The 72089-nt window shown below is 34.7% G+C and overlaps 1 protein-coding gene across 1 annotated transcript; it reads right to left on the reverse strand.

Annotated features, from left to right (window-relative positions):
• Nucleotides 1-21848: 21848 nt before the first annotated feature.
• Nucleotides 21849-37528, reverse strand: LOC149794063 (uncharacterized). Its single transcript, XM_089966507.1, has 5 exons — nt 37066-37528; nt 36141-36244; nt 32452-32520; nt 24593-24758; nt 21849-23429 (listed from the first exon to the last, which is right to left on the reverse strand). Exons 1-5 carry the CDS (start codon nt 37333-37335, stop codon nt 23295-23297), a joined length of 744 nt encoding a protein of 247 aa, XP_089822633.1. The 5' UTR covers nt 37336-37528; the 3' UTR covers nt 21849-23294.
• Nucleotides 37529-72089: the final 34561 nt, after the last annotated feature.

The raw sequence follows: 72089 nt of genomic DNA on the forward strand, positions 1-72089 counted from the left end.
AGACAGCAAGAGATATCATAGCAGGGATGATTGAAGAAGAAGTCAGTAAGTCAAGAGGCTTCATTAACCCACCTTACTTCAGAGTGGGAAGTTTGAAGGAAGCACTGGATCATGTCATCCAAGTCCGGTGCTTCCTAGAAAAAATATTGTACTCGACAGAGTGGAGAAATGTAAAATGGGGATTGGAAAAGGTGAAGAAAGGGGAAGATCTGATGAGAAAAGTAATGGAGGAAGAAGTAGAGAAGATTAAAGTGAAATGGAGGGAAGAAAGAAAAGATGTGGAAAGCAAAAAGAAACAGACAGAGTTTGAGAGGATGAATGAGAATTGGATCAAAGTCCAGGAAAAGTTTAGAGCCTTGGGCCATCCAGACTGGATGCCAGAGGAGAAAAAGAAGAAGAAAGGAATAATGGAAAAAGTGAGGACTTGGTGGAAGAAGTTAAGGAGTTAGAAGAAGAAGAAGAAGAAGAAACCCAAAGGCCCTTTTCAGGGCCAGCCATATTTCTCGAAAAGAGATAGCCTTTCCATTGCCTACCCCTTTTTTTAAAAAAATTTAAAAAAAAAAAAAAAAAATCCCCTTGTCCCTAAACAAGCCCAAACTCTATTCCCCATGTTAAATTCCCCTTGTACGTATATTGACCCACGATTTATTCCCATGTTAAATTCCCCTTGTACGTATATTGACCCACGATTTTTAGCCATGTTAAATTCCCCTTGTACGTATATTGACCCACGATTTTTGGCCATGTTAAATTCCCCTTGACGCTAGACTGACCCAGGGGGGTCTGTAATGCTAATTCCCATTGTACGTATAGTATCCCCATTTACTACTTATATTCAGTGGTAATTTACAAAAACAATAAGGACGCACAACATTCTGTCTATTCTACTATTAAATATTTAGAACCTTACTGTCATAACTTATATGATTGTTACTGTCTGTAATAAGAGTATGTCGATGACCCTGCCTACTAGTAAATTATTCAACTGAACAATAATTATTCCAGAATTAGTATTTAATTGGATATCTAACACCTTAATGCTTATATTCATTCACCTGATTTGCACCCCGTTTGTTTATTGTTTGGTTATTGCTGATAACTGTCAATATTGTGGGACACAAATTCGCCTGAGCATAAATTTAAAATCTTAATGTACCTCGACTTAGGCCTTATAGCATCTTCAAAGTAGTATTATGACCAACAAATGTTAAGCATTATAATAATAATAATAATAATAATAATAATAATAATAATAATAATAATAGTAATAACAGTTTTGTCTTTAGCTGCCACTGGGAGCCAGCGTATTATGGCATACTTTCCAACCATATAATCAGATGTTTCCAAACAATGTATACTTTCAACCCGGAGATCGTGCGTAGCTGATGTTCCTCAGAATTCAAGCTGTACATATTACTAGACTCTCTACGAAATAAAACATACTTATGAATATATGAATTTCATGAAGATAACACCCAATTCCACCAGATGGAAAGTATTTTCTTCTTAAACATTTGCAAATTAAATACCACGGATTTGTATCGGGCTTATCATCATCATCTACAAATGACCGTCAATCAGTCTCTTTCTATATTGCCGTGGAATGAGGTTTATCGTAGACTGGAGGTTTGTTAAGATGCTAGAATACTTCATAGTACCAAATGTGCAACACGAAGTGACTCACTAACAACGCAAAAGAACGACCGAAAACAAGCAAACTATTGGAAAACCTAAACAATTTATGTTGGATGTTTTCTTATGGGTATGAAGCAACAAGAAAACATTAGTTAAGATGATCTCACATGAGTGGTTAGGTCACATTCAATTTGCCAAATTTGTTGAATAATTTATTTTGCGATCCTTGACGAAGTGTAAGACTAAATTTAATCTACGAGTTCATAAATTTCATTTTATATTATCACAATTATAATTTTTATTAAATTAAACTGTACAAAAATGGTAGTGAACTAAACTTGTTTTGCTATGTACAAAAAAGATTTTATTACATCAATCGTTACAAAAATGGTAGCAAATATTATGCCATAGAAATTTACACTGTGTAGCGTGGCCATCATTAATCGTGTTTGTGTAGTTGGACAGCCTAGCCACAATCAATATTATAGTCCGGACTGAAAACTTTATCTCGTGAGCGCTAATATGGATCCTTACTTTAATAAACAATTAAGTAAGAGTTAAATAACCGTTTATATTTAGTAACTGATATAGGTCATGGATCTCTACCCCCTCCATCACTATCCACTTGCAACGGACGCCGGTTGGTTAGTAACTTTCACAGATTACAATCCACGGTTCACACAGATACATTACATGATGTTGTGAGCACTTAGTCGTGGGATGTAGACGCCTGTGAGCTATCAATAGCAGAAGGCTCAAACTTGTTTCGCTACTGTTTGTGGATGGTATCGACGTGTTGGTGACTTTAATGATAACGATCTACATATTTACATTTCCTAGATATCTTTGAACAGAGATGAACGTTACTAATTGGCGACGACGATACGTAGAATGTTGTGAGCGTGTGTCCACAAGTTGTGATTATGTAAGAATTATTTATATTTCATTCCATATGTTGCAATTCTCGTGCTGCGAGGTCTTAATATTTGGAGTCGTGTGTATTGATTGATATAGCATTAATCGATACCAAGGAGGTAGTTACATTCATCTTTAGAACGTATATATTTTCAGCTGAATCTGGGTAGATTTCAGATATTTTCCTTTTTCAAATATCTTTAGCGATATCATACTAATGGACTTTAAGGAAATAGACTGTGAACATGCCACTCACTTTATGATATCCTCTTTTTCGCTCCAATCGTTTCTCAGACTAGGTGGCGTTGACACCAGTTTGTGTAAAAATAGTGATATTTACAATAACGATTTTGAATAAACTCGTGGCACAAAGGTGTTATCTTGTTCTTAGAATTTCGCAGAGTACAACATTCTGTACTTGATACAATATTGAACTAAAATGAGCTTAGTCGAAAATTATAAGCTTTGCACAGCTATAACTTTATTGAAAATGCAATAATTATATTATCTCGCCTATATATTGTCATATAATATTCAACTAAAATTACGTTACTCAAAATTTAAAAGATGTTCACTCTGTTGGTTAACACTTATCACACACTTCAGAGATTGAACCTTGACTGATATCTGTGCCAAAAATGATATTAAGTTTAACAAGTAGAAATGAGGAAAATGAATCCGTGCACGCTTACAGCAATGCATGATTTGTCACACACCATTAAACGTTACATCATAACATTTAATTAATATTGGGAATAAATGATGAATCGCGGATTCTGCTTGAACGTTCAGTCAACGACTATATCGTATTCCACGAAAACAAAATGGAATGTAGAGTCAATAAAACTGATACGACAGTGCTTTCAAAAATCTAATTATGATATACATAAATTTTGGTGCCGCCAACAAGTAGATCATTCATCAATACCATTATAAGAAAACTCATTTACGTACTGTTGAAGGTAAGGATGGGTCCAAAGTGATCGTACTCATGAAAAGAAATTTGGAAAGGATAGGCAACAATATCGATATGGCAGGGCGTTCAAGAAACGCCTAGCATCATAAATAATGTTTCCTACAGCAAACAAATAGATTCATTTATCAAAACCAATCTATAAAACAGGTTAGGTGGGTATCAAAGTGAACGATGTTGTGCGCTTGAAAAGATAGAAATGTTTAGCAAACGCGGCAAGCATGGGGAACTATTAAAGTAGGATTATTTGATAACAAAGGTTACTGAAGCTATTTCCAAAGATGGTTTGTCTCGGTGAAAACTTCAAGGAGCTACGTTAAACAAAAAATATGATTCTCATCCCGGAGAACTCGCATAAAAGAAACTCCCATTAAATGTTAACATAAAATCAGCGAACCCCAGCCATGAACAAAGTGGAAGAGATGTATCTAATATCGAGGAAAGACCGCGGTGAAGGATTGAAGTTTAACTAATTCAATAGTAAGAGTGGTGATAGTTGCGCGTCATTCATCAGATTCCCATACAACACCCTGAACAGCAAAAGCTCATCACCCCCATCCTCAGAAAATGTAAAATTGTTCAGATCATCCTGAATGAATCAAATGGAACAACATCATATTTAAGTTTTGAAGTATCCATCAACAAGGAAGTCAAATAGATTCCCCTATACATGCCTAATTCACCCTTGTCTATTCTTTGTAATATATATTACAGTCCGACACCATGGAGTCAACATTTTATAGCCCCAAGAAACTGGTTCGCTGATGATCAGTCAACTCTGCTTATTAGAAAATGGAATATCCGTGGACAATACTATATACAAAAGGTACTATCATTTTTGTATGCAGTCCCACTCCGTATGATTACGGTTCCCATAACAAGGACAAAACAAACAGATCAAGCCCCTATAAACAAACACACCCAGGCCATTAGTCCTAATCAATCGAAACAAGGCAGAACGGAGTATTTCTCTAACAATGCTTTGCAAAATCTATCAAATTTCTTCTGCGTAGACCTAAGATTTTTAATCTTCAGTACCAAAAGAACTTGTATTTTCAGGAATGTTGAGATATCTAGAGCAAATGCACCAAAACTCTTGTCTGTTAGGCTTATGTTTTGTCTTGTCAGATACTACGAGACAGTTGTTTGTATTTCGCTCATAAGGTCAGAAGTGTCATGATCAACCTGTACGTTCTGTCTGGGAGGCACTTTTGGTTTGTAAACAGATGGTTTCGTTGATACACCGAGCCTCATTCCATCATATGTTACTCATCTGAGCTTTGAGAGTTCACCTAATTTTATAGAAATGAAATTTATTTTTCTAGTTAATGGTATTTTCCTAATACTCCCTTCTCAATGTTTATTTTCTTGTTCTTAAATCGATATAATTCCTTTATTCCCTTTAGATATTAAACTTACCTTAGGCTTGCACTCTCCCTTTTATTTATGACTTTTGCCCCAAAGTCTAGTAATTTGTCTCATTGGTGCTGTGCATTAATGATTGCTCTGTTATCTCTGTTTCCCCTATTTTCTTTTAGGAATTGGGCTTATCTGTGTCAAATTCTCGAGTCGTCATGTTCTATTTCCAATTCAACGTGTAATTTGGGAAAGAAGTCCTCTTTGTATAAATAATATTGCAAATAATAAAATAATGTATCATGGTGATATTGGTGTTGTTGTGTGTTTGTTTATCAAGGCTCCTTGAGGCACGTATGTGATTTAAAATATATTTTTATTGCTTTGTTCTAAGCTTATGATTTTGTAGAGATCATTAATGTTCACTGCAAGGACGATATTAGAAACATGGTCAGAAGAGATAATCAAAGTTGTAGTTAGTGTTACATATACCTATACAAAACATTGTATATGATATCTGTTTTTGCTTGCATGTTTTTATTATCTGTCTTTCTTTTCCTCTCAATGGAATTTTTAATGTTCTCCTAAAGGAATGAAATAATATTAACGTACCTTCCCTATACATTAGCATTGCAGTTTCGTCAGGTCATCATATCCATGCTTAATATTACACATATTCATCTGTATATTCTTGTTGATACCTTCATTCACATATTTTTTTATATAAAATAATTGAAGAATTCAATTTGTATTAGGTTAATATGTTTATTTGTTTATAATTAGTGTTGTTACTGTTTAAAGTTCTTATAATCTTACCCGAAACATAGTTTCTTTTTGTTTAAGGTTTCGAAACGGATTGAAAAGGTATGAATGCAGTCGTAATTCAAAACAAAAGATTTTCTTAAGGTTGTGAAAAACGTAAATTGCTTTTTCCGTACCTTCTTCTCGTTGCCTCGCTTGTTTTTCTAAACAAAAATAAGTATTAGAAATGAAAGTGTCCTCATTATTTTAAAGTTTTGGACTTCTACGCAAAATAGTTTTCAAAATATTTTCTGTTATTTCCATTGGGGTTTTATATGATATTCTTGTTATATACACTTCAGCTTGGTTTGATTTCATGTGTCACTGTAATGCAGGTCAAGATGATTTTTTAAATATTTCACCCTTTAACCTATATGTGATTTCAGTTAAACGAAAGATGTTTTTTCCTTTGGAATACAAGAAGTATACTCATTGATACGAGATTAGTGATTGTATGTCTTCAACCTTGAGTCTCTTTATTATGATAGCTGATATTACGTCATTGGTTTGTGGATTCCCTCCCTTAAAATGTATTCTCTGAGCTCCATTGTAGATATACGAATCATAATTTTGTAAACTGTAGGAATATTTGGCCTCGTTTCACATAAATAAAAAAGCAATAATTATATTTTGAATATCTAATCAGTTCTAAATCCGTTTTGTGTGCTTTTTCTTAGATCGATAAATATGCACCAAAGTATTATATATTTCACACATACACCACTCCTAACAGGTTGGTTTCGTTGCGATTGGTGGTAGAATCGAATGGAGATCCAAGTTTAATTCAACGCATACTACTACAAACAAAATTGGAATATCTATTACATACTATTTCTGGCATGCATTATTCATGGTCCATGTTTGTGCTGACTTCATCGGCTTGCATGTTTTGTCGAGGTCAGAAAGAAAAAGTAGTTTTCAAAATTTCATAAAATTGTATGAACATCAATTAGCTAATGGGTATGGTTGGTGTTTAGTGGACAACTAAATAGTCAATCCAATTTTTTAAAACGTTGAAGCAATCATAAAGTGTCAGTAACAATGAGCATCGAAGAAATCCTTCTCTTCTCTTTTCTGTCATTTATCAACTATTGTGTTATGTTATGATTTTTAGAGAAAAATGGAATATATTTATGCTTCAATTCACAAAATACGCAGGTTATACTTTCTTGACATTTAATATAGGTTATATTTGTTGCAACACATGGAAAGTTAATAAAATTTCACTGGTAATATCGTGTGTCATCCATACACCATAGCTACACTGATCATAAGTGTTATGTATATATAATATTTATTTGTTAGTTTTTTCTTCATGATTATTTTGTTATCTATACGGTATTTGGGATTTGACCATGTCCAAAATCAAGTTCACTGTGTACCTGAACAGCAACGTTTACTGTGCAAGCCAATAATTCATAACAAATTATGTTCTGCGTGAAACTATTAATATTAGTATAATTATCAATGGAAGAAAACGCTTTTCTCTTATTCTGAGAGTAGGGCATAGATATTACCCATGGATAAACATGTTGTGCTTGAGGTTTATTGTGTTTTTTTATTATAATGTTACTAACATATTTTATCTTCTTTACCACTCAGGATATTCTTGATATCAACTTTTGACCGTCATCCTGGTACTAGGTTTGTGTCTTAGCTTTAAGATAATGTTTGTTTACCTAATAAAGTACACATTCTTGCATTTTACACATTAGACAGAATCAGTATTATTGTTGTTCATTATTGCACATGTGTGGATTTCTTTACTCAAATTATTATTCACCTAAAATGCAAAAGTACCCATGTAGGACACCACTTTGTTGCCATATATTCAGTATTGAGTAAATCAACATCACTAATATTTTGTATTTTTCATGACATTAATTGTATTGTTTCCAAGAACAGCTGATTTAATAGCATATGGATATTCCCAAACGAAAACAATATTAAAGTTGAAAAGCACTTTATTCCACATATTAGTCTGGTTTTATCATTCAATTAGTTCCATATTTGCCTAAAAACTCCTAAATCGTATGAAAAATAACACTCAATGCGTATGAATATATGTGTTTGCTTTAGCAGTTTTCTCATGGGCGCCCGAGATTTTCCTTAACTCGTCAACGCTTTATATATCCCAGGACGTTTCTCCACTGAGGAGAGTCGCACAAGAGTGATTGCGCAATTATAAAATGCGTGAGTTCCTGAGCAAGGTTCCCACGAGGTGTCCCAGTGATATCATAACAGCTAATGTGAGCTTATTTTATGAATATTATTATTTGTTGTATGTTAATGTCTTCCAATTTTTACAAACAAATTATTCTGCCAACGATTTGGCTTTTTCTAGTACGTTGTTCTATAAAACAATTAAGTTTTATGATAAAGCATATGTGTACTGCTGAAATCGTTGAAATAAGTATGAGCTTTTTTTGTTATCTTCACATTTTGATAATGTGTAACCAGCACTGACATTTTTGCTTCCATATCATATAATATAAACACCACTGACTTAATGCCCTGACTTTTAGGCCGTAGAGTTTTCTCTCGATACCAGATATTTGTATTGACTTGATTTTATCAGTCATAGGCTATAAGCATTCCACGTCTGATATAGTTTAATTGAGATCATTCCGTATATTTAGTGGACTTAGTTTGCATAAATGGAACCATGCAGCTTTTGTATTTCTTCAATAACTTGCGGCAGAAAGTATGTTTGTTTTCCTGATACTTACATACTTGTCTACGTTTTAAAAGGAAATTGCAACGCTGGGGGGAGCGGAGGCTTTCCCAGACGTTTTAGCAGATGACTAAATCTGTGCGTGGAGTCGTCGGTGGTTTTCCATTTCGAACTCGGCTTGCTAATCATTTTATCTTTGATTGACACCGAGTACGTCTTGGCAATTGGGCTGTAACTATATTGGGTGGCTGAGAGAATTTCCAGATAGACGCATAATCGCGGAACGAGAAGTAGCAAAATTACTTTGTCAACGCAGCCAATGACACCGGTTACTATTGATATGTCTCCGGTAGCAATTTCGATCAGTGCACCTATGATAAGTATAGTCGTCTCGACTGCCGCCACACCACGGCCATTATATGCACATATCTTGATCGGTTAAACTGATTTGTCTAAACGAGCGCGATGCTCGAGCGGTTCATCAGTCAAGCCAATTGCGAACAACCTATGTGGGTCATGGGTGACCTCCATGAACATATTTCGAAATTCAGCCCTCAAGTGGTCTGCTGCACATCAAGTCCAATAATTTATTTGCTCTACCTTGTGACTCAAAGCCACGAAATATCATTAACATGTTGCATTTGTCCCGGATCTGTTTAGGTACCTGTACATATTGTTTTTCACATATTCGTTCACGACGAAAGTAGTATGCTTCGAGTCAGGAATAACAATCGACTGTGGAATGGTCAATGATGGATGATGAAGACATCGTCGACAACGCAAGCACTTCCTTGAACTATTGAGTACATCATAACATTGGCTGTCTTCCACTCATGGTTTGATTATTTGTATACCTTGGTAACCGTCACATAATCATATTTAATAACAGTTTGGTTTACACTGATCCGGCCAGGGCAATGATTAACTTGTGAACCGAATTTGGAAACATGTCGTCATGCTTGGGTGACAGAGGTTTCACTAACGCTGAAAAATCAATGATGATGAAATGTTTCATTCTTCGCAATGCTATGCTGAATGTCAATTGTTGTATTCCTCAATGATGCCTTCATATTGTGTGCAATCCGCATGACAAATCTCGCCTCGAATCCAACTCGATTCGTAACACGTAATGATCAACTCGGAATCGCTGAAACGGATTGGCTCCACACGGAGCAAAATATCTCGAGAAGAGCCTGGAAAACGTGTCAATGCTGCGTATTACCGATATAATCTTGCTTAGACGTCATTAAAAAATATCCGTGCTAGCCAGCAAGCCGGCATGGATTTCATCCATGACTTAAATATGGTCAGTCCTACACTCGGAAAAACAATAGCCAAATGAATTCCTAGAGAGACATGAAGGACAATGTTGTAGTCACTGGCACACGACTCACTGGCGGCAAAGGACATTATTATACTAAACATGGACACGGAACCGGCAATGGTATATTACATTCCCCTTGGGCATTTCAAAGGTGTATGAATTGTTAAACCGTTGACAAGCGCAGCAAAGGTTTCCAATTGGATTGATCGACCAAGATTGGCCAAACAAATATAATGCCCGATTTACCTACCCGCACTAGGAAAACGTTCCAATGGGTAGATTGATGTATGAGGGCTCAAAGAGGCTCAACAGCCTGCACATTTGTTTGTCCCACGTGATCAGTTACGTGCAACTATATACTAACCGTCGTGGGTTCTACTAGCAAATAAAAGGAAGCTGAGCCACTGACGTAAAGAGATCCATCAAGTGTAGCAGACACGTTCAAATGAATATATGTATATTTACCGCTAATATTGCTGAGGCTTATGCAGGTGAACCCTGGTAAAGAATTTGTCCAAACTGTTGCTGATTAGTTAAACGAAATATCAAATATCATGTACTGGTTCGTCAGGGAAGTTTCAGCATACATAACTATGACCCTATTGTGGAACGATTTAACTGTATGCTTGCGGAACAATTAGTCATGCAACAATCCATGCTTGAATTAATGACTCATTATAGATCTCGCTAGCTTAAAACAGCGGTTAGAAAAGATACCAACAAACTGCTTAAGTTCCACTGATGCTATTCGGTACAAAATTGTCGCTGATCAAAACCGTGAAGTGGATTCACAATTCTCAGCGTTCTATCGACTCATAAATAATTTTGGTGCGGTATATATAAGCAAAGGGGAATTAGAAGGCGGAAACATCTTCCTAGTGACCCAGTATTGCCCTTGATGCATTTACGATCTCAGTCTGAATTGACCTTCCGGAGCAGCTAACCCGCTGACATTTGGGACCTGTCGACAAACCAGAGGTTCGATCAACTTGTGTATAGGAACTGCTAGCCATTTACGCGAGTAACCATATACCACTAAGATTTATTTTTGGATCTACATGTGCCCGTACGCATAGGTAATGATAACAGCCGGGAAAATCTGTCGCTTTTTATCCATTGATGACAAATTACCTTGGTGCAACAATTCTTTAAAAGCATAAGATTTGCCGTGAGTAAGAAGATGTAGACATTCCATATACGCTTGTGCGTCCGTTCATGATCTGTTAAAGCTCCAAATGCACACGCTTTCCTACTTCACGGTGACGCCACGGTACTGTGAGGTCAAGATACTACATGCGACGGATACTTACACGTTAATGATGTTGCAAATTACCACCGATACCATCTGCGTAGACATCTGTGAAGCGTCGATGGTACAAGAGTTTGACACTACCGAGAACATGTAAAAAAAACATCCGCTGATCAGTAACGCCAAAAGGAAAGTAGAGGAAAAATTGAAAAAGGAGAGCACTGGCGAACTAATTATATAATACGTGAGATAGCGCTCCAAAATGCAATGTTGGTAGCAAAAATAAAAGGAAATGAGTTTGTCTGGCTTCAAATTTTACTGCGGAAGGCAATGAGTCAACCATCGTAACATTTGCGGGACTCAAAAATTCGTTTTACAATCAATTTGTATAGCTTTTGTTGCACAATAGTGCGTTAAAGATCTACATGTAATTACCTCCGCAAATTTTTCAATGTTCATTAGTTTGAAAAAAAGCTCTTCTCATGCTCTTTAAACGCAACAGTGCGCAGGTCGGTATTCATTTAGATGTATTCACTCTAGCGAAAAGGTTGCACCCGGTGAACTGACAGCATATGAATCCTTAACCGTAAGATCTATCTGCAAATTACGCACGTGGAATACGTAAATAGGTTTCGCGCGTATGTTTGGGACAAACCTAACGCATGCATTCTGCAGACTTGCGTCCGAAACTAATACGGTGTAAGACACTTGCGCGATACCGATAGCGCTCCTGTACCAAAGAATAACCACTGTGGGTGTTGTCTACACAACTTCAAATGGGGTTTCCATAGTCGCTTTTTGAGCACTCGTGTACGTCTATATCCGAGGGATAGATCCATGTAAATTTACCTACTGGCATTAAATGCATCATTGCCTAGTCATACATGTTATTTGTTAAATTTCACAATATGTGACAATTTGGCGTGGCAGGGTGGTATTCAATTAAAGGTGGGTTGTTCGGCCGAGCGTATCGGTTTTTTTTTATTGATATATCTGCCTCTGATTTCATCGAAATTAGTGAACCATTCCAACTCGACTTTGGGTTTTGATAGTAATGCGATCCAAGGTATCGGTTGATGAATACAAGTCGCCAGCCGATGACAACTGCACTCCAGCACACTTCACAGCGTTGCTCATGTACTCGTACGGATATACACCTTTATCAGTAGATAAACTAAACATTTTTGGTTCGACTCAAGCGCATTTGCGAGTAATCTTAAATCAATCATCACTTCCTTCTGCGAGTTTACTAACGTGTTTGTTTAGACTGGATTTCAGAAACTTCAACTACTCAATGAATCGCAGCTGGCTCAGCAACAAATCATGTATTTTTGCATGTTGTTGGGAATGACAAACATTTAATGGTGCATTCGATGAAATTTAAACTCATTGCCTTATGTTTTAAACACCATACCAGCGAAAGTTATGAAGCACAACGGTAATTCGTGTTAGCTTCGATACATTCGGCAACTTATACGCGTTAGTTATTTCACAGTGTTAGGAAACTTTGGGACTTTCAGTTCTATCACTGAAAGCTTCTTCACAGATTCAGGAATGAGTCGCCTCGGAAAACTCACGAATGATATAATAGGTCTTAATAATATATGCGGGCGAAGGGAACTGTTTTCGAATTAATTTCACTGTAATTTCGAGAAATTAAATATTCTTTCAAACGAATCATTGCCACGGTAAAACGTTGACGGCTCAGATGATCACTAGTTCGGCAATCCGCGTCGCATTTGAGAACAATGTTCAGGTATTCAGGTTCAGCGTAAATGACATAGAGGTCCTTCATCTTCTGCTGTACCAAGATAAATTTGAAAGTATTTTACCTTACTCTGGCATAGTTTTGCTCTGCGGATTGTCGCTCATATCCCCAAACAAAACGTCATCTTTTTGGGTGCAAATTACATGCAAGTCAACATTGACAAGAAACTTATCTTCTTTGGTGTTTGCAATACAGGCAAACAATTCGGGGAAAATATAGTATCGACACTTGTGGTACCGCGCCGCTGGGCCCTGCGTGTAACTCAACATGAAAATATCAATACGTTTAGTATCCTCGTATCTATTTGGGGATAATTGAATCGGGTGAATGACTTTGTTCCCATCAAATATATTAACATCGATATCAGTAACCCATATAGAAAGTTATGATACCTAACTAAAGTTCTGTATTTTCTATGCTTATCGGTATCATAGCATACGGGATGCAAAGAGGATAAGATCACCCATTCAAAATTGCGATTGCCATCGTTGTCCACGTTAATTGATGTGGTGGAATCTGCTAGTCTTATTTTCATGTCTATACTGCAGATCATTTCGTGTGCATTTATTCCGATCCATGTGCTGAAACCGACACCCATCAGTGGGGTTGATGTGAAACTGATGCGTGACTTGATCGACAATGCACAGCAAAGGTTGCATTAAAATATTTAAGACGAGACTTTGATTAATTCATGGCACGCTAGTGATTCCAGGGACTGGACTATGTTCGTGACCTAATGGATTGGTGCAGGACCCGAAAATACATCCCGGTATATTTTCGCCTTCTGTCAATCGAAGGTGTTGACCAGAAAAGCGTCACAAACGTCCTCGTCTAGGCGTTATGAGCGGACCAAATTTGTCAAGGTGCATTGTTTGACTCTATGCTATTATGTTACTAGCAGACATTGTTTGTTGTCAGCAAATACTCGAGTGGAGAATTTGTTCGTTTTATTTGTTTTATGAGCAAACTTAGTACTTCAGCACTATCTATGGTGGAACTTGTCGCTTATTTTTTGTCATCATCGAAGCTAGCTCTTGATTTAAATATAAACTTTTTCAACGCAGGATTAATACTTTTAGCACTGTCGCCTGATTTGGCATTTTAGGTCGTACGGTAAAAGTGCAACTCCACTTGATTAATGTTGAAGGACGTTATTTTATTTAGTTCACATATAATTTTCATTCGAGTTTGCTGTAGGGATTGCTTCATATTTATTTTGCCTAGACATGTTATTTGGCTACAATTTGAAATTTGAGTACGTTCATGTCATACAACCTCATTACATTGCTGATTGTCTTATAAATGTCGATCACACATTAAACACTTGTACAACAGACAATGGTTGTATTTAATGAACACTTTGTTAAATGCTTAACATGTAAGTCTTATTGAAGTTTCCTGTTTTAATTATTATTGCGAATTTTTCTCTCTGTACCGTTGTCTTATAATGAAGAAGAGTTATTTTGCTGTAATGAAAACACGTTTGAAAATCAAGTCGCATAAAACAAACATCTCAGTCGGTCAAATGAAGCCCTGTTACTTTATTTCGAACCATGTGACAATGGACTCTGTCTTTGTGACTGAAGGTTACACTGGCACCACTAGGAAAATACTTCTGTGATGTTATTTTTCCGTGCCTAATTTATTTATAAAAACAGGAATGGTAAATTCACCGTGGGTGCAATGCCCACCTTGAATTCGGATGGAAGCACCGTTTCAGCCACGTGCAGCATGGTGGATGTGATTGACGGATGCATATTTTATAGAATGTTCACAGTGTCTTTGTCTGGTTTGTACAAATATGTGATAATTGCCCGGTAAACTTGGATATCACGAAAGCGCTTGTGTAATTTTAATTCTGGAACTTCATTTTAGGACCATATATAACAGCATCTTCGACAACAGCACGTGCGATATGACAAGTACTTGTTCATCAGCGACCATGAGTTCAATATTAACCCTCTTGGCTCGCGGAGGAATCCTAATTTGAAATTGTGTAGCAGTTGCACAAAACTGGCTTACAGTCAGATGCGGGTCGTGTCAGCTTTTCTTGCGCCTCTGTGTATTCTTATTTCACGTTCTCATGCGGATTGTATGAGCTCATTCACAGTTGTAATTTCACCTGGGGAGATTGCCTCACGGTTGAAATCAGTCATGTGTGAGTCCTAATAGAGCAAACAGATGGGCTTTTCCCATACCTCTTGAATCTTATTCCACGGTATAGCGCCGATCACTTATATCCTAGTCGACATGACTGTAAATAAGTGTAAAAGTGAAGAAAGTATTGAATAGCAGATGAATTGATGTGGCATTGTTTCTACTGAACATCGATCTGTAATCCTAGATACTTTGTTGTGGTTTTCTTCCTTAATAATATCGTTAGATTGTAACTGGATGACAAGTTCAACTTGTCGCCGCCGCACTATAACACTCAGCTAAAGATGCGTATGCTCGGAAAAGCTGATCACGCGACTTCACTCCGATACCACATTTAAGACTGGATCAACCACCAAGACCAACTCGTTATGCTAACACATGTGGTTTACGGCATCCATAATGGAATGTTCTGCCGCAGACTCAACGTTTTCCAAAGGGTACACCTTTGCACTGATGGTGTCCAACGGAATTAAGCTTCCTTTATTCAGAGAGCGTTATATAATTTGTTGTTTTTTAATGTCGTCATCGTCTTATGCAAAGAGTGATATCTGAATCTGGAGGTTCATATCTAGATTATAGATTAGAATTTCCATCAAGTGACATAACCTACGTTTGTGTCATGGTAATAAAATTTGTAGATTACGTTTTTATAATTGGACAAGATTGTTCTTTCCGTGATTTTTATAAAATTCGCTCGCAAGCCTCAATATAATTTCCATAACGTCGGTCTCGGCCCAAATGAGCTCAAATAATCCATCTCCGAATATTATACCAACTCGAACACGACAAGACATTACACATTTGTAACAAAGAACGTCCAAGATCATGTCGTGCTTGGATATTACAGCTATGGGTTTTACATTAAATCGGCTTTAGAGAATTTCTCCCGTATACCGTGCTGCTTGAAAACAGCGGCGTTGTAAAATTATTGTATACCTCTTGAACGTTGTGTGTGGATGTCATTGCTATATTATATGCCAATAGTACTTTTCTATTTGGTTTGGCCACTGGTGTATGCATTGCCGTCGTCACTTGTCATTTCAATGTCAGAATCTTAAACTCGTCTTGCACGTTATCATATGATGACTTTTCATGCCTCTTGTTCTATGCTACGCCAAAGTATTTATGCAAAATTAATGATTTAACCTTTCCTGTGACCAAACAAACACACATTAATCGGGCAATTAATCGTCACATCATCTATGGTAAGGAAACCTTTCAAAATACTATACATATAAATTGAACAAACTTTCGACACTGCATATATATCCACTGTAACTGTTTAATATAATGTTGTCACACAAAAGGAAACAGTCTCCGCGTGATTATCCTTTTGAATAGTATTTCTTTGAATATTATAGGAACTCTGTTGTTTTAAGCAATTACATATATTTATTTTAGTCAATAATGTGTTGTATTACGTCAATCTCGATGGCTTGCATCTGCGTCCCTCGATGAGCCTTAGAGTGCCAAGCGATATTCCAAACTTCTCACATGTTGTTTACGTAAGGTTACATAAGTCGTAGTTATAATTGTCACTAACTTGAACATCATCAGATTTGAATTTTCATATAGTGTGTAACCAACCGAGTCTCCACGTTTCCTCAATTAATAAAGACAAATTTAATTATCCGCAAATGTGACCTGAACCAAACATATCTCCATTAGCGTATTACATGAGAAATCATGAGATGCAAAAGAAAACAAACTCGTATCTAATTACATAGCATTGACGACAAACTATGTGATGCACACATCTCTATTCATTTATGCAAACATGATCTATTTTGGAATTACCATAATATCGCCTATTACTTTCTACAGTGTATATATCTCAATTTGTCACATATATGGTCCCGCACGTTTACCTTGTTATGATAAATGATAAAGATCGCGTACGTGGTCTACGTGTTTATCAGAGCTGGCATCAGAGAGTGGTAATTATATATCCTAGTTTAACACTTTCATCAACAAGAATTTGAGTCGTGAACAATCTCTCGAATAATACAACTAATTGTAGTTCCTCTCCGAGCATTATAGGCATCGAAGAATCCTTCATTACTTCTGTTACACTGCAGACAGTGACATTATGAGACACGTAAAGAGCCACAGGTCAATAATAACAGCATACAACAGGCTCACAGTAAATGTGTTGACTTGACTGTGGAACCTCGTGGGAAATTTGCTTAAAGGTTCATGCAGGTTAAAGTCGACGATAGGCACGTGTGCGAAAATCAACAGAGGGAAATGGTCATGGCGTTGTCCTTACTGTGTAACACAACCTCAAACGCCCATCATGACACTAATCTTTTGTAAACGTTTGTTCGAACTAATTTCATTCTTTTCTTGCATTTGTAATCCGCTTACCTAACTCGTCAATACTGATTTGTTCCACGAATATTTCATTAATTAGTTCTCGGTTAAAAAAAATTCTTTTGCAACCGTTGTATACTGTTATATTCCATTCTTTTCTTGAAGATTGTAAAGTTTGGTCATTTAACTTTATGACAGGTAAATGTTATATAACTTTTATGACTCTATTTAGTTTTGTTATCGTTGTTTATTGTAACCATTTCGATTCAAATTTAATTCAAAAAGTATGGTCTTACTGATATTAAGGCAAAACATCCTGGATGTGCTTACTTCAATCAGAGACGAGGAGGGAGGGGTAATCAGTGGGATCTTGCAAATCGGTGCTCTTAAAATAAGATGCTTAATTTAAATTGAAACTAAATATTTGCTCAAAATAATTGATCTTATTTGCAATTTGGACACCGATCTATCATTTCTTACCTTAACAATGCATATAAATGAGGGTTTAAGTTACTGCTGTCAAGTGAAAATCTATGAGCCTTGCTTAAAAGGAAACAAGTGTTGATAGGGTAATGTTATTCAACATGTTAATCAAACTTAGCTAAGAAGGGCACCAGTATTCTACCACGGAGCTAGGAATACACTAGTGTCTACATGAAACCGATACAATGGGATGTGTGCAAGTTTATACATGGACATACCGAGGCTAATGATCACAGCTGTCCATAGTGAGTATTAAACATACGGACTTCGTAATACCAATCCCACTAACAACAAAACTGAGCTACCTCGAGTTCTCTATCCAACCTTGCAAAAGAGTAAACAAAACAGCATTTCGTCAATCTAATATCTCGGTCCGAGAACCTGAAATTAACTTTATTATACTGACCCCGACAGTTTTAAACTTTATTATAACAATCCCGAGACTTGTAATCTTTAATATAACAATCTCGATAATTATAATCGTTAATATAACAATCCCGAGTCTTAATCTTAATATAACAATCCCGACACTTGTAATCTTTAATATAAAAATCCCGAGACTTTTAATCTTTAATATAACAATCCCGAGAGTTTTAAGCTTTAATATAACAATCCCGAGAGTTTTAAGCTTTAATATAACAATCCCGAGAGTTTTAAGCTTTAATATAACAATCCCAAGTTTTATTCTTTAATATAACAATCCCGACAGTTTTAATCGTTAATATAACAATCCCTAGAGTTTTAATATTTAATATAACAATCCCGAGACTTTAATCTTTACTATACCAATCACTAGAGTTTTTATCTTTACTAAAACAATGGCGAGTGTTTTAATCATTAATATAACAATCCCGAGAGTTTAAAAAGTTTAATGCTATAGTGAAATCAGAAATTGTCACTAAATTAATTATGGACTGATTATCTAACGAACGACGAATACGAAAAGGAGTATTTGGATCAAGTGGTGTGTATTGTTCAGCGTTTGTCCAACATAGAAGCAAAATATGCATGAACAAAGTTTTCAACAGCAATACTGTTTCTTGCCGACACCTTATATTCTTTTAAGCAGACATATCAGTATTTTGTGCATCTTAATATTGCACATAACTCCTGGAACATTTATAAGATAAGACTACAGAGAAAACGTTATGAAATCTTAACCAATGATATTAAATTTGGTACTAATATTTCACGAGAATGTTTTACTCTTTGGTGTCCAATCTGAGATTGATATTACAATGGACTACAACGAAAATGCTTCCGAAACAAGTACAGTCAAACTGTACTAATTGATGGGTCACGGAGAACGAAACGGATGCTTGAAACTGTTCATTGGCTCAAGTTTTAAATATATGATACGTGGTCAGTATATTCGACTCTTGACTTAGGAATGGCCAAGCATAAGTGAGTTATATAGGGAAGAGATCTCAGTTTAAACCATAATTGACTAAAATATACATTTGGCTGGAATTATGAATAAATATATGACTGGGTTTGGACAGTACTTGCTATTTAGGCTGAACAATAAATGATGCAGCCCGAAGTAGGTGTTACGTCAAACGTGATATGAGTTGCATCATGTTATTCATATACGTTATAGATTGTGCAATCATAATTAAGCTTACATCACTCTGCTGAACATATTGCCCTATATCAGCTCTAAAAATCATACATTGTAGTGCTCTCTTATTTGTCAGCGTTTGAGTTTCAAGAGGGACACATTATGTCAGCCAAAGTGCGCAGAGATGTCTTGTGCTTGTGTAAACAATGCAGATACCTTCTGCTGTGTATGTGGTGAAGTTACTTTTGCAACCCAAAAGCGCAGCATGGCACCCACGCGTATGCTGCAACACTTGTGCAACACGTCTTCGACAATGGTTGAACAGAGAAAGGAAATATATGCCTTTTGCAGTACCAATGATTTGGAGAGAGCCAACAGTTCATATCAGCAGTTGTTACTTCAGCATGGTGCCTCCAGTTGGCAAAAGTGTGTCAAAGAAGACAAGGTGGACTGAGCATTATCCAAATATTTCATCAGCTATACGCCCAGTACCCCACGGATAAGGACTGTTGGTTCTTTGCTCACCAGAATAATTCTCACTTGACTAAGACATGATAGAGGAAAAGGGTGATGTCACAGAATTAGGCAAAAAAAATAACTTGGTTTTGCCTTAGAACTATTTGACTATTTCTCGTTGTACATGCGTACAACGTTATCTAGGGAGTATAAGTGTTTTTCCAGGTAAGCGACTGTATTAACATGTACCTCGTCAGAAATTACTTGCGACGAATGCACATTAATAACATGATATGCACGGGTACTTTACCCTGACTTTTGCTCACCACTCTCTTCTGGATTTAAGTAAGAACAATTTCTAAAACCAACACTTGTCGTTTTGGATCACGTAAAGGAGTGTATGCTCTCCATTGTTCTCCAGCCATAGAGGTAAGTGTTAAATTTAAATTTCATTTGATATGCGAAGCTTATTCGGTTTGTAACTTATCGCGAATAATGCATTTATTACAACGCAGATTTGAACTTTGAATTACAAGTCACTATTAGAGGTTAAAGTATTATCATCGATCTAGAGATTTCACAGAAACTATTATTATGACCAATTTGGTTTTATTGTAGCTGATTGTGACTGAAGCTGTCTGAAGCTGTCTAAAGTTGTTTAGAGATGTCTGGAGTTTCCAGAGTATTTAAGGCTGCGTGCTGTCGATACGTATGTATGTACGTATGTCTGTGCCACGGACATAGACGTAGCAAATTCAAAAGGGTGCTGTATGCTGTCTGTACGTGTGTATACGTATGACTGTACATGTGGTGGATCCATAACGGGTGCGAACGGCTGATAAGAGTGTGGGCCAACCCAATCGTGCGACTGTTTGCTGCGTAATGGAAATGTTTTGCCATCAATTCAAGTTGGTCATTCAGTCGATATGAAGCTAACCCATGTAAATATGAAACAACGTTTGAGGTGCATAAACTGCGACCAACATAAGTGGCAGCTTTGTGGCAATTTGAACGTTCCTATTTTCTTACCTGGCCTGTAGACTGGATACACAAAGTACTGCTGTTTTCTCGGCGAATGGGATAGTCGTGCGAGAGATTCATACTACATCATAAGAGACTGGCCACTCCGACAATCATTGAAGCCTGGGAGGAAACGTATTCAGCACCACCTGTTGAATCAAAAAAGACTTTTTTGGCACCCTTACACATCAAGCTGGGTCTGATGACGAACTTTCTCAAGGCCATGGACAAAACACAATCAGCTTCCATGTACCTCCGTGGAAAATTGCCAAGGTTACGTGAAGCTGGGATAAAGCAAGGTGTCGTTGTTAATCATCAGATTCGTGAATTTCTTCGAGATAATACATTTGACCGTGCACTGCGTGGCAAGGAAAATACGGCATGGAAAGCTTTCCAGTCAGTGGCAACAAATTTTCTTGGAAACAGCAAGGCAAACAACTACAGGGTGTTAGTGGAAAACCTCCTGACGTCATACAAAAGCTATGGTTTCAGAATGTCACTAACGATACATGTTTTGCACACTCATCTAGATATTTGTCACCGATCTGTGGGAAATGAGAGTCGAACATGACGAACAGATTTCATCAGGACATTGCAACAATGGAGAAACGCTATCAGGGTAAATGGAATAGTTGCAGATTATTATTGGACAGTGACAATAGATGATACAGTTAATGAATACAAGATACACGCCAAGAAGCGCCGAGTAGACACTGAATAAGGACTAAACTGTGTACTTATATATACATAATAGATATATACATAATAGTTTGTTTGCCGTTTGTTTTATAATAAATTATTTATATACCCCTTTTGCGCTTTTCTAAAGTGTTACGTAAACTGGACAGGTGAAATATTATCATGTAAAGCAACAATAAACACATGAAAAGACATAGGTTTAAAAGTAATGATTAAAACTGTTATCTACACAATATACGTAGACATAAAATGTAAAAACATAAATATCATGGACATAGTAGCCAGTCCATTGTTTTTAAGTCATATTTGAATTCAGCACATCACAATCCACAATAAATAGCACACTTTATCTCTGAAGCCGACGACTTCTAGAACACTGTAGACTAGAGTTGTAAACAAGGAAGAGACACAAAAAAAGAAAATGAAGACGACGAAGACAACGGTCAACTTATTTATCCTGATTTCGTACATTTCAGCAAAATGACATCAATCTAGCTATCAAACAACTGAACATTGTTTTTGTACATTGTTCAAACTATAGTCATAATTTCAACATGTTCATGTTGACAGTACTATGACCTTGTTATCTTGACAATATTTAACCAGACGCTACATGATACAGTTATTTCATGCTAATCCATTTACGATCCATTTACTAGAGTTTTATCAATATTTCTGGCATAGTCCAGTCATATAATACCTGTCATAGATTCCATATGCTATATACATGCATGACAACAATAAAATAAGAATAATTTTATAACTTTATGTTTTCGAAGACAAAACTTTCTGCTGTCTGAAATCGTGAAATGCCTTAAAATAAATCAATTCTTTCCATGAAATATATCTTTTCAAAATATTGTTTTCGCAATGCTATCAATGTCGTTTAATTTCAAAATATTAATGTATAGCACAATCATAGTGCATCCAAATCAAGCTAATGAGTGCATCTCAAACACATATTTGACAAATTATGTTCTTTTAAGAAACATATCGAGTCTAAAACTTCTTTTTCACGCACTTATGTGGTATTGCGGTATGAATCTGTCAGACGATTGTGATTCCCTTCCAAGATCTAGCACAATCACCATGTAAAATCACATCCGAAGCCTCAAAATATCATGGGACTAATTGTATCAATTTTTCGGACTAAATGTACGTGCTATTATAACTACAACAACGTGAGATAAACCGTCAAGCTAGTTGCACTTCAGTGATGACTAAATTAAGACAAAACGTCAGAATCTACGAGGAACACGTCAAACATTGTGAATTAGTGCATTTTACAAAATAAATATACACACTGATATAAAATCAAGTTGCAATCCGACCCCTACACACAGGCTGTATTCACGAGAACTGTTATTGATGTATATATATATATACCTTTTGTGTGATTGAATGTGGAACAAAATGGCGACGAGCAAAAGCATTGGGTAAGTAATCCCGAAGTAAGAAGTTGTGTTTATTTTTACATTTCTAGCAAAAACTGATGTTTTACTATTACATATTTAAGTTTGATGCGAATTTATATTTCAGACATCATAGAATATTCATATAAGAGAACTTGTATATATCGCTCAGATAACCTCGTGAAAATCAAGAAGTAGCTACAAGTATTGTCTTTTGTACTCTAACAGTTTCACTGACGCATAAAAGCCTCTTATCCACTCTGCCTAAGGACTCTTAGACGTAAGCGTAAAGTGTTCAACTTTAGTTTGAAACAGTGGTAAATTCCTATAATTTAGCGTCTATCAAGCCATTTAGCCACTAGCTCACGACTGGATTGCTAATCCGCCAAATTTACATTTGTACGTAGCAGTCAAGAATGGCGATTGATCCAATCGTGTTCTTGCTGCTCTAGATGCCGAGAACAGTTGACTTGAATGCAGCCATAGTGTGTGATTGTCTCATGAACTGATGGTGATCTCGTGCAGTTCACCATAATTTTCCAGTAGAACATGTGTGATAAGGTCTGGGTTTATTGACGAACTATAGCTGTAATTAAACTCAGTTCGATTGCACATTAGTCCACGGACGGTCACCTACAATGCAAAATAAGGGAATTAATGTCTAATGAATTTTTCATATGATTAATGTGTGTTATTTAGATTCACAAACCCATTTCGTAATTTTTTCATATTACACTCGTATACGTAATATCTCTAGAACGTCACAAACGACACCATAATTTGTTCTTGTAACGGCAACACATAATTTCTAAAACAGTGTGCTTCCAGTTTAGTTCACTACCTGTTTGTACCGTTAGACTTATTATAAATAAGTATTTTTTTCATGATAAATGCAAGTTTAACATTTATACCCATCTAAAATAAAACTCATGAAAATCATCGAATAACTTTAATTGTTCGCTTTGGCAAGGCTTGCAAAAGAAATTATTCAACACATTTCGTAAATTTAACTTGAAATAAGCACCCATGTGAGATCATCTTATATGAGTTTTCATGGATACTCCAGACCCATAAAAACACACAATAGATGTTGTTCATGTTTCTCATATTTTCCTCGCATTGGGTCGCTCTGCTTTTATGCAGTTGTTATTATTACTTTAGACCTAGACTTTGTGTGATGTGATGAGATTTGGATTTTTAACTTAGCTGCTCTAGCAATTGTTCAGTCATATCGCTACGATGTCTGCAACGTGGCAGTTTACAGTGATATCAAGCGCTGGGGCATCATGCCGCAGACATGTAGCATGATGTCCCACCCAGTCACATTATCCTGACACCAGGCCACCCAGTCCTAACACTAACCTCTTAATGCTGAACTCCAAGCGAGGCAGATGTTAGTACCATTTTTGTAAGTCTCTGGTATGACTCGGCCGGGGATCGATCCCACGACCTCTCGCATCCGAAAGCGGATGCTCTAACCACTAGGCCACCGGAGCGGTGCCTAGAGTTTGATAAGAAAATACAAACATGATAGTGTTTAAACTAATTTTGTTTTTCCTCATTATCCATCGTGTCAACTTGTAACATTTGGCACTAGAAAACATTCTAGCATCTTCTATAGCCAAGCTCTTTGACCAAGGTCGTTTCTCATCGATGTAGAACGAAGTAAATCGGCAACACTTTGCTAACGATCCTAACATTCCCGATACATATCCGTGGTACTTTTCTTTGCATTTGGTTGAAAGAAAATTCATGTAATAGGCTTTTTTTGTGTAAAAGATATGGTAAATACTCACAAACACACTCGCAGTTTGAGTCCGAAGGAAACTTATGTCCACACGATCTCCGGGTTGGAAGTACACACAGTTTGGAAACAACTGTTCGAATGGCTGGGAAACGGGCCATGACGATGCCCCCCAGCGGCAGCTTAAGACAAACTGGTTTTGATTTGCATTTAGCTTCCTAATAATAATAATAGTAATAGTAATAAGCATTTATGCTTACGCAAATTTAGTGTCCAACAATATTGCCAATTACCATCAATAATCCATAAATAATAAAACGGGATGAAAATTGGTTGAATGAATATAAGCATTATTGTGTTTAGATAGCAGATATCCTAATAAGATATCTCAGGTAGGCTAGCTGACAGAGTCATCGACAGACTCTGCTGACAGACAAGCAGACAGACATTGATGGTAAATAAAAATCATATTAGGCATGACAGTTGCAACGGGAGGGGGTCGACCGACCAAATTATATTGGCATCCCATCAAGGCCCGTTTTGCAAGATAGGGAGCTACCAAGATGTTATTTCTACCTGTGGCAATGCTGATTTATTAGTTACCAAAGGCCAATCCGAAGCTTGTATAAAATAGCAAACGAAAATGACTGCGACCAGGTTGATAGATGTTGAATATCTATTGAATGACTTTCTCGGGTAATTGTTATAGTTTGTTTTCCATTTGTGTGTACTCATCCCCTGGCGAATAGCTCAGTGCGAAACGAAATTTTAGAAATTCAAGCACACGCGCCCCTAAGTGAACCCCGGGTGCTATAATATGAACACCCTTTGGTGGGGGGAGGTCGGAAGAAAGCCCGGGAAAGTGCACCTGATTTAAGTTTTACAAGTTTACAATTACCCATTCAACGATATTTCATATTTTTTCAATCCATCGCGGGAAGAAAAAAAAAACACAATTATAATATTTTCAAACGCCAATAATATGTCAGTCGCGTGTTCAATGGAATAAAACTTGAAGTAAGTTTGTACAGGTTACGATGTAGCCACTCGCCATGGTCTCTGTTAAGAATTTACGGCTGAAATGATTACCTTGAGTGTTTTTTACATAATGTAACAGTACACTAGCACTTGCAGATTAAATATTAATATTATACATGTATTTATATAAAACTAAACAGAGAATGTATTACTTATCTGATCATTTTAGTTATGTATAATCATTGCAGGTATTGCTTTCGCTTGAGCCTGGGAAACGTGTGTTATTATTAGCGATCTATTTGTCACAGGCATTTTATCACATACAGACACGTGATATGGGGATATTTAAATTGTGTGTCGAATTTACATTCCGGCAATTTGCCGTAGGTGAAAAATACGGTACGCTACTGATCTACTGACATTTTATTTTCTGATTAAACAATCCTGATGTGGCTGAATTATTATACCGTTTTCAATATAGTGTAAAGATCCAGGATTAATATACAAATATTTCCCGCTGAAAAAAATAGGTGAAATATTTTTGTTTCTCCTGTATCAAGGTTTATTGATCTGACTGGTCGTGGTGTATATTTGTGTTTTCCGGTTTTTCCTAGCCTGCCATTTTTTCTTTTTGTGATGGCATGCAGGTTTGTCATGTGATTATCTATTCTATTTGAGTTGATGTGATCGATAACAAGACCGTCATCTATCACTCCGTTGAAAGATTCGTAAACATAAATGTGAGAGGAATTATTTTATTTTCTTTAAAGAACAATGTATTTTTACAATGATCATCATGTAACACACGTTTATGACAAATCTTACTTTTATTTTTATTTTGTAGTTTCTTATGATCCCAGCTCTGCATGCTTCGTAATAACTATATATTGGATGATATAAAATCATCGAGATCGATCTCTTTCTCAGCTCGATCCATTTGTATATAACATTTTCCTCTGATACAACATTATTTTTAAGCAGAGGAATATCTCTCGAGATAATCTTTTGAGTCTTTTATTCTGATGTCATCTGAAATGTTTTGGCTTTCGTACATCGTTTAGGCGCACGATATTTTCGTCCGCCGCAGGATACACATAATTGTGTTTTCGCTTTGACCCCAGCGTCACATTCCCGATATGGTTGTGATCCAGTACTGCTACAGAGAACACTGACCATGTGATAACCACAGTACTTACCACGACAATTCTTGTACAAGGTGTAACTGATCCGATCATGAGCTACGACAACTATGTTTTGCCTGACGCATATTATAATGTTGGGATAAAGATCAAATGAAATTTTCTTATGTATAATAATGATACTGTTGAAAAGCAGCTGTGAGAACAGCATTTTAGTCTAACCCGGACAAAACCAGCTTTCCCAAAGGCGAAAATTGTACACAAAAATATGTACAACATCAGATTAACGAATTGTTCACCGCGAAGGAAATTGAGAGGTTAGCCGAGATGGAACCACAACACACCATCCGGTTTTACTTTGATAGATTTTCCAGGTGACAAAAGAACGTCCACCATTTGAATTGAGTTACACGAACTTATCAAAATGGAAAAAAACTTAGTGTGCCTAAGATGACGCATTTCATGATTTTTTCAATATTTAGGATAAACTACGATGGTATTTTCGTTGATTCTTCCATGAAAGACAAACGAGCATCAACTAATATTAATAATCGTGTGGATGATAAGTGCAGATTTAGAATAGCATTTATTGTCGAATATATGAGCCAGAATGGCCCAACTTGGATTATTCATGATAAACTCGACCCTGATAAAGAATCACGGTTACATAATATTGTCGACCAAGTGGGCAAAAACTCCAAATCAGGCACGTTTACTGGAATAAACAAATTATATAATAACGCGTATTCAGTATCCGCCGTTGTTTGTGCATTATACCGTTTCAATAAACGTGGAAAAGGACTTACATAGCCAACTTCCTAGCTACCGGAGTAGCCTAGCTTAAATCATTTGAGTTTGTGTCAAACGTTCATCCGGTTGAACTTGCTTGGTTTGGTCGTAATTTTAATAAACCGAACACAAAAATTAGTCTCGATGACTGCTGCACAAAAAGTGAACGTCGTCGTGCTCCAATACAGCTATTAAGGTATTTGTTAGATAGTGGTATTTTAACGTCACTGGCTGCAACATCAGCGATAATTTAATATAAACCACAAACATCTATATGGTTACCACGCGATGACAAAGAGATCTGCAGAAATATTAGTGGTCGTTATCTGATAAGAAACGCCGCTGCACAAGATTAATCATGGACCCAGCAGAATTTAGTTTTGTGATCCCTGATACAGCATCGAGAGGAGTATTGGTGTCACGGCAAAGTACCGTCACAAAAGACGGTACACATATTGGCACGATAGTTAGCTACTATGAACGCGAATCACCTCAATTTACTAAGTTGAGATTTTCGATGATCGCATATTCGTCAATAAACCTGTTATCGATTAACCTGTTTCCAGTGGATGCTCTTAGAGTCGTCACGTATTCATTTGATATAATTCGATAGAAAATGGATCTTGTGAAACCATTTATAGGCGACGATGCTAGTTGGGTTCCATGGATAATAAAGCTCGAACAATTACGTAACTAGTCTCAACATCAGCGCTCAACACGGAAAGCCTGTACAGCCCGGTAACCTCAACGGTATGTTTGATGGATCTGCTTTGTTTTGACCATGTTGCTGAACTAGACGATAATGTGTATACTGCGTTGATGAGAGGAGTCGTATGAACAACACCAACAGTAATCTCTTTGATATTTGTCGAGTTTGGTGAGTCGTGCAAACGTATTGAGACTAATGTCGACGACATTTTGAACTCCCAAACAATCATTATCGGCTCTATTTATGTTTCTGTTAAAATTCGTAAATGAAGTCTCATGATTATTATATTCAGCACTGAATATGGTAAATCAATCACTGATTGTTATTATCGAGGTCCTTATCACGATGTCGTTGTTGTCCACGTATTTCTTCGTTGCAGCGTCATCGTCCGATTTTGGTTCTCTCAGTTTAGCAATTCTATCTTCGATCATGCTGAATTCATCATTCATTGTATCGCCAGTCATTGTATCATCATAAGTGACACGCATGAGTCTTTGATTGTTCCGCTATCAGTAAATATCACGATATTATCGTTGGTTGCGCCTGAAATTCGCAGGATACTATCCACCCATTTGATATTACTCGTCTTTAACCGCCCATGCTGATCCTGAAAAACAACAACCCCATACGTATCAATCCCTGCAAGAAGCAAATAATCAGCAAGTTCATCTCCTGTTGCAGATGCTGACAAATCAATGTCACCCTGGGACTTGCTTTTAGCAGATCTTGCGTAAATATCTACCATTATAAATCATTAACCTGTTTAAAACGACAGGCGATATAGTCGTGCACTACTTTATGCGGAGGTGCTGATGACCTTGATATGATTAGTACTTGTTGACCACATATTGGAGGATCCGTTATTGTATGTGTTGGTGATGTTGAATACCAGATAGACGTTCTATATAATTCGCTGATATACTGCAAACATTCTCTCGGTTGCGCCAATCCATACGAAGCGAAATAAACAACACCATGTGGATCAACCGCGTATGAGTACCTGGACCAAAATAACCATCGAGATTAATGATACCATTTACAACATGGCTTTCTTTTTCCGATAACTGATCACGCACGAAAACATCTCTGAATTATTTTTTTAACTAGCAATTCAGCATCAAGTAAATCAATATTGGACATGGTTAGTTTTAATGAAGCGTCCCCGCTAGTCTCAGACCTTGACCGTACCATGTTCATGGTAATCTTAAACCCCGTCTTTTTTAGGTCTTTAGACCGTGTCCTGTAGCTTTTTCAGTGCCATACCGGCTGCTGTTCCAACGGCACCTACTACATCTGCGTTTGCAACAGTTTGAGCTTCAGAGGTAATCGGTGCTGGTATCGCCGTTAAAAGTGGATATATACCGTCAGTGTTTGTTGTATCGCTGATAAAAATTATTTGTTATTACCCTTTAACATCGATCGACACCATGCGAAACCTAAGCTGAAATTTTCATTCGCGACTTCAGTTCCAGCATCATTCATGGTCACGTTGCAACTGTAGGGGTGATCAGTGGTATCCTTCGCGAGCACCATTGACTGACCAGCAGATTTAGAATAATAAGCCAGACCACATCCCGACATCAGACGTTCAGTTATACTTTTTCACTCTCATCTGCATGTTGTTCTGTCAGATATGACCCGCCAGTTAATTCTTTCAGACTCTCATTTGTTGCTTGATTTATTATTTTGTGAACACATGCTGGCATCACTTCGATGCTGGGCAGTTCTACCGGCTGTGGTTTTCGCCGTACTAATAGCGCCAGTCCGTCTTTCATTGCTAAGAATGCTGTACCAGCAACATCACCAACAGTGGCAATACCCTTATTACGAACAACTTCAACGGTTTTCATGCCTAATTGTTTTTCAATCGGGCTAACTTTTGGCCTATTCTTCTCAATAAGCCTTGAACAACATCATCAAGTCCATCTCCGTAGATCGCTTTATAACTGATAATTTTGAATTTATCACCCAGACATTTTCAGGTCCACATTGGCTAATGTATATAATCATGTTATTTTGTTATCGCCGATCTCACTGATCAATCTCTAAAGTAATTGTCGGTAATTTCATCGATCAGTGCCCGATAGACGATACTATAAATGAGGCCACCGGTAAATAAATGCTGACAAATAGCAGCTGCTTCATTGATGATTCCGTAAAAACTGTTTAGGCCCGTCTTCCATCGATCAAACTTTATAATCGATCAACATCAGCGAGAATGTTATTAGGACACATTTTATTTTGAATCGCAGGCGATATGTTTTTTATTACGTCGATAGCGAGTGGCAAAACCACTTCCGGCTGGTTTTTTTTCTTCCCAATTCCATGTAGTCGGAATGACGCTTTCTATGGCGATAAAATATATCCAGGACATGACGCATTCGTATGGTCTTTGACAAGTGTATACAATTCTTTAAATTCATCCTGATATTTACCGCTGATTTGACTTATCCCATGGTTCTTTCGAAACACAAAACGAGTCCAGTACTTTTATTTTGTGGAAACATAGTCGGTCTGTGGATATAACAGGTCATGACAAGATGGATATCTTGTTGCAGCAACCATTAAACAGTTTTCTTGAAATTTTTCTTTAAGTATTTTCCACCTTCTTTGGTAAATTGGGCAGTTGTTTTTTAAAAGGTTCTGGTTCTGGTGCAACAAAACACTTACATCCTCAATCTCAGCTTGATCGGTATTTATTATTACTTCCTGTAATTGTACTTGATAGCAGTTATTTCAGCTGGACGTTCTCTGAGAATATTTCGATCAAACTCTAGAAACTTATTTCATGTTAGAACCCAAGAACACGTGACTGACATATTGTCAGCGTTTTTTTAAATAAAATTATTATAAGTGGTGGTGCCTGCCATGCATTGAAAAAGGATGAAATATCGTTGAATGTTTAATTGTAAGCTTGTAAAACGTAACCCAGATGCACTTGCCTGGACTCTCTTCCTAACCCAAATGAGAGAGTTTATTTTATAGCACCCGAGTTCACTTAGAATTGTATGTGCTTGATTACAAATTAATGAACTGGGCTGCCTTCTGAACCTTTAGATTTCGTTCTAAAATTTCGTTAAGCACTTCGCGATTCTCGGGGGGGGGGGACACAGTGGTGGAGAAGAAAACTATAACAATTACTCAAGAAAGTCATTCAATAGATATCATCCTAGTCGCAGTCATTTCCTTTTGTTATTTTTACACAAGTCTCAGATTGCCCTTTGGTAACTAATTAATCAACAGGGAAAAAAAATGTTGGCTCCCGTTTTACAAATTGGGGCCTTGATGAGGGTTTCACCCCTCAAGGTCGACGCCAATTTGTTTTGGTCGGTCGACCAACTCGTGCTGCTACATGAGACTTTTAACACTTATAAGTGAACGAAATCAAAAATGTCTTTTTACTGTAAACTTCCAATGAAGACAATACTGACGAGCTTGACTAATCCAGTGATCAGTAACTAATGTCGAATTCGACGGTAGTAGCAAATCACAATACACAATAGGGGGAAACCAGAAATATGTCATACATCTGCATTTTAATTACTAATCCCTTCTTGCTTGCTTGCAAATATGTTGACATAACATAATATTTACATTCTGTATTGAAGTTTAACACGGAAAACGACATATCAATCAATACATGAATGCAAAGTTGTGGCGTTTGCATTACTTACTTGCAAAATACTTTGTAACAAAGTTTGAGTGATTAGATATGAAACATTAACCCAGTTTAGTTACGACTTATGGCGAATGTTATTTTGGTGTGTGCGTGGTTGTCCGGGCTTAGTGAGAGAGAAATAAACAAGATTAGCATGTGTGTGGTGAAAACAAGATTATATTGGCGTTTACACTTAATCGAAAGGAACATATATTTTTTACCTGGAATAAGTAAACTTGATGGATACCGAATCACGAGTGCACCAAATACAATCGTCATGTACATTTCACTAATTAGTTGTAAACATAGGATTCAATTAGAGCGCATTATGTTGATATATCCTCAACCTGGGTTAATTCTTTTAGTAAAAAATGTAACCTTCTTCTCAATAGCAAAACTCTGCTATGATACGCCTAACAATGCAAATTACGAAAACTTCATACTCTTATCAGACCTATTTTAGATAAGTAAAAGCTAACACATTTTCTAAAACATTTCTAAAGCATTTGTTATCGAACTTTGCAAGACAAAGTTCTTTTAAAATATATAAACAGTCTAATTGATAATATTTTTTTCAGTCTGACCAATCATCGTGCACTTTATGAAATATTGTGAATAAATTATGAAGACATGCATACCTTCTTAAATCTGCATAAATTAGGATGCTTTTGTCGTAGCTACTCTCTAGAGCGATTCCAAAACGTGCGCTGCAAAGAAAATTCACTTCCTTAAAATGCCTTTTATATAATACTCGACGCCATCTGCAAAAGGACTCGTGTGTATGATTCATACCTGTGCATAAAAACTACTGACAAAATGCCCCTTTAAATACAATATGTTCTTGTACATAAATAACACACCAATCTGAGAGCTTTAGAGGGGCACATGCAGTCTTCGACTTTCATCGGTAAGCGTGCTTTCGCCTTCTTCTATATATTCTGACATATCTTCGTATTTCTTCATCAAGTGTTACTTTTTCCTATTGAGACATTTTTATCGATGTGTGAATATATATTATTTGTTTTTGTTTACAATATGTAGGCGTAAATTGTACATCATTTGTAACTTGTTTATTGTTTTTGTTGTTTTTTATTGTTGTTTTATTTGTCTTTCATTATAAAATGTTTCATTTTCGTTCCTATTGCTATAAATAAAAATGCTGATTCCAGCAGCGTATAAACAGTCGGTAATATTTTGTCAAAAGATAGAGAATAAAATAAATGAAAATAATTTTAATAACTATGTCGACAAGAGGGAGAAAAATGATTATAATATTTTAGTTGCAAATGCACATTATTTAATCAAGCAACGAAACAATCGTTTATATTTGCGTTGATGACTGTACGATTCACTAATTTCTAATGATTGTGTTGCTGCAACATCTGCAGATACATCAGAACTGAAGACTACACGCCAAACAATGATAGAACTGGTACAATGACATGATCAGCTAAGAAAGAAGCGACCACTCAATCCGTTTTAAGAAACAAAAGTAATATACTACCAATAATTCCCTAGTGTTGCTTATTGTTTCAATGATTCAAATAAAATAGTTACACTGCTTTGAAGACTTCTCTGATTGTGTTGCTTGGAATACCCTTTTGATGATGTGTTTAAAACATCTGATTTGATCTATCGTTATCAGTGTAAATATAATTTTGCATCATTAATTTTTTCCTCCTAATCTTCATAATCATAAAGTGGATTTTCAACAAATTGATGAGTCTTTTCGACCACCACCTGCAATTTTCACACTTTTTAAATGGTCGATACAACGTCTTGCAAACTTTTATGTTTCACGGAATGGAAAAAAAGTCTCACCTTCGTTGAATTTGATGATCACTAACAAGAAATAAAGTATAGGAACTGGAATATGCAATGGAGATAAATAATAAAAAAACTTAATTTAGAAGGAGTTGAGAAAAAAACTAAATGTAATACAAGAATATAAAATATATTTTTCTTAACGCTGCATCCGCTAAAATGTCCAGGTCATTGTTAAATGTTATCCTATCAGCAATATCTGTAACTGGTACAACTATATTAAATTCATTTCTGCTGTATTCTGAGCTAATTTCAGTTTAATAAGGATTTGTGCTGGATTGAGTTTCGGCTGAGTCGAGCAATTAATGTATTTTTGGCTGATCCCAGATTAAGTATGATGTGTGATACCAGCATTATAGTGTAGTATAGGCTAAACTGAGTTTGATATGGTTTAATAATGTATTAAAATATAATAAATTAATTTTCGGACTTTCATATTACTGATAGCATAAAGGTCATTCCTGTTTAATGCATTTAGCATGAGGTTATAAATCGGCAAAAATCAAAATATTTGTTTCATGCTGCTTTCATCCTAGTATTCTTCCATTAATCTGACATCAACCCAGGATACACTCTTAGGTAGGGATCAGCCTAGCATAGATTTATTTGAGATGGGATGATCCCGTAATACACTCTTATGCAGACATCAACCTATCTGTAGATGTACTTAAGATGGGATTCGCACAGAATACACTCTTATGCTGGTGACAACCTAATACATTTTACACGTGATCTGGGATCATACCAGGATACACATTTACGTTGGTACAAGTCTAGCACAGATTGGAAATCATCATAATCGTGTAGTGCTCCATTCATACTCTTCCCCGTGGGTAGTCACAATGGATGGAATGTATTTCTTTAAGTAGTGTTGTTGTTGTTGTTGTTATTATTATTATTATTATTATTATTATTATTTCTTTACACAAATAATTATTCTTTTTGCATAAACTGAACATTTAATAAAGGTTTACCTTATTAACTAAATATCTCGTGTCGTTAAACATACTCTTTTTTATAGTAATGTTGTATAAATGTCCCTGTATGATCTAAGCAAATTAAGTTTCCTCCTAATTGACGAGTTGATTAAAAAGGATCCTTATTCAAAAAAAAGCATTTAGTAATAGTGCATGACAAATCTGTTCTAATGTATTAATTAATGTAATATCACCATTCGTATTTTTCAGTACATTTCAAACATAATCCATTTTTTTAACATTTACTCTGTAAATCCTCCCTTCATAAATTTGATTTTGCTAATTTTCATACTAAAATCTCGTCAATTAATACTGTCATCGAATAAATGTCTCCAATATGTTTACGTTTTCATCTTAAAATGCTTTCCTCTTACTTAAATCGTTCACTTGTTTTCCAAATCTAGAGTTTATATTAGCTTATAAAATGTTACTTGATTTTTTTGTCTCTAATTTGCATCTAATTTAATGTACGGCATTATCTGTTGTTTCCAGTGCCTATGGCTAACGTCAAAATAATGATGTGTAGCTATTTCTAAAGAAAGCAACCTGTCTTAACATCATGTGTTGTCTGGATAAGTGCTTTATGTGGTCATTTAAAAACTTTAACAGATTGTTTCATGGACTATTCGTTACTGGGCTTTATGTACATAATGAATGACACACATATAGAGCTAACAAATTCTCCATTTCCACTCTTCACCAGAAATAATTTAAAAATCAGCAGTATAGTCATGATTGGAGTCACTGTTTTTATTTGGTATCATACTAATCCATCGTCTTATACCATACTAAATCATTGAACAGATATCATAATCAGTTAATACGTCCAATTCTACTTTATATTAGCTTTAAAATCATCATCAGCTAATCCAGGTACGCAATATTAATGAGTTGCATGTAGTTTTTGATTTACGTGTAAACTGGAAATAAATGTCCTATAATCAAGTTATTAAAATAGAAACTGTTACAACAAAAAGGTGGATCAAAGAGCAGTATATATAATAATGTGGATATTTAAATCTGAAATTTTATCTCTGATGATTAAAATTAGATAAACACCCCTGATTAAACGTTTTCCCGACGTAAAGAGATCAATTCTTTCTTTTGAACGTTCCCTTTTGCGATATATATTCTTTTTCAGCCTGTCTTCCGAATTTCTATTGACAAACGGGCGCCCTGGTGGCCGAGCGTTCTAAGGCGCTCGCCTTTACAGCTCAATGACATCTCACATCTGTCCGCGTGAGTTCGATTGGATATGCCTGAAGCTTACTGTGGTTTGCTAGTTCTGTATTTTGCTTCTGGCTATCATAAAACGTTGCCAAATAATTTACTTATCAGTACATGATTCATATGCATCACGCTCGGTCAAGGAAATGGACAGTAAGAGCAAATAATTATAAGCAGCCTCGGTGTCAGAGGAAACCCAAAGTCGAATCATTGGGCCAAAAGAAATTTACTATATGGGGAGATTTGGTCTGTGTTGAAAACGCGTGTTTATAAAACATTAACTACAAGACGGTACTTACGATTCAAACCCTGATACTGGATGAACCACAGCAGACACTTTCATACCGACTCTAAATTTATAGCCTGGAATAGGCACACGGTAGGAAGAAGTTTTGAAATATATCTGAAATAAAATATCGCATAAATAATGTGAAAAAACAAATATACATGCTAAACTACAGTTTGAGCTGGGTCAGTCTAGTATAAACACAATCGTTAACAACGCTTATACCAGCATGTGGCTTAGGCAGGTGCGATTAAATGTATATACCTGTGTTAGAACACTAATTTAGTTCTTTATTTACTTCTTTAAATTTCTTAAGCTTTTGTTCTACATTATTTTGCATTAGTTATAAACTAAGATGCACGACAACTATCTTACTTAAGTAAGGTACTAACTTGGACACAACATATCCAAACACCGGTGTAGGTCATATTCCAGTTTATAAATATAACTGAATGAACTATATGAAGTGTTAGTGAAAGTGACCTTTTTACAACTGGCCAAGCCAAACCCGTTTATTATGTCATCCTACACAAAAGCCAAGACGTTGAATTCAATATATGTTTTTTTCTGTTTAGGTTATAACGTTGCTGTTACGTTCTTCTTTCCTAAACATATGTAAATTAGTCCTTAATACAATAACACAATGACTATTGGAAGTTTGCAGGAAAGGAGCGAATTGTAGTTATCTTTGTCATTCACGTCCACAGTTCATATGTTCTTTGCGAAATGGTTAAACCAATCAAGTTTGAAACGTGATCTTAACAAATAAACACTGAACTATATAAACAATGCGTTTATTTGTATTTTTAACTTTACGCCATGTATTTAATTTGAACACCCTAATAATGTCATAAACGCGTTAAACATTTGAAGTATCACAAGAATCTATTAATCTGCTTTCATTTTTTTAGCCAAGGGAAGCAGCCTGTAGGCCTTACCGGAGTTTGAAACATGATATGCTGTCGTTTCTTCCAAAAAGAGATGACATGTGGATCAGAGACTGATACCTCAGAGTTGTACAATACCGCAGAGTTGTTGAAACTGTTAAATACTACTTGATAGCACTGAAAATTTTGACAGCACTGGGAAAGATGGTACTTTGCATGGTACGATGTCTTGGCTTCTTGGTTATACCGACAGTCTACTACAAGTCCGCCATCTAGGAAGCTGAAAAAGAATGCAATAGCAACGAAACCTTCTGCTTCCATTTTAAACTGTTCCTCTTGCCTTTACTATATAAGGATAGAAGAAAATCAACTTTACTCTTGCAGGCAAGTTGGTGAAATGAACTAACAACTGTTATGGTAACTGACGAGCCATTCCCCTATATACTCATGAACATTGATTAAAACGTGCAGTTTTATTCAATAGTTATCCTTTGAGAGCAAAATATTAAAACGCTAAAGCTTTTAATCGTGGAAAGTCGTATTTACTTTTCAAAAAGTCGATTGTATCATTTGTCCACAGAGAACAAATACCTTCTGCAGAGCTCGTGAAAACCTGATACATTTGCCAACCCTACCATACCAAAGTCAATCAATCAATTAAAATTAATTTCATTAAGAAATCAAAAATACACCTTAGTCACCTCTAAATTGCTTTTGTCAACAACAGAAAGAAAATAATTTCATAAGTAATCAAAATAGTCTTCTGGGGTAATATCTTGCTTTTTTTCAAAATTACATTTACCACTTCACTATAATAGATTAGAGAATTAGACCCTAATCAATGAATTCTTATCTTAATCACTATAATCCTACTGAAACAGCTTTTATCTTCATAACTGCATTCTTACTGAAACTTCATCTTAATCACTGCAATCTTATTCTGACACATTTTATCTTAGTCACTGCAGTCTTATCGAGACACTTTATTTTAAGCAATGTAATCATTTTAGACACTTTATCTTAATCATTGTAATCATATTGAGACACTTTATCTTAATCACTGTAATCATATTGAGACACTTTATCTTAATCACTGTAATCATATTGAGACACTTTATCTTAATTACTGTAATCATATTGAGACACTTTATCTTAATCGCTGTAATCATATTGAGACACTTTAACCGAATCACTGTAATCATATTGAGACACTTTATCTTAATCACTGTAATCATATTGAGACACTTTATCTTAATCACTGTAATCATATTGAGACACTTTAACTTAATCACTGTAATAATATTGAGACACTTTATCTTAATCACTATAATCATATTCACACAATTTATCTTAATCACTGTAATCATATTGAGACACTTTATCTTAATCACTTTAATCATATTGGGACACTTTATCTTAATCACTGTAATCATATTGAGACACTTTATCTTAATCACTGTAATCATATTGAGACACTTTAACTGAATCACTGTAATCATAGTGAGACACTTTATCTTAATCACTATAATCATATTGAGACACTTTATCTGAATCACTGTAATCATATTGAGACACTTTATCTTAATCACTGTAATCATATTGAGACACTTTATCTGAATCACTGTAATCATATTGAGACACTTTATCTTTTTAGCCATTGTAAAGCCTCTGCTGAAGAAGCCAACACTAGACCATAACGATTTAAAGAACTACCGCCCCGTTTCTAATCTCCCATTCATATAAAAAATCTTAGAAAAGGTTGTTCTATCCCAGCTTGTATCTCATCTAAATTCAAACAGTCGTTTTAGCAATGTACAATCTGCATATCGCTCTTGCAACAGTACTGAAACTACTCTTCTAAAAGTAGTTAATGACATTCTCTCTGCGTTGGATAGCGGAAAGATTACAGTTCCTCAACCTCCTTGATTTGTCTGCAGCATTTGACACAATAGACCATGATATATTACTTCACCGTCTCCAGCATGTATTTGGCATTCGTGATACAGCCTTACTCTGGCTCAAGTCCTACTTGGTCAACAGGACACAATTTGTATCTGCAAATGGAATACACTCCAGCCCAGTTGATCTATGTTGTGGTGTTCCACAGGGGTCTGTTATTGGACCTGTTCTCTTCATTATGTACACTCAGTCGCTCTCAAGTGTCATAGATCATCATCCAGTGTCTCACCAATTGTACGCTGATGACACCAAAATATACAAATCTAGCCATCCGACTGAAGTTGATGCTAAAATCCAAGGTGTAGATAGGTGCATCTTTGATGTGAAATCATGGATGACATGTCAAAAGCTGCAGATGAATGATGATAAAACTGAGGCCATTCTGATCACAACACAAAGACATTCTCATTCACATCCTTTACCTCAAACCGAAAATATCAGCAACACCAACATTAAATTCATACGATCAGTACGAAACATAGGTGTTACTCTGGACAGTACTCTCACATTGCACCAACATGTCATGAACATATGCAAGGCTGCATATCTTGAGCTGAGACGCATCAGCTCAATTCGCAAATATCTTTCAGTTGATGCCAATAAAACACTTGTGTGTTCATTAGTACTTTCAAGACTGGACTATTGTAACTCAGTTCTGTCTGGTTCATCTCAATATCTACTCCAGAAACTTCAAAGAGTTCAAAACACAGCTGCTCGGATCATACTTAGAGTACCACGATCAGAGCACACCTCCCCGCTGCTCTGTACCCTATATTGGCTATCCATTCTGTCCAGAATCAAACACAAAATTTGTTCCCTGTGCTACGTTTCACTGTCGGACTCTAGTCCAACATAACTATCCGATCTCACCCATGTGCACACACCAGCAAGATACTTACGCTCCTCTTCTGTTAATCGTATACCCATTATTCCTACTATGCAAACAAAGTCATATGGACAGCGTTCTTTTGCATACCAAGGCCCAGCAATGTGGAATGAATTGCCCACTCAACTTAGACACAAAGACACAGTGATCACATTCAAGAGGACTCTCAAAACTCACTTATTACGACTGAAAGAACAAACTTGAAGACCTAATGTTTCCTACCTGAAATATTCTCAGCATGTTTTTTTCATTTTTTAATGTTTTTCTAATTTCATGGTGTTTGTTTTTGTAATAATATTATTATATGTGTTTTATCTTATAGGTGTTGTCTAATGTTGTAAAGCGCTTAGAGCTTCTAAAGATTAGGCGCTATACAAAGTCATCATTAATTTTATTATCATTATTATCTTAATCACGGTACTCATATTGAGATACTTTATCTTAATCACTACAATCTTAATAAGACATTTTGTCTAAATCACTGTAATTTTATTCAGACACATTTTATCTTAGTCACTGCAGTCTTATTGAGACACATTATCTTAATCACTGTAATCATTCTGAGACACTTTATCGTAATCACGGTACTCATATTGAGATACTTTATCTTAATCACTACAACCTTAAATACAAATTTTGTCTAAATCACTGTAATTTTATTCAGACACATTTTATCCTAGTCATTGCAATCTTATTGAGACACTTTATCTTATCACTGCAATTTTATGTACACACTTTATCTTAATCACTACAATCTTAATGAGACATTGTCTAAATCTCTGTAATTTTATTCAGACACATTTTATCCTAGTCGCTGTAATTGTATTGAGGCACTTTATCTTAATCACTGCAGTTTTATTGAAACACTTTATCTTAATCACTATAATCTTATTGAGACTCTTTATCTTAATTAGTGTAATCGTATTTTGACACATTTCATCTTGATTACTGCAATCTTATTCAGACACATTTTATCTGAATCACTGCAATCTTATCGAAACACCTCATCTTAATCATAGTGATACTTTTGCGACACTTTATCTTAATCACTGCAATCGTATTGACAACCATATCTTAATGACAGTAATCTCATTGAGACACATTATCTGAATCAATGCAATGGTATTGAGACATTTTATCTTAATAATTTCAATTTATTAAGACACTTTTTATCTTAAACATTGCAATTTTTAGGAGACAGGCGTTATCTTCATCATCGCAATCTAATTGAGATACCTTTTCTTACATTAAACCATTTCAGTGTTACAAATTGATTGAACAGCAAAAACACCAATAGAAACAATGTAAATCTTGGATGATTTATAACAAAAATACTATATGACTTAAACAGATTACACAAGCGCTCTATTTCACATGCCGCACGTTCTAATAATAGATTTCACTGATTATGCCAGTTCTGTCTTTTTTTTCTTCATAAATTTCCCAATATATGTCACGGTCAGTAATTTTGAAGGATTTGTGGAATTGTAAAGCCCCAATGCCGCCGTTTATCATAAATTTCAACATTCTTCCAACTTGACTAAAGTTTGGAAGGCAGTAAATGATTTGTTTAAACGCTATCTTATAAACCGTTCATTGTTATAATCAAGGTATTAGGTTTAAACGAAGTTTAAATATTCGATTTCGAATTAAAAGGTGCACCCCTTAATTCAGCCAACGACGTAACTCGTAATTTGGATATGTTTCCGGATTGTTCCAAAGCACTGATGTTATATATTCCATAAATTCCTTTAGTCTATAAGTCAGTAACAACAACATTCGCTGGTGGCACACAAAATAATTCGAGCAGCAATCAGTAGAGATATAATCGTTTTTGATAAATGAATATGAGGAGGAAAAAGGTGCATTATATAAAACAAAGTCTCGGGGAGCTACTTTGAAGGGAGAACATCAACTGAAGATAATCTGGCCATTACAAGTATGCACTGGACAACATATCGGCCAATATTAACCGTGTGGTTTTCAAGCGATGCTTTCTTTAGCTGAGAATTATAGATAACTTTAATAATGTAACAAACTGAACAAAAACTATGCATTTTGATTATAAATATCAATTTTTACTAACGGTAAACCACGCCGTTTACTCTTTAACGTAAGTTTTAGTTGCAGCAAACCACTCTGTTTGCTATTTAATGTCAGGTTTAACTTAACAGCAAACCACATCTTTTGCTATTTAACATCAGGTTTAACTAACAGAAAACTATACCGTTTCCTGCTGAATGTCAGCTTTTACTGGCAGAAAACCACTCCATCTGCTGCTATATAATATTTCTTAATAACATAAAAATGCGTAGTTTGCTACTCAATGTACGTTTTAACTAACAGGTAACGAAAATGTATTCAATATTCAAAAGGTGAACAGTTAAAATTCACGGCTACTCCACCTTAGCTGCTGTCTATTCAGTTTCCTGTAGCTAATAGCATAAGCAATACATAGTGTCAAAGGTTAAATGGCATTTAAACCGTCCAAGTGCTATTATTTTTTAAAAGCTAAGCAAATATCTCATACCGTGTATACTTGGAATTCGGGCTTTGTGGTTCTTCCATTAGAGAGCGGATGTGCGTTATATGTCGTTGAAACTACCGGAAGAAAAACCCAATACATTTCAGGTAAGGGATGAACTTAAAAGTTGCATCATTATATCAGTTATATTTTAAATGCATATTAATATGCTGTAAAAGTGTTCTATTGTTTAAAAATAGCGGTCTCGACTATATTACATTATATCAGAAAAACCATTCAAGATACTTAACCCCAAAAACGCATTTCGCATTTCTGAAACTATTGTCACAAAAGGGAAATGCTCATGACATGGACTAATGTTAATTGAGTCGTAATTCAATCACTATTGTGCCTATATTCAATCCGAATATATTTATACATTAAAATTAAATAAAATCTACCTTTTTAGAAGCAGGCATGCGTTTGTTCCCTACCATTCTTCATAAAGACTAATTTAAAATGAGTTTTGAAAGATAGCCATGCATCAAAATAGTGTGTACCAATTACAGCAGCATTGATGATTAAAAATGATTTCATTGGTAGGAAACAAATCACTAAAAGCAGTGAATTTTTTGTTTTGTTGTATTAGGATGAATGACCTATGGTTTATTGAAGGATTGCCCGTGATAGAAAGCTTGTGAATTATTTGAATATGTAGTCTTCAAAACAGCTGATAAGGAGGTGGAGGGGAGGAGAAGGATCGTGAAATCAACATGTGAAATAATTGTTCGTTTGATTTTTTTATAATGAATTTAGAACTCACAGGAATTTCAGTAATTCAAACATTTCTTGAAAGTGTTATATAAATAATTAATAAGACATTGAGAACTATCTTTAGAAAAAATAATCTTGTTTTGTCTTGATTGTGGCACATCATGAGTGAATAAAGTTCGAGTTTGTTGAATACAAAAATGATCTGCGTTTCATGATTGAAGAACTTCATTGTTGTTGTTATAATTATTTAATTTTTTTATAAAACAAATATGGGTATATTTTCTAACTATGAGAAAGTAATTTGATATACGTGTTTGACTTAATTAATAAAGACGCGTTCAAATTTGAACTTGATTATAAGTAATATCTTGATTAAAATTTGATAAGAACAAAATATGGCAACACAATTCCAAAATCGTTTCTTTCGAATAGCAATTCTTAAACGTGGAAGTGAAATAAAACAAACCGTTTGTAACATGCGTGATGTGATCAGCACAAGCGACCAGTAATAGCTATCTGAATAAGAATCGTTGCTTAATGATGTGAGGTGAAAATTAAGAACAATATATATATATATATATATATATATATATATATATATATATATATATATATATATATATATATATATATATATATGAGACATCACTTGCAGGATTTACACCACTTGTGCGCTGTCTGTTGTCGATTCGTTTGATATATGTAATCACATCTTTGACAAACACGTTCAATAGGAATACAGTGTATCTGAAAACACTGTTATATGTCATTGCATTTATACTTCACACACACATAAACACAAACATGCATTTTGCATCATTGACTTTAATGTTTTTGTCAATAATAACGGTCAAGATAATCTTCGTTTTAATCTTAAGAGTGTGAATGTGGCCATTAAACACTGAACGATATTGTCCTTTTTTACAAAGAATGTCGTAAAAATGTCAACAGTAGACAATAGGGTCATAAATTCATAATGTTCCGTATCAGCTGATACAATGATATCACTATAACAATTGAATGCTAATATGCCAGACTATTCGCCCCTCCCTATAATCTATGTCGGTAGAAAACCTATAGAACTGTGGTCCCTCCCTTTAGGACTTACGGTACTAATTCAGTTTCCATTATAAAACCTATTCCAAATATCACGATATTAACAAATAAATGACTTTAATTTCTGAGTTCTCATGACCAAACTTATATTTATCAATACAGACACATCCTTGATGATAGCTTCTGAGTAGAAGAAAAAATATGACACGAGGCATTTTCTGAATCAAAAGATGTGTTTGAAATATATTTTCAGTACCGCACCAAGCAGTCAGGTGCTGATTTCAGCAATCAGTCTTCCTAACTCAATTCTGGAAAGAAACTGAAATTCTAGCAATAAAACAATAGCTCTGGGGGTGTTGTGGGTTGGGGTTACAATAAAGGTAAGCCCTCCAAAAGATTCTTTTTACTAAACTTTTTTTTCCATTAGTAACCAAATCTGGCCTTCCAAACCAAGATATACTCTACGTTATATTCACCCTTTTCTAGATTGGTTCCCATTCTTACATTTCATTAGTACCGTGAGTCTTCTAATTTTTGGCAGTAGATGGTAGCCAAACCAGAAAACTATCAGGAAACGTAGTCGGTTGTATGGTACCAAAGAAGACAGTTGTATGGTACAGATACATGTCTGTTTTCATCCATGGTAAAACCGAGTCCTTTCTACCTTTTGAAAATTACCCGCTGAAACATTTTAGTATGATATTCTTCAGCGGTGTTTATCATTCAAAATGTAATTTATAAAAAGGTGATCCAGTAGATGAAATATAATTGAAGAGAAATCGCATTTCATTGCTGGCTAAGAAAGGTCGTCATTTGCATATTAAATCAAGGACTATCCGCTTGATCCATTAAATATAATATTGCTGATGTGCAATTTGAAATTTCGAGAAATAGTAATACAGTAGGCGTCATTTTATTTAAATAAATGTTTGAATGCAAAAGCTTCTCGATGAAAAGAAGCACTTTTGCGTCTTTGTTGATGCTATAAAAGCATTTGTTTATGTAGAACGTATATGTCTGTGGCAAACGATATTAAAATGTGGAGTAAATGAGAAAATGATAACAATAATACAATTCATTTACATCTCAGCAATCTTGTGTAAAGATCATAAACTCACATAAAGACTACGTTGTAAAATGTTCACTTGGGTTTCTTCAAGAAGAAAGCATTTCCTCCATGTAAATTTTCACTAATATTAATAACCTTGAAATGGTATTAAAATCAAATATACAGAGGGTTTCATTTTAGAAGAAATACCATTATATATTGTATTGTTTGTTGATGATTTGATATGTTTCGAAATAACAGGCGGTCTACAAGCATCATTTGATAGATTACATACTGTGAAATAATTGCATCTCCGATTTTGTCTTATTGTAGTGTAATGTAAGGATTGTTTGAAAGCTCAAAATATATACAAACAATAAATATGTTTATATAGAGAGAGTTGTACTAATATCGACTATATGTGAATAGATGAGTGCGTATCATTATGTATTCTCTCAAATCGATGGACGTAAAATAATGCTATCCTTAGAAAATTACATGAAGTATAAGCTTACCCATTGCAAACGATATTATTTTATGAACTGTGCATCACATACTCTACTGATCTCAGGAATTTAATCGGACACTATTCTTATTTCGTCCAGATTTATTTCGTTTTTCGCTTTTTAGTCACAGAGTAAAAAGACTTATGTCATTCCTATATTGGAAAAATGTTATGGTCAGCCATAGAAAGACTTGAAGTAAATTAAGGGTTTAATCGCACTCATTAGGTGTCAAGACTGGTAAACACGGAGGAAATTAAAGGTATATCGGTCAGTATGTGCTTTGTGTAACTATGATGTAGAAGATGAATATAACTTTGCTTTAATATAACCTATAAGCCTTTCACTTAAAATTAGACTGATCATTATTATTGGCGGAAACCAAGCTTGTATAAACTATTACATATTCTTACAAATGACGATTTAACGACCGTAAAATAGCTAGATAAATGTGTATAACTAAATCAAATCTTAATTATCTTTTCTAGTTCCCTCCTCCGGCCAGAACATATTTATACACATATCTCTATCGCCAACTTTCATTCATTCACTCTTTCATCTATGCAATAATGTATAGAGTATGTATTATGTAATTTGCTGACTACGCGCTCCGTTGCATACGCCAAATGAATAAAGTTGTGTTCTTTGTTTTAGAATAAAGAAACAAGGGCAAACGTGTATCAAAACAATTTTAACACAATGAAATAAAAAGAAGCAACATGCACGAAAAGACATACTAACACATAAAGAATATAAACATGAATGATAACATAAAAATCACTTATAGTCTTTAAAAAGCAAGTGTATTAATGATCTACGTGTTTTTCTTTTTCTTTCTGATAAACAAATTTGTCAGCACCATTGAATCTAGTTGAAAACAGAAGCCCTTGAATTTCGTTCCCAGATAAATGGCTGTTAGATCTATAAAGAACCAGATAAAAGAAAACAATTAAATCACAACAAATAGACATGCACGATGATCATGCAATATTCGAGAAAGTACACCAGTGAAAATATACAATACAAAAAAGGGCATACGAGGTCAAAACACCAAGCTGCGTTAGAATACGCTATTAATTTAAGTAGTGACAAGTGTGTCAGAGTTTCTCTTGTCAAACAAATACATTTACAATAGCCAGTCGTGAATGACACAGCAGGAGATTGACGAACAAAGAAACTTCCGCAATACAGCTATGATTTTTTTATTATTTGTTGCCCTATAAAAACAGACCTTTCTTAAGATGTAGGTTAAAATAAAATCAGAGACCATAACGTTAATATATGGGCAAATTGCTTAATTTCATTATTGTGTCGGCAAATCAATCTTGCATCGTATCAATCATCGATCCATGAGGAAAGTTTTAAAAACTAGGAGAATATTATAATGCGGCCCTAGTTTTTGACAAAAAATCCTTTGTAGGTCCACACAATAAAAATCCCGATCGGTGTAACCTTTTGATACCTCTTCGTCCGGGGAGTAACGATCAGTAAAATATAAATCAAATATTTGATCGGAAACGTATGCTATTAACAGCTCCGGTAAGAGCTGGAATAATGTTATTGGTCCACTATGAATATAAGTTTCATTGAAAACTAATAACTAATAATTCATCAATCAATGCCTTTTGTGTCTGTTTTAATTTATTTTTTTTTTTGGATCATTTATTGTGAAGTTTGAAGACATAGTAGTGCGATTATTTCCTTAAAATTCATTAATCTTTAAATTAAGACTCTCTCTCTCTCTCCCTCTCTCTCTCTCTCTCTCTCTCTGGTCCACAAATGGAGAAAAACTAAAAAGTCACAGATTTTTTATTTCTTTTGTATATTCGAATTTGATCTCTAAAGTGCGTGTAATGCAGTTTTAACTGCTTTAAAACGCCAAAAAGAAGAAGACTAATCTGGTTATGTTCAGTGTCCGCCTACTAAGACAAAGAAAAAGTCGTACTAAAAGTATGCTCACATTTTAAATTACATAATAGACTACAGAACCAAAACTAAGAAATAAAATTACAAAATGAAATAGAAAGAGCGCCGCTAACACTCGAACATACGTAAATTATAGTTAAACAATGGAGATCATTCATTATCTTAGCAGTAACCTGAAGACGGCACATTTGTCTCCTTTTCTTTAAATCCAACCAAAATATGTGTGATGGTGGTCTACATCTTGTCGAAGAGCTCATAATGAAAGCCATGCCATTCAAATACATGGATCTTATCAAAGTTTTTAACCTGCTGGAACTTTCAGAAAGACACTCTTAAGTTATTACCAAGGTGTCTAGGCACAACATCCACTAGTTCAGTCATCTATAGAATGCATGTATTTCTAAACTGTATAGGTTTATCGAACGTTTAGTTAAAGTTATGCAATCCGTGTAGACGCTGCATTCTCACTGATGATAGATGTATATTCCAGATCTATACGATTTATCACTGTTGTATTTTTTGCAGGATGAGAGCAATATTGTACCGCGTGCATTGCACACCTGTTGGCCACATTTTCATATAGGTAAATCCTTTTCCTTAACGGATTAAATGTTTTTAGATTGATAAACTTCCTAACGTAACCGAAATAAAGAACAGTTTAAACGATGTATTCATGTTAAACAAGCAAATAACAGAGTATTATATTTCTACCTAAATTACTTGGCCTAAATTGTGCCCCTCAATAAAACGTTTCGTTATAACAGTGTCAGGTGATCTAAGGCTCAATAAAATCATATTGTTAAAATATTTTATTACCATTTCTCGTCGTGTTCAGGGTAATGAAAGAAAATTAAAATATAATTACAATAAATCTACCTCAAGAACTTCCTTTCTACAATGATATATAACTTTTATATATATTCTTTAAAGAGACACATTACATGACAAGACAGGACACTATTACCCTCGGTTATAAAGATTACAGCGTATGAGGTATACGAGTATATGAACATGAATATAGCATGTGTAATGCTAAACAGACATTACACAATTCAGAATAAAGCGTGCAAATATGTTTCATGAGTCGACTGTTCTCTTCCTCTTTGTTTGAGTATGTTTATATACTTTGTTCCCGAAATTTACAATCGAGGTCAATCCTTTTCCATGTCCTCATCAAAATAAGAACATAACAGGAGATAATGAGTTTCCAATGTTCTGGACTCTGTTTGAGATACGTGCTGTTTATAAAACCAAGATCAAGTATAAAATCAGCTTGATTTTGGACACGTTAAGCTATAGAATACAATTTAACATAAACCAACGCATATTAATATAAATAAAAAGGAAACTAAAATACATTGCAAATAATAAAGTGGAACGGTTTAGGTTTACCTTATGCGATATATACAGTGGTACATGTTCAACATTCAGTTTACTGTAAGGAATGAAGGATAATGATTTTATTTTCAACTATATCCAATCTTACAAAATCCATATTTTTCACAATTTCACAAGCGTATTTTGAAATACGTATATTGGTCAGATCAAACAGTTCAGCTCAGAATCAATCGGCAAATCTGAATTGTATATAAGTAAATGTACATCTTTATATAAAGCCAAAGTACTTATAGTCATCTACAATATCAATTGTTTATCTTTACTTTGTGTTTGTGATCTTTTTATGAACTAAATTCAACAATAGTTGTTTTCACTGCATTGATTGTAAGTTTCCAGCTATCGGAATATCTACTAAACATATGGGAATATTGCATGTCAGCAGAATTATCTGCTACTAGCATGATGTCATATATAAATAACATAACATTTACCTATGTACAAAGTCGCTTTGTTTGAAGGGTACAGTGCAACCTCTACACACATTTACAATAGAATGTATGTCATTTAAAAATAAAGAGAACAAAAGTGGAGATACACTTTTCACCTATTTTACACAAACAAGAAAACTAAATATTATTTAAATAGACACATGATTATTCTAAATACATTGAGAAGACAAAGCAAAGAGCAAGAGGCACATTATTATTGGCCTGACATGAATGCACAAATTGAAGATATATCATAAAATTGTTATACTTGCAGGAATGCAGAAAGTCAAATAATAAAAAAAACATTGTTGTCTACACAACCTATTGCACCGTAGGAAATGGTTGGAAAGATTTATTCATGTTGAATAATTGCAACTATGTCTTCATAATAGACTAACGCTCAAGATAAGTTGAAGTTGCAAAGTTAGAAAATACACAAGCAAGCACTGTAATCACACACACAAAATCAGGTTTCGCAAGACATGGAATACCACATAAAAGTGATGATTGACATGGGATACCACATAAAAGTGATGATTGACATGGAATACCACATAAAAGTGATGATTGATATGGAATACCACATAAAAGTGATGATTGATATGGAATACCACATAAAAGTGATGATTGATATGGAATACCACATAAAAGTGATGATTGATATGGAATACCACATAAAAGTGATGATTGATATGGAATACCACATAAAAGTGATGATTGACATGGAATACCACATAAAAGTGATGATTGATATGGAATACCACATAAAAGTGATGATTGAGATGGAATACCACATAAAAGTGATGATTGACATGGAATACCACATAAAAGTGATGATTGATATGGAATACCACATAAAAGTGATGATTGATATGGAATACCACATAAAAGTGATGATTGATAATGTCCCACGGTTATCTTCAAATGAACATCGCCCGTTTGCAAACACTAGGGGATTGAAGCGCACTACGTCAAGTCCCAATCATACAAAGTCTAATGGCTTAACAGAAAGAACCATTGAAATTGTTAAAGGAGTTCCATGTAAGGTACAGAGAGATGGTGAACACCCACATGTATAGATATTTGAATAACGAAATACACCAACTCATGATAGAGGAATTCATGCACACAAAAAATACCGAGTCGAAGAGTTCGAATAAATTTACCTACTACCAACATACATATACGTTCCCTAGTCAGAAAATAAAGAAACCATCAGAACAAACTGGATGAAAAGAAGTATCAGCAAAAGCAACAGTATGACAGAGCAGTTAAAGAGCTTCCAAACCTAACTTCTGCAGACACATTATATATATATATATATATATATATATATATATATATATATATATATATATATATATATATACACACGAGGATACTAACAAGGAGTTCACTGACCTGAATCACGAGACGCCATTAGTAATGAGACAAATAAAACAGGGGCGATTCGAACAAGGGGCGAACGTCTTTTAAATAGCCTGCAAGATGTGATATCGATAATTGTCCGGAATTGCGTTGTTCTAGTGAATATTAGAAGCAGGATGGAGTATAGAGCATAACAATACATATGTTATATCAGATTAGCCTATATGTAGTGATAACAACTAAACTGGAGAAACAAATTAGGACTACATATTTTACTAGCAACGTCAGTATATCACCATGCATTTGTTTTCATGAGTGTAAGGTTGATGGTGAATGTATTAGTGCTAGAACTTACATTTTAATTACCTTTATAAACCTTTTACAGTTCAATCGGAACTATTTGAAATATATATTCATGTGTGAAATAGAACTTTGTCAAGTTTTGAATATGTTTACAGAATACATAAAAGAAAGAAAAGGAGAAATCACTATTGTGAATAATTATTATATAAAAATCATAAAGCTCATTTGTAGGGAGAGTTGTGTTAATAAACAGGTCCAACATTATTTTGCTACAAATGACCTGACAGTTGCAGGTCATATAAGGTCAGCCCCAGGCTCCCCACTCCGGTTATTTCTAACGGTAGACTTTCTGGCACGGGATTAATTAGGTCATTTGTGCTGTCATCTGACCTAATTCTATTGTGCACGAATAATGTCAACATGTCGTACCAGTCCATTATATCGGTCTCTCGCCTATTGACCCTCGTGACACCTGTGTCACGATTGTCCTAAATAATTAACTTGCTTGGAGGCCAGAATATCTAGTCATGCTTAAATCGACTAGTACCTAACACTCTATTTGAGCCAACACCCTTTTTCATGGCTCATAAAACTTAAGTTCACTACTAAGTTTAATTCAAACTATCCTCACAAAGTCAAATGCTGCACTCGTATATTGTAAGTTAAATACGAGCTATAAGTATTGGTTAAAACAGGTTACTCTAGATTTTACAAACGTTTCGTGGCAGAGGTACTGGAACAAACAAGAAGACGAACCTTTGCCTTTATTCTCTTTATTGGATGATCATTTCTAAGCATGTTATCCACTATGGTGAAATTTATTATAGTTAATAAAGAACTGCGAGATTGTAAGTGTGCAGTTACTTAAAAACGTTATGCTTTACAAATGGTGTTTGCCCAAAGAACATTTTGTCAATATTTTTATTTCTTTATTTGTTTGGGATTTGTTGGATGCTACCTTAAATATGCGTTGTCATTAATATTTTTAGTTAGGCAATGGGGTAACTTTGCTTTTTGTGCCTATCAAAGCATGTATCATCTAATGGTTTCCGCGTAAGGGAGAAGATGTGTAAAAATCAAAACGCCCACTTGTTATACATTTGCAAAATAAGACTTCACAGTTTGATGATATATTAGAACTCAACATGGACAGAAATGATCCATATTTTACATACAGACTGCATTATACAAGATACACAGTTTATTTAATGTCTAAATTTGAATAACATAAACGTTCGAAAAGCACTATAGCAAGCTTCACTAGTCATTGAAAATTGCCGAACACAATTAAAGTTTCTGTATTAATACGCCGATGTTTATCATTATTATTATCTTCAAATAGTGGTGTTGTATTTGCAACATTCAGATAAGCAAAGACAGATCGTGTAGAACTATATTCATATAATTTGTGAAGCCATTTACTTTACATGCTGCTGGTATCCTGCACAAAAATTTAAATCTATATGCGACGAATGTTTAAACAAAATTCACTTTGTCATTTACAAATGAAGTAAAATTTAAAATATAAAAATACGAAATCAATAATTTATCTTCTTGCAAGAATATTTTACTTTTAAACTTTGAAATAATTTTACTGCCATATTTGTTTGTTTCTCTTGACGTATATTTGTTTATAATTAAAGAAATTTATTGGACTTGCGTGACTATCACACATCTGAAATCGTACATAAATACATGTCTTTTTACAGCATTTTGAGGTACATATACATTGATTCTATTATTTTTCTCTACTGAACCATATTTTGTATTCATCTGCTTCTGGCAACTTTTTTATTAAAAAAATGTAGTCACTACTATCTTCCTTACTGTGACTGTTATTAGTAGTATTATTACTACGTAGAAACAAACAGGAGATATATGTTATCTGACTGGACAGTACTTGACAGCTGGCCATCATTATTCTATCCATGGCCTGATCATTAATCTGTCATAATTTAATTTCCTCATAGGAAATACCTTCAAGCTGGCAGTTTTCAAAGGTAGGAGGAAACGAGTGCACGGAGTTATTAACATAAGATTTGCTGCAACTCTTTTCTCGATCGCCGCAACACTGAAGGAGGCGATTGTCATTATATCGTGACCTTTCGGGAATACTTTATAACAAAATAATGCGGACATGCATCAATGATGTGAAAGTCTTGTGCAAGATACCTCAAAATCTTTAATTATTCCTCTGTCACTGATGTATATTCATTTTTATCTGTGGGAATATTTCCATAGACTGAAGGGTGATGGGGAATCTAGGAAAATTAGTTATTAATCTTTCGGGGGGGGGGGGGGCATCTCCATTGCATGGGTTAAGCAAAACATGGCTGGGTCTCGAAGTGGTCAATTCCTCTTTGAATCCAACTCCTCAGGAGAAGAGTCCGTATCAGAGTTATTGCTAACGTCCGCAAAATATAATCGCTTTCGTGGATATCTACCATCAGATATATAAACCAAGTCATATTCATGTCGAGCCACAATAATTGGCTCGTGGGATTCCAGTTTATATCATACAGTCGGAATTTGAACCATTTGAAACGTCTGTAATGCTGAAAATGGCATTGGAATAAAGTACAGAGTTGGCGTGCCTGGAAAGGTAAATACGGAGGGCGGAGCAACCAAGGCTATCGGACACAGGAATGGATCCTTCGGTTTCTGTTAGTACCTATAAGCACCAAACCGACTTAAGCACAGTATTGAACTAGCTCTACTTTTGAATCTGACTTTATACTTTCACGCGATTTCAAATGATAAATTGGTCACTCTTATGAAACCTCGTTTGTTTTCTATTCCAAGGCTTAAACAAGTCCCATTGTCTCCTTTATGCAATTCTGAATTTTAAATTGATCTAATTTATTAAACAATTATAAATGTTAAACTGGCCTTTATCTCTAATTCCACAATTAAACCTTTTAACCAGACCCATTTAAGAAATTTTCATTTTTCATCATAATAACGTTGCAATTTTCCTTTTGCACAATTGTATATGCTAAATGGCCCCATTTATTTAATCTCAGTTTTGCATAAACCAGTCCCATATATGAAATTTAAGTTTTCCGTAATTGAAAATGTTATACTGACCCCATCTATGAAATTTCACCTTTTCATGATTCTAAATGTTCGACACGTTGCCTTTATGAAAGCTCAATTTGACACAATTCTAAATATTAAGCTGCTCCCATTTATAAAAGTTCACTTTTACACTATTAGAAGCCTTAAACGTGTCCCCCATTTGTGAAATCTGACTGTAACACTATTCTAAATGTTAACCCGGGTCATTCTCATTTTCAACTGGCCTCATCAACGACGTATCGCTTTTGCTCAGTTCCAAATGATGTGCAAACCCCATACTTGAAAATCTCACTTATACACAGTTCTACATGTTAAGGTGGCCAGTTGAGGAATTCTCGATTTTGTTCAATTCTGCATGTTAAAGTGGCCAGTTGAGGAAATCTCGATTTTGCGCAATTCTACATGTTAAAAGTGTTGGATTTAAAGAATCTCACATTTGCACAATTTTATATGTTAAACCAGTCCCATTTACGAAATTTTACTTCTACAAAATTCTTAATTTTAAACTAAATTTTTCATGTGACAGGAACATGATCTTTTGGCATTGGTAAGAAAACTGTTTATATAAATAACTACATTAAAACTCCAAAATGCTGTAAGTCTAAGATTTTTCATTATCTTCCTTAATTAATAAATCCATAATATATAATAAATATTACATTATACATAACTGAATAAGGAAATAATTTTCATATTTTTGTTTGTTCCTGTATGTTCACATGCCAAGAATATATCATTATATTTTCACATGTGAAAATATAAGATTTCCCATGATGCCATGCAACGCTTGATTGTGTGTGCTACAAAAGTTGTATCTGCGACAACAAAGAAAGGGTATATTGTGAGCTTGAACAAATAAAAGCTGCCTTACATTTCAGACAAGGAAAATAATATTTGATATTGAAATTTGACCATACGCAATTCGCATCTCTCTAAGGTTGTCACGTTACTTCCTTGACAATGACGAGAAAAACTGGTTGTGATGCATTGCTAAATCAGTCTTGCATTGTATTCAGATAGGGTAAAATAGCTCTCAAAATGACAAGAATATAATTAATTGGGTCAGATTATGTCAACCAATCCTACCAATCTTAAATGTTATATGTAAAGGCTTTGAAAGATAGGTGAATTGACGAAAAGGAGGTGGGGGTGAGAGTGATGTGCCAAAAAGCTAGCGTAATCTTCTAAACCTCAATTCTCGAGCATGTTTGGTATATAATGAAAAGAAAATATGTTCTTTATTTCTTTGCTTGTTCATGTATATTCTTCTGATGTAACCGAATCAGACTCAATCCAAAACAATCAAATGGCCAGAAAGAACGTTAAAAATAGACATTGGTAAATTTCGGAGGAAAACTACTAAACATTTTGGTGATTCCTCGTTCTACAATTCACCAGCTCTCAACCTTACAATGTTACACTGTGATTACAACAGTGTCGTATACTAAAATATATGTTAATGATCTAATTTTCAACGGACATATTGCCAGAGATGAAGTCATAATATCCATATTTCCCAATCAACACCAGGGAGTGAAATGATTCAAAGAAATTTTGATTTTATTGTGGACCAACAGATGGACACTCTCTCTCTCTCTCTCTCTCTCTCTCTCCCTGAATTTATCGACGGTAGATATACAGTTATCGTCAGCAGATATATAGCTCTATACTAAAGTTCTTCAAACTGATTCGCATCATCGTATCTCCCTTGGTTGCTGAGTCCTGCTTATTCCAAATTAGCATGAGGGAGTTATAAGAAAATCCCATCTAGGAGAAATAAAAATAAAAATTAATAAAACACCTGAGAAACAAACGAAAGTAACCTATATAGTTCTAAGTAAGGTTACCAAGTTCCAGACAAACTAAACTGATCGCGACTGAGATTCATTCTCTGTATTATAATATAGACAAGGATTGAAAATATGCTATACTTTATCAGACAAAGCAGTAGCAAACACAGCGAGACCTGGAAGAAATATATTCCTGATGAATCTATTTGGTGGACAATGGTAGTAGCTCAGAAACGGGAGTCCAGACCAAACTCTGTCGAGGAGAAAACACTTTCAGATGCAACTCTTCAGCTCCAAGCGGAGATATACACTTAATGGAATATAAATACATGTTACACTCAACACAGCATCGTGTAGAAAGGAAGGAATTTTCAATAACTCATCAATACTAAAATGGGAACGATGAAGATTACAAACATCGAAATGTTCATCACGAAAAGGCACATACAACAATGAAACACATGGTCGACTATGAATTCGATCAGTATTATGTCCAGGTAGCTAATCACTAGGTTACTAGCAAATGTTCACATTAAGTGCGTATTGCAGTCAGATACACGTGTTTCCCAAAGTTGTATAAAATGTCGTACAAACAAGGTCTCATTTATAGGCGTTCGAGATGCAGAAAAAAATGAATGTTAATGTATTTGTATTCCTCTGCACATGGAATCTTGATGTCGTTTAAATCGTCCTGCTATAAGCAATGTTGGCAACCGTCCGACAATACTTCCGAAATGCACATTACCCAATACACTAGCCACCTAATATCGTATATGCTTTCGACAAAAAAATAGATTTGTCGCATACGGAAAAAATGTTTTTACCTGTTTGGAAGATCAGTAGAGAAAACGGTTGTCTTCGTTTAACAAATATAAATTAGTAGTAGTATTCACCATAGGACGTTTCTCCATCCATTGTATACATTTTAGCGGAATTAATGATACAATAATCTCTGGTTAGTATAGTCAGTTTCTGCTAAATGACTTGTGAGAAATTGTTTAAAAGCTGCTAGACTTTTTGTAACATCACGTATTTTTTACAATAAATGCATTGTTTTTTTATCAACTTGAATGGTCTTTATGCCAGTATGCCTTCTATAAACCTTGGTCGAGTTCCATTCCATCTTTTGGGATAAATGTTTTCTCTTTTAAGTAATGGTATTTTTAATCAAAAGTTTCCAGGCATTTTAAAGGCTTTTCTCAGAGGATATTTTCAACATTTATTCAAATTCCGTGAGACGGTTTGGATACGCAGTGCATACACATTTATTAGTATCATTATGTTTTGTAGAAGGTTTTTTTAACGGAGAATCGGTACCATTTGTACATAAATTAATGCTTTGAACTCAGTGCCTCACTGTTTTGCGTAAATTTAATCAAATTTTCTTCAATTGTTCAGAAGATATCATTTGAAGATGTGGTTTCAGTTTTGTTACTGTTGGTCATTTTTCACAAAGGATGACATCATATGCACTATTTTTAAAGACCTTGACGTTAGCATATATTCTTTCGAAATTAACGAAAGCATGTGAAGATGTTATTTTGATCTTGGTGTAATTTCAGCCATTTTGAATAGAGGATTGACATCTTAAGTGTACATTTTTTATGCGTTCATAAGAGGATGCTTTCTGCAAAACATATTTAACTTCCATTTAAAGGATGTGGAGGAGTGGTATAAATCCTTTTTTTTATTCTATTTTACAGAAGACATTGTTATCTGATTGTGGATTGGGATTATATGCAAACTTTTTATAAAGATCCTAATCCAGAATGAGAGCTGTCAAATTTAACTGAGTTCAGTAGTTTGTGATAAGTAATTTAAATGTTCTTCTATTCTTAGTAACGGTAGCCATTTTGGATGATATATGAATATGCCTTTAAGTGAAAAAGCTCTCTGTCAATGAAGCAAATTTAGCTAAAATTGGTCTAGTAGGTTTTTGAGATTAGGTTGAAAATAGTAATTATTAATGCACTGGAGCTTACAATAATAATATTAATAATAATGAAAAGTGTCAAAAAAGATTCAGCACCAATTACCAGTATACAAACCAGAGGAAAATTTTAATATCGTATCAAGTTTTCTAATCCTACTTGTTATATAAAAACGATGCTCCATGGTGACATGTTATTGAAATAACTGATTCTGTTCAGAAACTCTGGAAATCAAACTCTGTCTAAACAAACAGATTGCAATGTATAGTTTTTCTTTTTAATCATCTATAATCAGATCTAAGGATCGAAACATTATTTGGCGAAGGAAAAAAAATCAGTTCTTTTTTTGACTCAAAGTTTGAGTATTTTCTGTACCCTAACTGGATTACTTAGTTTGCAATCCCACGATCGAAGCAAACGTATTTTAGCAAATGTTCAGGCAGTTTGATTCAATACAGTTACATCTCTAGTAACATAAAGATGACAATGAAAATATTGATGAAAGTATAGGATTAATCAGACATAAGTTCAAATGTGTGACAATTTACCCTCATTCAATGACTTCGTAGTTGATCAATACGGCGACAGCAATTGTGTTTAAATCGGAAGTATGTTACTAAAAGCACTTGACTCAGTGAATGATAATCCAGACAATGAATAAATGTATGACAAATATAGTTAGATCAAAACACCATTGCTTGATATAAAAAATTTCACACCGGCATATTGAACGCAAGAATACTAGGTAAAATACATTTTAGATACTTGGCTGTTTATATCCAACTATAATCAGGACAGAGAACATCAAAATTCACTTTTCTTATGCGAAGAACACGAGTCAATAGTTGACACAATGTAGCTATAAAATATCATGTTTGCATTAGAATATACGACCATTTCAAAAAAGTGAATCCAAAATCCGATTGTGGGATCCATATTGTGTTTTTTTCCCATCAATGAATAGACTTTTATAATGTATATTATTATTATTACAGTGCTCGCACAGAGCACCATTATAAATTGTGTCTGAAGACTTTGATCTCTTTCTAAATATTGCAGCGAAATATTGAAATTAAAGCTTCTTTATCAATAAGAAAACATAAACAATAATTCATATTGTATGCAAGATATATATTGTTTCTATATTAAACGAATTCGAAACTTGATTGTTCCTATTGAGGTAAAAATCAAAACATATCAATATATCTACAATCTAACCATCTAAAGAGAAAAATCGTCACGAGAAAGTACCTCCGTCTAATCTTACGTTTGTTTGCCCCTCCCGCCGCCCCCGGCTCCATTCTCTTGTTTGTTAAAAATACAACTCATTTGTTAATGCATGTTATAATCGATGTGTCGAATCACGGCTGGTTTTATTGTATTAATCCGAAGAATATAAGAACTGTTTCGTGAATTTTTTAATCGTTAACACGGTTGTCTTTTCTACCGTTTCGGCGGTGATCATGCCAGTCACACAGTGTATGTTTTATAGGTGAATATATGAATGACTGTTTCGTCAAAAAATCCCATTATGTGTTTCAACAAAATGGCAGACACACTAGTTAAGTATGAGGTGATGGAGTCGATTGCACTCAATCGATTACATTGGCTAGCCACTGCCCCGGAGGCCTATTGGTTAGAGCGTCCGCCTCGGATGCGGGAGGTCGTGGGTTAGATCCTCGGCCAAGCCATAACAAAGACATATAAAAATGGTACTAACAGCTGCCTCGCTTGGCAATCAGCATTTTGAGGTTAGTGTTAGGACTGGTCGATCTGGTATCAGGATAATGCGACTGGGTGGAACATCATACTACATGTCTGTGGCATGATGCCCCTGTGCTAGACATCACTATAAACTGCCACATTGCAAACATCGTAGCGATATGACTGAAACATTGTTAAAGCTACGTAAAAAAAACCAAATCACACATATTTAATAGTCATTAAAATACCTTCCATCAAAATCGGATCAGATTAGATGCAATTCACAGAAAATGTATGCCCTATCAATAATGTCTTACCGAAAACGGTTTAGCTTCATAAAACTGCATAAAATTTGTAAAGGAACTTGTTCATGTCAAGTTATGAGGAAAGTGCCAAGTGGAATCAACATATATAAGAAATTATAAGTTACTGCATTTTTCTAAAAAAATATGAACTTGTTTTTCGGATGGAATACTGTACGACCTTGGAAGTGCAGTATATCCATCCGAGAAAACAAATTCATATTTTCCCATGCAAATGTAGTAACCTTTTTATTATATGCTCGTTTTTTTAATTCTACCTAAGGCTTAATTATATAAACAAAATACACTATTAGTAACAAAGTGAGAAGCTTGTTAACATCTGAAGTGTGTTTATATTCTATCACTGAATATCTGAAATCATAATGTGGGACAAATATTAAGTCTTTCAATTTCAATAATTAAAAATGCGCTATGGAATTTAATGTTTATTTCATTCTGAGTGCAGTAAGGTGGGTGTAATTGCACTTAGAATATAATTGAAATAACAGTATAATTTCGAAACATGTAACTAATCTTGAGAACCCATGACATGGCTCATGTTATCTGGATTTGCTAAGAAAGGAATTGCAGGATGTAAAATTGTTATTACCAGTTAAAAAGACAGTTTATGCCTTGTCACTTGTATGTTATTTGTAGGTACCCAGCAATTTTATGAAATCTGGCATCTCCCGCCTAAATCCAAAACATTGTATCAAAAACGTAAAAGCGGAATGTAGCAAAGCAGATTGTATGTGGTAGTCCACGAAACATCTGCTTTAGTTCATTCAGAAGCAAATGTAATGAACCAAAACGTAAACTGCCTACTATGTGAGTAAACATGATTTGTTTACAAAAAGTGCTGGTCATCTGAGTCAATTGTTTGTTTACAATAGAAAATAGTTCCTTTATGAGTGCAATATGAAGTTGCACGCGAGTTCAGTACCGTAAAATACTGAACGATGCTGACAATGAAACGTTAACGGAGAAAGAAATGAGCATAAAATAATATAATACATTTTGCTCAGGTCCAATGCATAGCAATGAACTTCACAAAAGAGAAATATAATATTTATTCGTGGTACTCTTCTCAAATTTGAAACTGTAACTACAAGAGATACTCGTAAGGCCCTAATGAATATACCGACTATCAAACACAGCAACATTAACAGAGCAAACAGCAATATTATCAATGTTCTCGACTACTCATAGCACGTTATATAGTTCCAGATGAAGTAACAGAAGAGTTTGCATGTATATACATTTGCTTACGCTGCTACACAATACTTGCTTGCTACATGTTGGAAACTTTTAATGAAGAAGGAAACGCAAAACATACTGCCTATTGCTCCAAAGGGCAGCTTTCAACACTGTTCATATTTAGTTTAGCTGAAAGAAACTAAATCCTTCAAACGCAATTGACGCTTTTGGGAAAAAAGTACTGCTCAATCAGAGCGGTTATGACGAACTCTAGGTCAGACTGAGTCGGTAAATTATCAGTCTTTACCTCAAAATGTGTATATAAAAATATAACCTGAGGTCTTTTTATCCCCTGAATAAACTCTACACTAGTTTTTAATACCAATTATTCAAAAGCAAGCCAGCTTTTGACGGATGCACGACCAGATAGTTCCTCATGTGGTATTTATTTAAAATCATTGTAGGCACAATTGGTTTCTAAGGTAGGAGAGCATATATATATATATATATATATATATATATATATATATATATATATATATATATATATATATATATATATATATATTGCTTCTTTTTTCTTCTTTGAAGGGAGATCTCGGCGAGAATAGTTATCTAGTAGCTGGTACTAAGTTGTTAAGTTGTTGAGTTTTTTAATTATTCTGTCAGGAACAATCCATTACAATTTATTGATATTTTTAATAATTATAATGCGAGCATTTCGCTAATGAAATGGCTAGATACAACACAATGATTTGTAAGACGATACGTACATGAATCCAAAATATCTGTTTTAAAATAAATCTTCATTATATGGAAATTGTTTCATATGTATATTTTATACAGTCAATTAATAACTACATATACAAAATGTTAGTAACCTCTGACCATTCGATGTGACACGTTAAATCTGAGTGGAACGCGTACTATTTGGGATCAATGTCCCTTGCAAATCAGCATTTCCTAACATGTTATGATGAATTTTGAAACTTCCTTCGCGATCTGCTTTCTTCAATTTAAGCGCAAATTGCTTCCTCAGTCATTAGTTCTATAATGCATAATGCATTCAATTGAGAAATAAATATTACTACTTTTAAAAGACGTTATGTGTACTCACATCTACATTTCTTCAAGCGATTCGAGCATTTATTTGAACAATCATATTTCAAAATTGTTTCACTCATATTTGTTGAAATCTGCTATATAATTATTTTGTATATATGGCTTTGATTTCAAAATTACAATGTAAAAAGATTTAAAATTCATTATCTTATAGTCTGGTACTCTTCAAACATTTCGTCAAAAATCTTCAATACCTGGTACATTAAAATAACCTTTTATTACAAACTCCGAGACGCTCTTCGCTAGAACGTAAACCAAGCTATTATTCAGATAAAACGTAAATATGTTTGTAGATATAACAAGAAAATATATTTAAAACTATTTTTTTAAAATAATAAATCTTATGAAGTTCACATTCCAAATAGTTTGTTCTTTGTCATTTATAAGTATGATTATATTTGCCATTTGATATTCTTTCACAAATATATACTTTTTATATATACTATCTACTTAAATTAAAAAATGTTTCAAAACTACAAACAACCAGCCTTCCTTCCTTAACCCGTACACTACTGGTCTTAGATCGCGATGTCAACATGTTTTATGAGTATGAAGGAAGATCTTATAGCATTAGAATCGCGGCAACTTAGCCAACGAAAGGGTTTATGTACTGATGGCCTACTCTCTAAATGGTGCCATTTCACAGGAGTGTACAAACTCCAGCTTTAGTGCAGAAATGCTAAGGAAAATAGGTACACAGTAGAGTTTACGTTCCATATTATGCTTGTTGTTCGCTATTTTCGAAACGTTACCCTTGCGAAAAAATACTTTTAAGAAATGTTCGCCTCACAGTGTGAAAATGTATCGTAACGGGTTAGGAGCAGACATCTACTTTAAATAAGTGTTTCACTTTTTGTTCATTATATGCCTAAAGGCATGCGTTCGTTTATTATGGTGCCTCGTGTTCAATCTCCTCGGTCGTGCTCTCATATTGTATTGTAATCATGCTACCTACATCAGAGATATATGTTGTCTGAGTAATGTTACTGAGCTCTGTGGGAAGTTTCCTTTGCGGTGTTCCGTTTGTGTCTTTTGTATTCGTCTTAATGATGATATTAGAACGACCGTTGGGAGACTTAGAGATCTCTATAATTCCTCTTGGGTGGGAAATATTTACTGTCCCCCTGGATTTAACAAAGATTCTTCCTGGGGAGCTCCTATCGTCTACAGCAGCTTGATGTCTGTCGCTGATATTGGAAGGAAGGCTGTTACTTACTCCATGGAAAGATATATGAATTTGTTCGCTCCTTCGCTGAGGCACGCCTGGAGTTTGACTAGCTATATTATCAGGACTCCATTTTTGGTCCACTCCGGCAAATGGTCGATTCTCTGTGTGCGAGCTTTGATTCAAGTTTCTGTTTTGTAGAAGGGCATTTGATTCCTGTTGTATATTTCTATGTGTCAAGCTTCTGTTTGATGCTAAGTACACTTTATTATGTAAACGCATATGTTCGTTTCCACTTCCAGTATTGTTTAATGCAGATGGATTTTGAATGTGAAGATTGTTCGCCAAAACTATTGTCTGTTGGAGATGAGTTACATGACGATGTGCTGTGTTTGGTCCCTGGTTATTCAGAAAACCCGGATTAACTTGTGGCAAATGGACATATCGGGGAGGATGCGGCAAAAACTGAGTTCTTGGATCGGGTTGCCTGTGGTTGTACCATATTCCCCAGTTTCCTGGAGTGTAATTGCTCTGAAATATATAGTAATAACAAATTGGCCAAGAAGACGTCATAAACGTTATTACCATCAGCCGTAACAGAAAGAGCAAGAACAGCTTTTCGAGACCAACGAAGTGATCGTGGGAATTATATGTATGGTTTAAAAGATATAAATTTTATCCTCAATAAAATATATTGTTTCCTTCAGACAAATTGGTGAATATAATTTGATTATTTTTCATGCTAACGTTATTACCATCAGCCGTAACAGAAAGAGCAAGAACAGCTTTTCGAGACCAACGAAGTGATCGTGGGAATTATATGTATGGTTTAAAAGATATAAATTTTATCCTCAATGAAATATATTGTTTCCTTCAGACAAATTGGTGAATATAATTTGATTATTTTTCATTTAGAACTTAAAGAACAAACCCTATTCACAATAAAAATGTGCACGTGATGAAATGTAATTCAAACTGCACAAGTTACATTGGGACACTCAAGTTGCAAAAATGATACGTTCTGTCTTCTCACTTGCTGTACTTAGCGTAAATGAATGGAAATATATGTACTGATTTGTTCTCTGAAGATATAGCCACAATGTGTCATCGCTTAGTTAAATCCGTTGTTGATTCACAAATCTGAAGGATTCTTCTAGCACAGGGGTGCGCAACCTTTTTCGGCCAAGGGCCAGATTGCATTTTCTAAGACCACTCAAGGGCCGCAAACACATTTCTTTAATATAATTAATGTGTCTATATTGTTTTAATTTGCCCTGAGTGCCGAACAGAACGAGGGCCGGGGGTTGTGCACCCAGGTTCTAGGAGAAAAGACTGTCTAATGTCCTATTGTCACTAGTGATGTAATAGGTACTACGCGTTTTCCTTATTTTAGGAACACCATTTCAAACATGGCAGCCATTTTATGTACAGATCTGAATTTTGATCAAACATAGTTTAATTCCCTAATCGCAGTTCTTAGAGCCAGCTTAAGACCTACTAATATCATTTCAAGTTTTAAAATATTTTTGTAAATTACTTTCATATAAATAGTGTATATGTCGTAGTGATTTATATTTTAAAAATATTTTTTCAAAGTCTGTTCATGATGGAAAAATTGACTAGTTGCAAAATGTTAAGTAATGCTAATAAAACCACTGAAGTGTGAATAATTCAACGACATCATCCAAATACCGATGAGGGAACATTTGTAACCCCGACCTGTATACGTTTGCTTACAATTTGCAGTGCGATAAAACTATGGAACATTTTTATTTAAACCGGTTTCAGTCGAATCGTGTGTATGTGTGGTGTTTATGTTTACGTGGTCGCACCCATTCAACTCATTGTACCAACAACACTGCTTCTATCGAAAGTTAGCAACTCATTGTAAAATCTTGTAAAAGAGAAAAAGGATAAAATAAATAAAATGAATACACTGCTAAACATAGAGGAAGATTAGAAAAAAAAATAATCTAACTTACCGGGATTCCGATGAATCTTGCTGCAACTATTTCGCACACTAGAACTACACGCATTACAGTTGAAAGAGTCATATTTGTTCGTTATTCTGTTACTTTTATAATTTCACTAATTTATGCAAAATATGTGTTGCAAATTAAATCTAACTTTAAATTCGCAGTGTCTCTCCGAACAAACCACTCATCTATTCTTTACTTGAACATTTTTCTTCTTTAATCCGATGCTCTTGCCTTGTTGTTCTTCCTGAAATGTGTTTTTGTATATTCCTACCAGAAAAATGTAACATTTGACTCAGACTAATTTTAGCCTGGAACTTATATACCCTTCTGATTTATGATAATGAACTCATTTACATCACTTATTAGATATGACGTATATAATTACGATCATAACTGTCATCGGTGGTCAATGAAAAACTGTCACCTGTTTGGACAGCCTGACAGATGTAATCGATAATTACTTGATGACGGATTTTAGGACAAATGAGGCAGCTGATAAAATTTTCATCAAATAAAATTCGTTTTAAATTCGTTTTAAATTATTCTGCAGCGTGATTGTAGCAATATATGAGGAAAATATATTTGCAAGGAATATACATAAACACGCCTGTACATTTATTTTGAGCAAACATAGCTACCAAATAAGATATCACGATGTATTCTGTTGCATACGTATGGAACATAAAGGTGATGTGTAATGCATCACTTCTTGTCATAATGGAAATAAAGCGTGGGATAACTAAACTTTGGTATATATACATCGTATATAGTGTGTGTGTGTGTGTGTGTGTGTGTGTGTGTGTGTGGTTACACATTGCAAAGATTTGTATACTGCAGTGAGGGAAGAATGGAAGGGATAGATAGATAGATAGATAGATAGATAGATAGATAGATAATATTGTATATAACCAAAGATGTAAATTATCCGGTAAATCATATTGGATGTAAATGTATACTGCAATAATACAATAGATAATAGTTGTTGTAACTGTATATGGCATTAACACTGGGGATAATGTTGAATAATAATTCTCTAGCATATATGCAACTGAATATCGCAATTGCTATGTACCTTATATTGGATGTATATATATATATATATATATATATATATATATATATATATATATATATATATATATATATATATATATATATATATATACGGCTATGATACTGGAGATAATATTGAATGTTGAGATATTATTATATGCTCATTTTTTTCCCGTTAACTTTACATTGTCAGAATCGTGCAATATTACCCGATACCGAATACGCGTGCCAATACACATATAACATTCACGTGCATAAAGAAACTACAAACAATGGACGCAGACGCCAGCACTTTTGATTTGTAAACAAATCATGTACACTCGCGTAAGAGGCGCTTTACGTTGTGGTTGTTCAAATTTATTTCTGAATGAACTAAAACAGATGTTTCGTGGACCGCCACATATCAGCTGCTTTGGCGCATTCGGCGTTGATACAATGTTTCGGATTTAGGCTAGCTACAGTATGTAACAGACGCAAGAAATGGTTCTTACAAATAACATACAAGTGACAAGTCATATACTTTCTTCTTTAGCTGTTGATATGAATGACGAAAAATATACTTACAGTTTTACATACTGAATTTACTCAAAATGTACTTTCTTAGTTCTGCAAATCCGAATAACATGAGCCATGTCATAGGTTCTCAATCTTGATTAAACATTTCGAAACTGTACTGTAATTTCGATGATAAGTGCAATTACATCCTCCTTACTGCACTCAAAATGAAATAAGCATTAAATTCCATAGCATCCTTCGTAGAATCGAAAAAAATACCAAAATATATTCATTCCAGATCAAATGGAAAAGTTGTTGCAATGCACATTCATTTATAATATTGCTCCAAATTTCAATTTTAACTAGTCACGCCATTTTCTTTCGAAAGTTTTGTCGAGCGCGCGAATCAATTCATATTTATCTGGGCGGAGTTATGTATGCAGTAATATTGTTGTTGTGTAATGATGAATATGCGCTTGTGTATTTAGTTTGGAATGCGGTTACTTTGTTTCGTGTAATGTATTTTGTTAAAATAATTAAGCATTAGGTAGAATTTTAAGAAATTAGCATATGATAAAAAGGTTACTGCATCTGTATGGGAAAATATAAACTTGTTTTGTCGGATGGATATACTGCACTCCCAAGGTCGTGCAGTATTTCCATTCGAAAAACTCGTTAATATTTTCCTATGCAAATGCAGTAACCTATAAATATTGAATGTAGAAGTATACATTTCATTGATATGTGTACTTGAGATATGTGTATGTCAATAATGCTAGAGATACTATTGGATGTAAATCTGTATGGCAATAATATCAGAGATAATAATTAATGGAAATTGTATCACTATAAGACTGGAGAAAATATTGGATGTACGTGTGATTGGCAAACATATTAAGGGTAGTATTTCATTTAAATTTGTATATCTGTGGAATTATCATCAGCAAATCTACAGATCTGCACTAAAGGTCTTATAAACTGACTGGTATACAGGTATATCACTTGGCTGCCGACTACAGCATGCTCTAAATAAATCCATCCTTTAGTATATTGCTACTTGGCGTTTAATTATATTTAGCAACGTAACGATCTGAACTGAAATGAATAACGTATACATTATTAGGACATCTATATTTATATTAACACATAAACGGTTTAAAAGAAACAAAGGAACGTTATGTTATGAGCTTATATAACAACATTCACAAAATAGAATAAAGGAAGAAAAGTATATTTGAATCTTCACAAATTCTACACAACTGTTCAATATATTCGGTAAACCGATTATCCAGTTCCAAGAAAGAGGAAAATTGTCCACATGTATTAGTGTGCATATTGATAGCATAGCCTGCTGATTCAAACCTAGTGCGATTCACTCACGACAATAACTTGCTGACTGGAAGACATGCCATACATTTATGAATACTCAGATGCAATGAATACAGGTATTACCGTACACAATAGCGTTCTGAACAGGCAAAAAATAGCATCTCCATTTTCATAATTGTTTAGAATGACTCGACCGGGGTTCGAACCCAAGACCTCACATATTTGAAGCGGACGCTCTAACCGTTCAGGCCACATGAGCGATCCGAAACGGTTTATTATTTAAAGTGTATATTCTAGTGTGATGCACGAATTTAACATCGGCATACACGTACAAGTGTTGTACAAGAAACGTCTCAGACTGACACGTTCAAGTCGTACAAACAAATCCATGTCACTGCTGTGTGCACTCTTCTGCACACGGAACAATGAAGTTTGTTTAAATTGCCCTGCTATAACCAATGATTACCATCCTCCCTTACCCGAAAAGTATCCCTACCTGCCTAAATCCAACCACCGCCCTATACCAGCCACTTGCTATATTGCTCATGCTTTTCGCAAGATATAGATTTGTCACGTGCGGGGGGGTAAGTTTTACAAATTTAGAATATCAGTAGAGGAACTGGTTGTATAGACCTAACAAATATGGAGTCGTTGCAAGTAAAATCAACTAAATTTCATAACGGATCTTCATCTTTCGCATCATTTTTAGAGGCATTAATTTTTCGATGCCTTCTGTTAATTTTAGTCCAGTTCTGTTAGTGGTTTTTGAGACGTTCTTTAGAAATTGTTCTATTTTTGTAACTTTACATATGTTTAAAAACAGTATGGTATCAATTCTATCAACTTGAAAGACATATGTGCCAGCATGCTTTTTGTATATCCTGGACACGTTCTGTTCCATGGTTATGGAGAATTTCTTTAAATATTTGTATTTATTTTTAGTAACAACTTTAATATTTGAAGAAATGTTGACACGCATTTTAGGGACCTTCTACGTTTTGTCCAATTTTGTGTGGCGGTCTTGTTACAGTGCATATAATTTCGTAGTAGTTGTTACTGTTGTTGTTCTTGTTATTGTAGTGGTGTTTGTCGATATCGTTTGTACAAAACTGAAACGCCTTATTGCCAGAATTCATGTTAAATAATATCAAATTATGTTCAGTGATTGAGAATGTCAATCATATTTGATAATCACCATCATTTGCATAATATTTGAAAGACTTTAACTCCAGAATACTTTCTGTTGAATTTAATAAAAGCATATTTAGAAGTCATATGACCCCTTTTATAACGGCAGCCATACTTGATGACATCCTAAATGAACAATTCCATATACCTTCATAAGAGGAAGCTTTCTATAAAAGGTTTCAATTTAAAGTCGTTTGAGAAACGCTTTAGCAAAGACATCCTTACTTTATGTTAAATGCATTTTATTTATGCAAACGTTATAAAGCTCTTGTTCCAAATTACTGTCAGTCAAATTCAATCACGTTATATAAAGTTTCGAGACCGCATTAGACGTGGTTCCATTATTAATAACAGCGGACATATTTGATAAAAGATGTGCATCATTTGTCTAAACTGCTAATACCTTTAAGTACAAATAAACAATGTCAATCAGTCTAGTGTAGCTAAAACTGGTCCAGTAGTTTTGAGAAGAAGTCAAAAATGGCTATTGTTTACAGACGAACGGACAGACGAAGTACAGGAACTGACAACAACAATGTATGTACAAGTTCGGTTATAGTTATGACAATTTCATGATATGGTTTGCAGGTGAATGTTTGTATCAATGTGGTGTCAAATATCCCTATTATATGTTTCCACAAAGTGGCAGAAAAACAAGTGAAGCATAAATTGGATGACACCGATTACAGTCAATAATTGACAATTACTATTCCGATTACAGTCAATAATTGACAATTACTATTCATTAATATCACTCCTATCAAAATCAGGTCATGATAGATGCAATTCATAGATGTTGCACGCCCTATTCAAAATATACTAGTGAAAAACTCCCATCGTCACTCACCTGAATAAATCGGTAAAGCGCAATATTGGATTACAATGTGCGTTATTTGTGTGTATTTAAAAACACTAAAAATAAGCAGTGCATTTATTCAATCATATACAATATTATTTATTTTAAAATCAGTCTTGTAGTCTTTGGAGAAAAGTGCAGTTTCATTTTCAGTTTTAATAAAGACGAGGACAGTAATTTACAAATGGGTAGCATTTAAGTAAGATTGATATAAAGGATGATATATTTAAACGAAGAGGAACTGCGTCAAACAAGATCAGTAATGGGGATTCATAGCAATTCAACTTTATTATAAAAGTTCTAAGCAAAACAAACAACATAATTTTCGTATAATTTTAATATTTTCTTATCACAAATTCAACAATTGATACATATATGTCAGTAGACAGAAACAATAACAACAGATGTGATTGACTTTTAAGTAACAAAACATTCATAAAACTGAATATATTGCTACAGTGCTGAGAAAATATGGGTTACTATACTCAGGAAATATAGGATACGTTGTACAATGAATGAAAGTAATGGTTTATTGGTGATTGTGCAATACAGTTTACAGTACAATAATGTTTGTTGTGTATATTTCTGCAAAGTTATAAGACAAGTGACATGTGGAATTATCAGTATGGATGCACATATTAGAAAATAAGTGTACATGTACAGGTTAAATGTATCCGCTCATCCGTACAAGAGAAACAGACTGAGCTTGGAAACGAAATAAGTTCTCAAAATTTAAAACTGCAACTACAGGCGATATTCGTCAAGGCACTACTAAGTATACCACCTGTCAGAAAAAGCGACATTCACAATGTTCTCCAATAATCGTAGCAAGTTATATATGTTCCTGTTATAAGTAACAGACGAGATGCATGCATGTACATTTGATGTCGCTGCTATTCAGTACTGGTTGCTACAATTGTTCCATTTTTAAACGAGAAGGTATAGTAAAAGAGGCAGCCAATGTTCCAAAGGGAACCTCTCAAGACGGTTAATATTTATCTTAGATAATTTCTGAAATAGAATGTAGACTAAAATAGCAAAGAAGTTACTGCTGGTGTTGAAAAAAAGCGCGTTTTAGCAAACTCGGGGCTTAATCCGGAACGATAATATTTGAATCGTTATCTCAAAATTTGTTTTAAAACATATTCAAGTCCTTTTATCCTCAGATGAGAATTTTACACGTATTCATTGTACTTATTACTCAAAAACAAGCCAGCCTTGGTGGGATGCAAGGCCAGACAGTGCATGTGGCATTGTGTAGTGATTCGTACTAAAATTGATGTTGAATTAGCGTATTATTATTCTTAGATAGGAGAACTAGTTTGATTTCTAGAGCATATAGTGTATTTAAATTTGTCACATAGCATATATCACAATTAATTGATCTTTGTCAACAATTATACATACAGGCGAGTATTTTCCTTTGAAATGGTTATGTACAACACGTTGATTGGAATGTCAACCAATATAAATAAGAGATCCATGTGACTTGATTAAAAGAACATCATCATCTATAGAGATTGTTTGCACACGGGTATTTTGTATAGTCAATTAACTATCACAGAACCTGAAAAACAAACTGTCACAGCATGAAGGACCATCCGATGAGACAATATTAGCTATGATTGGAAGGATTCCAACTTTGGAGCAAGATCCCGTGAAAAATCAGCATTTCAGATCATGTTATGATAACATTGGTCCTTCTGTGACTTCCTTTTACAATTTACTGACGTAATTTATATGCAAATTACCAAATATTTACATCGATTTTTA

Source organism: Sinohyriopsis cumingii, chromosome 8, assembly GCF_028554795.1.
Source record: "Sinohyriopsis cumingii isolate HCF-2022 chromosome 8, ASM2855479v2, whole genome shotgun sequence".
In the NCBI taxonomy this organism is placed as follows: Eukaryota; Metazoa; Mollusca; class Bivalvia; order Unionida; family Unionidae; genus Sinohyriopsis; species Sinohyriopsis cumingii.

Excerpts from the sequence above, each read along its gene's own strand:
- LOC149794063 (XM_089966507.1), bottom strand. The coding sequence starts at position 37,335 with ATGGAAGCAGAAGGTTTCGTTGCTATTGCATTCTTTTTCAGCTTCCTA. Across the intron at positions 24,759-32,451 it reads ATTTATGCAGATTTAAGAAG|GAAGCTAAATGCAAATCAAA; the intron begins GTATGCATGTCT and ends TATTATTATTAG. Across the intron at positions 23,430-24,592 it reads CTCAAACTGCGAGTGTGTTT|GTGACCGTCCGTGGACTAAT; the intron begins GTGAGTATTTAC and ends TTTGCATTGTAG.